Source organism: Erinaceus europaeus, chromosome 15, assembly GCF_950295315.1.
Source record: "Erinaceus europaeus chromosome 15, mEriEur2.1, whole genome shotgun sequence".
NCBI classification, from domain to species: Eukaryota; Metazoa; Chordata; class Mammalia; order Eulipotyphla; family Erinaceidae; genus Erinaceus; species Erinaceus europaeus.
The window spans coordinates 74,174,997-74,246,169 of record NC_080176.1 but is presented as its reverse complement, the minus strand read 5'-3'; the positions used below and the strand labels follow the sequence as shown (position 1 = coordinate 74,246,169).

The following is a 71,173-nucleotide window of genomic DNA, read 5'->3' as shown; positions in this document are numbered from 1 at the left end:
GTGACACACATGGTTGAGTGCAAATGTTACAATGCACAAGGACCCAGGTTCAAACCCCTGGTCCCCACCTGCAGGAGGAAAGCTTCACAAATGGTGAGGCAGTGCTGCAGGTGTCTCTCTGTCTCTCTCCCTATCACCCCCTTCCCTCTTGATTTCTGGCTGTCTCTATTCAATAAACGAAAGATATATTTTTTAAAGCCTGCATGCATGGTAAGAAAAAAATTCTTTAAAAAATAGAAGAAGGAGGAGGAGGAGGAGGAGGAGGAGGAGGAGGGTGAATCATGAGTCAGCTCCTGTGTGGACAGTTTCTCAAAGTTTCGGTTCTAATCCTCACATGTGAAACAGGTAAAGGAAACGTGAGGACTGGCGTAAGGATTCCGGTCAAGTCCCCCGCTCCCCACCTGCAGTGGGGATCACTTCACAAGTGGTGAAGAAGGTATGCAGGTGTCTATCTTTCTTTCCCCCTCTCTGTCTTCCCCTCCTCTCTCAATTTCTTTCTATCCTATCCAACAACAACAGCAATAACAACAATAACAACAAGGGCAACAAAAGCAGGAAAAGATGGCCTCCAGGAGCTGTGGATTCATAGTGCAGGCAACGAGCCCCAGAAACCCTGAAGGCAGAAATAAAAAGAGCAAGATTTGGACAGGGACAGCCTGGTATTTGTAGAGGTTATCTAACACCATTATTGAACTTCTAGAAACTTCAAGAAGATGACAGATACGTAATTTTCCCCGCAAACTCTTGTTTCCCTGTGTCTAACTAAGGCATCAAAAGTACCTCTTACTGCTTCCTATTCATCAGATTCAACTAGTGCCATGTTATCAAAGCAATAGAATAGTGTGATTTTTTTTTTTTTATCAAGAGGATGGCAGAGTGCAGGAATGTTGACATAATCCCAAGGCAAGGTTGTATACAGATACAGATCTCCTCCTTGAACCTACTTGGCACTTTACCTCATGCCAGGGATGCAGAATGTAATACATCCAGCCTGTACCCTGAAGAGTCGAGCTCCTATCTACGGAGATGGAGGATATATTAGGACTATCAGGAAGGGGTGCAAGAGAAGATGGATTTGGATGTAGTAGAGAAAAGGGTTCCGCAAATTTGCTCCAAACTTTCTTTCCCAAAGGGGGGTGGGCATAGCTTTCCTCTTGTGACTTGCTACCAACTCTAGCCTCCTAGTTCCTCAGGCCCAAGACCCTTGGCATCATCATGATGCCTTCTCTCATAATATATATATATATATATATATATATATATATATATATATATATATATATATATTCTTTCAAAAGCTCCCAACCTTTGAAATACATCCAGTCTGAACACATTCAAACAATTCCATCAGAACCTTTTAGTCCCAGCAACAGCTGGTGCTAGTATGAACTACCACTGTTATCTTTCAGATGGGCTATGAAAATCTTCCATCTAACAATAATGCACACTTATAATCTTTAGGAGATTTCCATGGGAGCAAGTTTCTATGCACTTCAATCTGTTTCCCCTCTATTACCCAGCTGATTCCAAGACCTGGTGATGAAAGACACCCTCAAATCAGGAGACCATGTGTCACCATGGCTGTGACCGTCCAGCCCAGCATTCAAGGTAGGCTTTCCCCAGCATTTTAGATGTAGCAGTCTTTCTCTTAGTGCCTGGGGCAGCTGGCAGTCCTGTTTCCTCGAGGAACCAGGAAGAGAGAGAAGAAGAAGGAGAAGAAGGAGGAGGAGGAGGAGGGGGAGGAGGAGGAGGAAGAAAAGAAGGAGGAGAAGGGGGAGTCGGGCTGTAGCGCAGTGGGTTAAGCGCAGGTGGCGCAAAGCACAAGGACCGGCATAAGGATCCGGGTTCGAACCCCGGCTCCCCACCTGCAGGGGAGTCGCTTCACAGGTGGTGAAGCGGGTCTGCAGGTGTCTATCTTTCTCTCCCCCTCTCTATCTTCTCCTCCTCTCTCCATTTCTCTCTGTCCTATCCAACAATGACAACAACAATAATAACTACAACAATAAAACAACAAGGGCAACAAAAGAGAATAAATAAATAAAATAAATATTTAAAAAAAAGAAGGAGAAGGAGAACACTGACTACTGTGTAGGCAGACACAGTGGGAATACTGGGGCCAGAAAGGACATGCTGGCTCTGTGACAGGTGAGGAGAGAAGGCAATAGACAATCTTGTTTCTCAGTTCCCAGCCACTCTGCCCTGGAGGTGGTCAGAGCCTGGGTGGGGGGTACACCACACAGCAGCCTGGAGACCTGTTCAAGTCTAGTCTTCCCTGAAGCTCCCAGCACAGATGCTCTGCAAAATGTTGCTTCTTTTCATTAGCAATTTCACATTTGCCAAAATGTATGCCCCCCCCCCAGGAGTTCCAGCACATTGGGGCTGTGTTTATCCAAACTGAATGAGAACCCTGCAGGGAGAGTCACTGGCCACCTAGCAGATGTTTGCCCATCCTTGACTCTGCACAGTTGGGAGGGAACACACACTGCTTCCCCCCAAAGCTGAGTCTCCTTGGGAAACCCTGCCCTCCCTCCCACTTAGTGATAGTCCTTCTCCAGTATGACTCAGCACAGGGGTTCACTTTGACTCCCCAAAGGCCACCACACTGTGCTGCTGCTCACTCTCCCCTCCCCAAGGCATCGTCAGCACATCTTTATCTTCCGCCATCTATAATCACACCAGTGTCTGTTCTCTTAGCTACATTTCAGTAACATTCATCATCTCTGGCATTATGCTATTCCACTGCAGAATACTGTGCCCCAGTATGGTTCCGTAGCCCCCATGTCCACTTGGTCGATTCCAAATTATATTCCTCCATGAGGATAATTTCTGGAACCATCCGTTCCACCCCGGTTCCATGGCTGCCAGTTCTTAGCAACATCGCCCCGCCAGATATTCGTCGGGATGCGGCATCATCTAAGTTCATTTCCCACATCTACGCTCGACCGGACCTGCCAATCTACGCGGATATCTTCGCCCACCCTGTCCAACGCTTGATGTCTTGTCACCCAATCTGGTCCCCTATGCCTACACTGAACTTCTCTGTTCCAGACTCTTGGAAACAGAGTTGGCAGTCAGCTGAGGTAAAGAACAAACACCTCATCGCAGACCCCTGCAAGTGTCAACCCGGCTTTGACCTAGCACGTTATGATTGGGCCCTCCTCAATCGCTATTGAACAGGCCATGGCCAGTGCGCCACTATGTTCCATCGCTGGGGAGCCAGAGATGACCCGAACTGCCCCTGCGGCTACAGACAGACTATGACCCACATAGTCAACGACTGCCACCTCTCCAGATTCAAAGGAGGTCTCGAAACTTTACATCAGGCTCAACCTGATGCTGTTGACTGGCTACGGAAGAAAGGCAAATGCTAGAAGAAGTAGCATTCAAGTAACTTCTCCACTCCCTAGCTGCCTTGTGTGGGCAGAAATGATGATTGCTCAAACTGCAGGGGCCACTTAGTCTTATAGTTCCAGATTTGCTTGCTTGAGACCCAGAAGTCCAGGTTCAATCCCTAGCAGTGCTGTATGCTCACACTGAGCAGAATACTGGTGTCCCTCTCCATTTCTCTCTCTCTCTCTCTCTCTCTCTCTCTCTCTCTCATAAACAAATAAGGCCAGGATATAGCACACTCAGTAAAGTTCACACTTTACCATGCAGGAGTAGCCAAGTTGGAGGTTCAAATCCTGGTACCATATGGGAGCCCCATGGATGGCATCAGAAGAAATTACATAAACAGGGGAGCAGTTCTGTGGTGTCTCTCCTTCTCTATGTCTCTCTCTTTGGAATAAAAAGAGAAAGAAAAGTAGAGTGGAAACAATGGGATCACACATACTCAAGACTCTAGCACTACACAGAAAGTAAAAAAGAAAAAAAAAGTCTTTAAAAAAGAACTATGTCCTTTCCTGAAACTAACTCTAGTTATTAGCATATCTATTCTTTAGAGCAAATACTCTTCTTTGAATAAGTTATAATGGGTTCAGGTTGCCAAGGGGGCAGTGATGCCTTTGCACAGCCTTGCACACCTGGGAGATCTTCAGGGATATTTAGGGAATGTCCTTCATGAACCTAATGCTCAGTGGGGCTGTCTCGGTCCCCTGCTGGCTGTGTATTCACACAAGAGATCTGTACAGTTCACGTCAGGTGTCTTTACCTATCATCCCTGAGTACAGAAGTCACTCAACAGTGATACTGCCGCCATGTATTTGCATAGGACTTTAGTTTCATGCCTTTACATCTTGTTGAATCTAGAAATAAATATTTTTATTGGATAGAGACAGAAATTGAGGGGGGTAGATAAGGAGGGAAAGAGACAGGGAGATAGATACCTACAGTCTTCTTTCACCACACATTGCTGGGGCTCACGTGGGGTGGCTCCAGCCAGGAGTCAAGCCTACCGATTCTCCCTCTCCAGCTCTAAGGGGCCCAGAGATCAGAAAGGAGACACTGGGGAGTATTTTGGTACAAACACTCACTTTAACTGGGTGTGGGCTTGGGTTTATATAGAGATTTAAACAAAGAACATTTTTCAAATACGTCAGAAATTACAGGTTTCTTAAAGGTCAGCTTGTCCCTATGGTAGGGGGCTGGTATGACAAGAATTGATGTGATACATAAAGGTCAAGACAATTATTCTCCATGATGCAGACAGGTTAATTACCCAAAGTCATTTGAGAGAAGCATAGGGGTTAAACCAGTAAGGTGAGATAGAGAGAAGATAAACAAGGCTTGATGTAAATCATAGCTATCAAAACCCATAAGGAAATAGAAGTTATGGGGTTTTTCTGTGTGGTGTTTGGGGTGTATGATAAAGTGTGTTGGGCGGTGGGAATTGTGTGGAGTTGTACCCCTCCTACCCTATGGTTTTGTTAATTAATCCTTTCTTAAATAAAAGAAAAAAAAAGAAAAAAAAGTGTGTTCTCCTTTGTGATTCTCCTTTGTGATTAAAAGGTAAAGTGGATGTGTGAACTTTGAGTGACTATGTGAACTTTGAGTGAACCTTAAAGCAGGCAGCCATGTGGCCTGCCAGGGAGAAACTAAGTGTAAGGGGCCTGTAGGATTTCTGTGAGCTTGAGATGCTGACAAGGAGAAACTGAGTCTGGAAGGCTTTTCCCTCTTGCCTCATCTCTATAAGGAGAGAGAGAGAGGCTGACAAGCAGGGTGTCTTTCCAGACCTCCATCTGAGGATGGGAGAGCTTCCCTAAGCTCCACTAAGCTTTCACATAATCCCACAACACATGAAGCTTTCCCCCTGCAGGGGGGCACCGGGGTCTTGAACCTGGATCCTTGTGCACTGTCATGTGTGCATTTAACCAGGTGCACCACCACCTGACCCCCAAAATAATTCTTGAGGTCAGGAGTTACCAGAATTCTTTGGATTAGCAAGTGGCAGTAATCTGACTCTAAATTGAGTAGATACAGAGATGGTATTTTTGGGTTTCTAATGGTTACCTGAGGGCAGGGCAGGTGGTTGAGTCTCCTCTTTCTCTCTCTACCTATCTCTTTGTTCTGCTTATCTCTCTTCCTGTCTCTTTTTGTCTCTATCTTCCTCCCTGTCTTCCAAACACATCTCTTTTGTTCTCTCAGATAGGTTTCTCTACAGGGTCAAACTATCAACAATTTCAGCTCAGAGGGCACTATTCCCCCAACTTTACTTATAGAAAGGTATCTTTTCCAGAGGGGTTGGGGGAGACCTCTCTAGCGCCAGAGCATCTCCCATATGTTACTAAGGCCCAATCTAGGCCACACATGGCAAGGAAAATACCCTACCTGGTGAATTATTTCCCCAGCCCAAGAAGAGCTTTTGAAGATTTCCATAAATTTCTGAAATGCCATAAGCAGATCATGACAAAGGTCAGTCTGCTATTGGGGGGGGGGGACTGAGCTTTCTTTCCTTTTTCATTCCTTACTTAATAAATGTGCCATTATATCTCCTATCTCTGAGTTATTTCTGCAGCAAAGTCAAGAACCCACATACCAGTTACAAACACAATACTGTCTCCCCAGGAGGCTGTGGAAAGTAAGTCATGGGTTCAGATCCCTAAGTATCAACTCATCCAGTTTCCCAAACAGCAGCCAAAATCCAAGCTCCACAGAGGATGACAGCTCTTCCATGGCTCTGATCCACTACAGTCCTGTAACCATGGATCTACCAGCCACAACAAACCCCAAAGAACATCTCAGCATTCTACCTGGAACCCAGCCTGCAACTAATCTCCTGAAATGGTAGAAGGAGGTGACCCCAGCAGCCAGCATGTGAACTTGAAGAAACTGAAGGCCAGGAAGGGGGCTTCCTACATCCTTTGGTCTTCACTCTTCCAGTGAAGACTCCTCAGGTTCTTGAGCCAGAGATGCCATTTCCTTCGTTGGCTCTCATTCACTTTCTGTAAGTTTCTGTAAGATTGGCTGCCTTCAGTGATGCCTTCTCTCTCTCCTCCAGGTTCTTTAAAGATGTCTGCATCCTGCCCTATCAAAACAAAGCTTGTCAGTGACTTGGCATTTGTCTACATTTTGGGCAGCCAGTGTATTTGTCAGCTGCCCTTTTAAAAAAATTTCTTTATTGGGAGATTAATGGTTTACAGTCAACAGTAAAATACAATAGTTTGTACATGTGTAACATTTCCCAGTTTTCCACATTTCCATTCAGCCCCCACTAGGTCCTCCTCTGCCATCATGTTCCAGGACCTGAACCCTCCCCCCAACCCCAGAGTCTTTTACTTGGTGCTATACACCAACTCCAGTCCAAGTTCTGCTTTGTGTTTTCCATTCTGTTCATATTTTTCAACTTCTGTGTGTGAGATCATCCCAAATTCTTCCTTCTATTTCTGGCTGATCTCATTAACATGATTCATTTAAGCTCCATCCAAGATGAAGTGAAGAAGGTGACTCCACCATTTTTAATAGCTGAATAATATTCCATTGTGTGTATAGACCATAACTTACTCAGTAACTCATCTGTTGTTGGACACCTGGGTTGCTTCCAGGCTTTGGCTATTGTAAACTGTGTTGCTATGAAGCCAGCTGCCTTTTTATGTCAGAGATTCGGGACTTCTGAATGAAAAATATAACTCCCACCAATAAGCTCAAGAAAGGTGACCATGCACAACACTGTCCCCCCATGGAAGCCCTAGCAAGTGCATTGTAGACTTGGGTCAGTGGGCAGAAGGTCCTCCACCACCTCACCCAGCTCCTTAAGGATCAGCCCAAAGACAAGAACCACCGAAGAGGCACTGTGCCACTGTAAGAGTCCACCCGTTGCCATAGTTACAACAAAACCTTAGGAAGGTTCTCAATAGAACTCAACCAGCAACTGGAAGCCTGGGTTAGTCTTGTTCAGTGTGGGAGGGAGGTGTTTATGGATGGAAAATATGGTTCCTTCCAAAAAATAGAGCTGAAGTTCTGATAAGTTGGCTGATCTTGGGAGAGGGGGTTTGAGAACAGGAATGTGTTGGGATCTGGGACTTTTCCTTAAGAAGCCTATACTCCCACAAGGTAGGTACTCAAACACATCAGATTTCACCAGCCAGCAGAGTTGTATTATCTCTGTATTCTACGTTTTTATGTGGCACCAGAGAATGAACTCAAAGTCTTTCATGCACAATACCATTGGGCATCCTTCTGGGACCAATTTTTATTTATTTTTTCATTTAGAGAGAAAAAGAGAAGTGGGAAAGAGAGGAGAGATATCACAGACAGAGCACTCCATCATGCATGGAGCTCCTGTGGTGCTGTCCATGGTGCTCCCATGTGGTGCTGGGACTCAAACTCAGGGTCTGCACATGGTGAGACACATGCTCTAAGAAGAACAGTGCTCTGGCCTCTCTTCTCCCTCATTATCTTTACAGATCTTATTTATTAATGAGAAAGATAGGAGGAGAGAAAGAACCAGACATCACTCTGGTACATATGCTGCCAAGGATTGAGCTCAGGACCTCATATTTGAGAGTCCAATGCTTTATCTACTGCACCACCTCCAAAACCACTATCCTCTTTCTCTCTGTATCTTTCCTTCATTTAAAAAAATAATAATAAATATTAAAAAAGATAATTAAAAAACCCAACCAGTAGCATTTTAAATGGTTGATGCTGCTGCTGCTGCTGATAATGGTGATGAATATAAGGAAAGCAGCGCCTTCTTAGCAAAGAATAGCACGCTAAGGTCAGGAGCACCAGGCCACCTGCCCAGGCACTGACCTGCAGCTGGCTGTGAACTCCAGCGCCCTCTAGTGTAAGAAATGAAGAGCTGGCAAAACATGATCTGTGCAAAGTGCATTGTGAGCCACCTCTTCTAGCGTTTGCCCTTCTTCCATAGCCAGTCAACAGGTCAGGTTGAAAGCTGTCAGGAGCTGCTTGTTGCTGGCTTTGAAAGTGACTGGGATCCATGTGGATTCAGTCGGCTAGGAAGGATCGTCAGTTTCCTCAATGAATGGGTACTCACGGGATGCACCACGAGAAGGTCGATTCATTGTGAGCCACTAAGAAACAAGGGGTCTGGCTCTCACCTCCCGCTAAAATCAGAAATAGAAGGTTTGCCTCTCCTCTGCTCTGCCATATCCCTGTCCTATCGATTTCCAAGCCCTAACCCCCGCAGCTTCACTCAGATTCACAAGATGGGGGCGGTGCTGCCCTTCTCTCTGCTTATGCCTCCAGCTGCCACAAGATCAATACCAGTGGCTCCGGAGTTGTGGAAGCTTCCAGAATACACACACACACACACACACACACACACACACACACACACACACACACACACACACACACACACACACACACTGTGTGTACTAAGCAGACTCCTGGAAGTGCTTTCATCCAGCTGGATCAGGAGTGGGAGGCAGCAGGAAAGGAAGGGCCAATGCTGAAAAGTCAGGATCCCAAACCCCCTAGAATCTGGGACTCTGCTATTAGCTACCAAGGAAAACTATATACAAAAAAAAAAAGAGCGGCTGGGTGGCGGCACACCTGGTTGAGCACCCACATTACCAGGCACAAGGACCCAGGTTCAAACCCCTAGTCTCCACCTGCAAGAGCAGTGAAGCAGGTCTGCAGGTCTCTCTCTGTCTCTTTCTCTCTCTTCCTCCCTTCTTAATTTCTTTCTGTTATAGCAAAAAAAAAAAAAAAAAAAAGGAGGGTAATGGCTATAGGGATTAGTTGATTCATCGTGCAAACACTGAGCCCCTGCCATAACCTTTGTGGCAAAAGAAAGAGGAAAGAAGAAAAGAAAAAACATGAACTTCTGGTCAGCTGCTCTATTAGACTTTTTAAAAATATGAGTGTACTTTAGATAACTTTAGTTCTCGTATATGTATGCCATTATAGAGGAGAGGTCCCGCTATCTATTTGTTTATTTATTTATACCACCAGGGTTGTCCCTGGAGCTCCACACCTGCGTGTCTCCTCCATTCCTGACAGACTCTTCTAAAATTTTATTTATTTATTTATTTATTTATTTATTGCCTCCAGGATTATCTCTGGGGCTCCATGCCTGCACTACGAATCCACTTTTTTTTTTTTTTTTTTGGATAGGACAGAGAGAAATCAAGAAAGGAGAGGAAGACAGGGGAGAGAAAGATAGACACCTGCAGACCTGCTTCACTGCTTGTGAAGCAACCCCCCTGCTGGTGAGGAGCCGGAGGCTTAAACCAGGATCCTTACACAGGTCCTTGCACTAAGTACTATGTGTGCTTAACCTGGTGTGTACCACCTAGCCCCCACTTGTATTTTATTTTTATATATAGAAGGCAAGAGACAAAAAAAAAAAAGAGAGAGAAAGTGAGCAACAGAGAGAGAGAGAGACCGCTCAGCCCTGCTCAGCGTCAGTGAAGACAAGCAGATGTTCCCATGTGGTGGCTGGGGAGTCTGGAACCCTGTCTTCATGCATAGTGAAGAGTGTTCTCGACCAGTTGAGCTATCACCCAGCCCCTAGCTTTTTGTCTCATTGGCATCTTTTATTTTTTTAAATACCAAAGCAGAGAGAGTCCTCACTCATTTTGCAGTGCCAAAATCAACAACTGAAATGAGACTGCATGAGATAGAAAGTGACGAACTGACTCTGGAAGCCAATTTAAACAGACATTTAAATTTGTCAGGGGGGCGTAAATGTGTACACAGGAAAAAATTAAAAACCTGCAAGTACACACACCCACATGCTAAGCATCATCTCTCCCCACCGTGGGTAGCAGAATTGTGAATGGTTTTATTTTCTTTGCTGTGTTTCCACTAGCTTCTGCTAGTCTCTGCAAGTTTTCTTAATTAGGAATATGTTCTGTTTTTTTTTTCAAAAAGACATTTTGAGAGCAGTTTTTATTTTCACCACTCCCGTCACCAAAGGTCTGTGTCCCCATCGCCACCCCCCATAAATAAGAGAGTTTCATTGTCCTGCATGTGGTTGACCAGTTCATCCAACACCATTTGTTAAAGAGGCTTTCTCTTCCTCCACTGGACAGTTTTGGCCTCATTATCGTATATTGTGTGCCTATACGTGTGTGGGTTTAGTTCTGGACTCTGTCCTGTTCCGCTGATCCGTGTGTCCATTTTTGCCCCAATGCCACACTGTTTTCATTACTATTGCTTTCTAACGTCAGCTGAAGTCAGGAATTATGATGCCTCCGCTTCTCTTCTCCCTCAGGAGTTCTTTTGCTATTAGTGGCTTTTTACAGTTCCATACGAATTTTTGGATTGGTTGTTCAATTTCCTTGAAGTATGTTGCTGGGATTCTAATAGGGATTACATTGAATCTATAGACTGCTTTTGTCAGGATTGCCATTTTAATGATATTTATTCTTTCACTCCATGAACAGGGAATATTCTTCCATTTCTTTGTGTCATCCTGCATTTCTTTTTACAGTGTTTTATAGTTTTTGTTGAAAAGGTCCTTCACCTTCTTTCTTAGATTTATTTCTAGGTATTTTATCTTTTTGGATTCAATTGTAAATGGGATTGCTTCCTTGAGTTCCATTTCCCTCTTTTGTATAAAGGAATGCCACAGAGTTTTGAGTATTGATTTTTGTAACCTGCTACTTCACTGAATTTATTGATGATTTTCAGTAGTTTTTTTTTTCTGGCAGAGTTTTTGAGGTCCTCTAGATATAACAGCATATCATCTGCAACGAATGATAATTTCATCCTTCCCAATTTGGATTCCTTTAATATCTCTTTCTTGCCTGACTGTGATGGCAAGGATTTCTAGGACTATGTTGAATAGGAGTGGTGGGAGCAGTTTCTGTACATTTTGGATAACAGTGCTTTTGCAGATGTGTCTTTGCAAACATTTACAGTCTCTGCCTTCCGTCCTCCTCCTCCTTACCTTTCTCCTCTCTCTCTCTCTCTCTTTCTCTCTCTCTCTCTCCCTCTCTCTACTAGAACACTGCTCACTCTGACTTATGGTGGTTCTGGGGACAGCTGAGCCTTAGGCACTGGTTTTTTGCATAACCATTATGCTATCTCCCTAGCTCATCTTCTCGTTCTTCCGACAGTGCCTTTCTCTAGCAGAACATTTTTTAAAATTTTATTATTTATTTTTCCCTTTTGTTGCCCTTGTTGTTTTATTGTTGTTGTAGTTATTATTGTTGCTGTTGATGTCATCATTGTTGGATAGGACGGAGAGAAATAGAGAAATGGAAAGAGGAGGGGAAGACAGAGAGGGGGAGAGAAAGACAGACACCTGCAGATTTGCTTCACCTCCTGTGAAGCGACTCCCCTGCAGGTGGGAGCTGGGGGCTGGAACCCTGATCTTTACATCGGTCCTTGGCTTCACACCACATGCGCTTAACCTGCTGCACTACCGCCCAACCCCCTCTAGTAGAAAATTTTAATGAGTCCATGTTACCAATGACTTTTCCTCATGGATTGTGCCTTTGGGATTAGACCAAAAACATCCTCTCCTGGAGGACGAATAGCTCAGTTGGAGAGAGTGCTGCTTTGCCATGTGTGCCACCCAGGTTCAAACCCAGCCCCCACCATGCTAGGGAAAGCACTGGCGCTATGGTGTGTCTCTCTTTTTTGTCTCTGTCTGAAGCCCAGTGATAACAAAGAGAGAGAAATATATAAACAAAGCATCACTACAATGAACAAGATCATTTGGATTTTCTCCAAGTGTATCTTCTGGAGGGAGAGAAAGGGCAGAATTAACAAGTGAAAAAGAAAATAATAATAATGGGGAAAGAGAGACAATTCTAAGTGGGAGAAAACTCTCCACTTGTGGTGGGGCACCCTGGTGTGAAACCCCATTCCTCCTGAGGCACTTATAAAGTCATGAAGTTTGAGGGGTCCTGGGGTAGGTCTGGGACTGCAGAAAAGCTGAGGCAAAGGGCTTATTTTATTTTTTAATAATCTTTTATTTTTATTTGTGAATTCACAAGATTATAAGATAATAAGGGTATAACTCCTCACTACTCCCACCACCAAAGTTTTGTTTCATCCCCAGTGGCAATCACCATGGTTCTCCCTAGATCAGTTTTGGGTTAAATGAATATATATATTCAAATTCATGTATTTCAATTCACTATATTCCACTAAAAGTGAAACCAAATCATCTTGTAGTTGTCCTTCCTCTATACTCTTCCCTCAGATAAATAACACTTGACTTCCTCAGGTGTTCCACAAAATCTCTTCCTTCTCAGTAATGGTGCAAAAACAAAGGTTCCTTGTCACAGAAGTTCCAGATTGCAGTGGAACTGGGGTTCCAAGCCCCATCATCTTTCCCTATCATTTCTCCCCTCTGGGAATATGGACTAAAATTCTTGTTGGGGTGAAGAAGGAAGGAGTTCTGGCTTCTGTAATTGATTCTCTGCTGGACTTGGGTATTGGCAAGCCAAGCCATACCCCCAGCCTGTTTCTATTTTTCCCTAGTGGAGTAGGACTCTGGAGGGGGTGAGGTTCCACATTGGTGAGGTTGCCTGCCCAGGGAGGTCTGGATGCAATCATAGTAGCAGCTGCAACTTGGTGGGTGAAAAGCAAAGACATAAAGCAGGGCAAAACATTTAATAAACAGGAACCAAGGAGTCAGAATAGAGAAAATGAGAATAGGAATCGTGGAGCAGACAGAGGCTAAGATGTCTAATTTGGGTATGCTTCTAGGACTTTGTAACCTTTACTGGAGCTTGATAGAAATCAAGATGCAGGTGAGCTAGAAATATTGTCAGGGAGGATGGTATCAGAGTGCAGAATAGAACTTAAAAGCCAGGTTAGGGCAGAGAGTGGCTCCCAAACTTGAAGGAAATATATAATTATGCTTAACTGTTTACCCCATCCATCTGACCCAGGGCCCATGTCCTGTCTATTCATATTTAGCACAGGAGCCTGTGTAACTTCTGAGTCCCTGTCAGTCTGGGTTCATAGTCCATGGTCACAGCTGGGAATATTCTAAGCTACACACATTACAAAACCAGTCTTCCTTGAGTGGCAGAGTAGGCCAACCCAGCCTCCCTTGAGAGATTGGGGCAGTCCCTACCATTGCGGCTTTACGGTAAGGAAAGTCCTGAAGAAGAGGGCTTGTTTTATTGCCTCAGCCTTGAAAGCCTTCATTTCTGGTCCATCTTGTGGCTACTGTTTGTGATTTGGGGGAGGGGGGAATGAGTGGGGTGGGGATGGGGGTGGGGAGAAGGCATAGGGCTTCCAGGACACCATGGTGAAGAGAAAGAGAAACTTGGGCTGGTCATGAGAGTGGTGTGCACACACACATATCTCCTCGAGAAACTACCCATGTGCCGACAACTGTCCTGTAAACCATTACTTCCCCCCCAATAAAATGATTTTTTTTTTTTTTAGTTTCAAAAGAGCTGTCTTGTGATTCAATAATTCTACTCCCAGGTATTTATCTGAAGGGTATGGCAACTCTAATTTGACAAGACATTATGACCCCTATGTTCTCAGCTACACTCTTCACAATAGCCTGCTATATTTAAATGAAGCAGCCTAGATGCCCATTGACAGATGACTGGCTAAGGGACACTGACCATTTAGGGAACAGCATCCTCCCATCTCCTGCTGACATCAATCAGGTGGGGGTGGAGGGGACTGGAAGGGGCTGGAGAGGGAGAAACACAAACACCACACACCACAGCCCATTCTCCTTGTCTCTGTTTCCTTCTCTCTTTTTTTTTATTATTGTAAATATTTATTTATTCCCTTTTGTTGCCCTTGTTTTATTGTTGTAGTCATTATTATTATTGATGTCATCATTGTTGTTGGATAGGACAGAGAGAAATGGAGAGAGGAGGGGAAGACAGAGAGGGGGAGAGAAAGATAGACACCTGCAGACCTGCTTCACCGCTTGTGAAGCGACTCCCCTGCAGGTGGGGAGCCGGGGGCTCGAACCAGGATCCTTACACTGATCCTTGTGCTTTGCACCACGTGCGCTTGACCCGCTGCGCTACCACCCGACTCCCGTCTGTTTCCTTCTAATCCCTCCCGGCTCAAGGGACTGCTAACCTTTCCATAATCTGTAAAGCCAATAAAGAGAGAGACTTGGACAGGCACACAGTTGTTTGGGAAGGCTTTCGTATTCAGTCGACGTGAACTATTCTCTTCAGCCTCCAAGTTCTCTGTGTGCTTTGGATCCAGGAAGGGAGGAATATTAGCTGACTGAAAGGTCATGGCCTGGGGGGTGCGTTTATCCCAGTAAACTTGATGTCACCGGGTGGAAACTTCAGCTAGCTGCTCAGCTGCTGGGCAGGGACTGGAGCGGTGCGCCTAGCATCTCTCGCTCAGCAGAAGAGGGGCTCTGTGTGTGATGCTCCCTGTGGTGGGGGGGGGGGGCCTGGAGCCTGGGTCCTCACAGCTGGTAAAAGTCCTGGGGGCACCATCTCCCAACCCTGCTTCACAATTCTAACTCCCTTTTCCTCTGTAATGAACTTTTAGGCTCTACCTGACTGGGTAGCCATGAACCTATCTGCTCAAAAAATTCTTTGCGGTTTGTCAAATTCAGACGTGCATCTTAATTGTTGTGGCTGGGGTGGAGTTTTGAAACTCTGGTCTCTGGGTTCCCCTCCTAGAGTTTTCAAGCCAATATATATATATATATATATATATCCTGGGCAGAAGACCTCACCAACATGTTTTGGAACCCCACCTCTCCAGGGCCCTACCCCACTAGGGAAAGACAGAAACAGACTGGAGATGTTTATGCACCTGCCAATATCCTTGTCCAGTGGAGCTGTAATTACAAAAGTCAAAACTCCCACTTTCTGCACTCCAAAAAGAATTTTAGTCCATACTCTCAGAGGTGGAGGAAGAGGGCTCGGAACCCCAGTTCCACTAGGACCTGAAATGTCTGTCACTAGGAATACTGTTTTTATACCATGGAAATGAAAATTCCATAGGCTGCTGATGGACCCCCCCCCACTTCCGCATTCCAATATCCCGAGTGGGCGGGCTCTGATTGTAGCCAATGTGCTCTCACCTTTATTGTCTCACCTTGATGGACTCTGTTCGTAACCAATCAGCTTGTGCCACTCTCAATTTGAACCTGATAAAGGCTGAGTGCTGCCACACAGTTGTGTGTGCAGTTCCGGTGGGAATCGCCAGTAACCCATTAACATAAAATAAATGTAACTCCTGCCCTGCATGAGGCCTCAGGTCTTGTTCTTTGGTTACTTTTGGGCTATAGGATGGAATATTTTTTATTACACCACCACTGAAAGAGAAGAGAACTGGAAAACACCAGAAGAAGTCAAATACTATTTTACTAATGTGAGAGAGAAGAGGAAAAAGGAAGGACACTTAGAAGTAGTAGTAGGTGTAGGTGTGACTTAGAAAGGAAATGAAGGGGGAGTCAGGCAGTAGCAGTGGGTTAAGCGCACGTGGCGCAAAGTGTAAGGACCACTTAAAGATCCGGGTTTGAGTCCCCGGGTCCCCACCTGCAGGGGAGTCGCTTCACAAGCGGTGAAGCAGGTCTGCAGGTGTCTATCTTTCTCTTCCCCTCTCTGTCTTCCCCTCCTCTCTCCATTTCTCTCTGTCCTATCCAATAATGAAGACAGAAAACAATAATAACTACAACAATAAAACGAGGGCAACAAAAAGAGAATAAATAAATAAATATTAACCAAAAAGAAAAAAAGAAAGGAAGTGAAGGCAGGCCCATAGAACGAATGGGCAAAAAAAAAAAAAAAAAGGGAGGGGCAGGTGGTGGTGCACTTGGTTAAGTGCACATGTTACAATGCACAAGACCAAGGTTCAAGCCCCTGGTCCCCCCACCTGCAGGGGGAAAGCTTCACGAGTGATGAAGCAGGGCTGTAGGTCTCTCTCTCTCTAACCCTCCCTCCACTCTCAATTTCTCTCTGTCTCTATCTAGTAAATAAAATAAATAAAATAATTTTAAAATGGGCCAAAATATATAGATACAGATATAAAGTCAACCCACATCTGCGACCTTGGAAGAACTACTGTAGTTTCCATTGGAGGGACTGTGGACACAGAACTCTTGTGTGGTGGTGGGGAGACTGTGGCATTATACCTCCATTATCTCATAATTTTGTAAGTCACTAATAAAATTTTTAAATAAAAAAATCTTTAAAAGAACAATAATAGCAACAAAGGTCTTTGGTGGAAGGTGAGAAGGGGCATTTCTAGAAAGTGCCCGGGTGGTACATCTGTGGGTGGTCCCAGAAGCACATTTGCAGGAAAAGACCTGCTTTTCTAGAGCCTCACCTCCAAGCTCTCCTGGTTCTGCCATCACTGGTGCTACCCAAACCCCTGCACCTGGGCACCACCTTGCTACGAAGGAGAACTTCATTTGGCACCATCCGAGTCCCCGCCCGCAACCCCACTGAAGGTTTCCAGAAGCGCTGAAGATGCCCCCAGAGAAGTTGCAAATCAGAGGCCTTTGAGCATCTTGCCCTGACATGGTCCCGGTAGACATCCGACCTCTCTGCTCCTGGTGGTTCCTGGGGGAGGGGTCCTGTTTTTGTCCCTGGGATTGTAATACCTCTGGCCTGGTTGCCAGGCCCTCATGGAGCGATTCTGAGCAAGCGAAGCTGCCCCAGGACTGACACCACCACCCTGTGCTGTCCCTAAGAGGAAGAGGGGTGGGGTAGGGAAGGCAGAGCTGGACATTGTTCTGACAGTGTGGCACCAAGACCCTGCCACTCTGAAATCTGTCACAGCGGACAGCCCTCAGCTTAGCAGATTAAGAAGACATGAGCTGGGAGTCGGGCGGTAGCGCAATGGGTTAAGCACATGTGGTGCAAAGCACAAGGACTGGCACAGGGATTCCAGTTTGAGACCCCTGGCTCCCCACCTGCAGGGGAGTCACTTCCCAAGCAGTGAAACAGGTTTGCAGGTGTCTATCTTTCTCTCTCCCTCTCTGTCTTGCCCTCCCCTCTCCATTTCTCGCTGTCCTACCCAACAACAATGACAACTATAATAACTACAACAATAAAACAACAAGGGCAACAAAAGGGAATAAGTAAATAAATAAATATTTAAAAATAGATTTTTTAAAAAAGAAGACATGAGCTGGGAGCTTGGCGGCAGCACACAGTTGAGAACACATGTTACTATGAATAAGGACCCAGTTCAAGCCCTCAGTTCCCGCGTATGGGGTGGAAGGGAGCTTCACAAGTGATGAAGCAGTATGCAAGTATCTTTCTCCCTCTTGACCTCTCCAACTCCCCTGCCCATCTCGGTTTCTTTCTATCTTATCAAATAAAGGGGGGGAGGGGGAATGGCCACCAGGTGTGGTGAATTCATCATGGAGGCACCAAGCCCCAAAGATAACCCTGGTGGCAGTAAGGAGGGAAGGAGGGAGGACAAGGAGAAGAAGGGAGAGGAGTGGGAGGGGAGGAGGGGGACAGGGAAGAGGAGGAGAAGGCATGAAACCCAAGTTTTCAGTTCCCCAGAAAGAAAGTGGTAAAAATCATTAAGAAAACAGGAACTGGTTGGGAACGGGTTAAGCACACATGGTGAAGTGCAAGGACCGGCAGCGCCTTGTAAAGAGCCCAGTTTGAGTCCCCACCCCGGACTCCCTACCTGCAGGGGAGTCTCTTCACAGGCGGTGAAGCAGGTCTGCAGGTGTCTATCTTTCTCTTCCCCTCTCTGTCTTCCCCTCCTCTCTCCGTTTCTCTCTGTCCTATCTAATAACGGCATCAATAACATCAGTAATAACAACAACAATAAAAAGCAACAAGGGCAACAAAAGGGAAAATAAATAATTATTTTTTAAAAAAGAAACTGGTTACGGCTGAAAATAACAAGACAGATTAGATTAGATGTAACAGAAGGATCCCCAGTAGGATTGAGCGGAAGCTCTCTTCTAGTCCCTGTAACCTTCTAAATTGTCTAGTAAGCCAGCCACTTAAGAGGAAACCACCGACAGCCTCTCACCCTTCTAAGTCACAGCTGGGGCCTCTACAGCTTCCCTGGAAATGCTCAGCTGTGAGGCTCCACGTGGCCTCTGTGGTGCTGCCCTCTTGTGGCCACTAGAACACATGCAGCTTGAGCTCTCTTCTTGGGGACCAAGTTGTTCAGACTTGTTGCAGTAGTTTTTGCTGTCTTGTCCCGACAGCCGAACAAGTAAGAGAGCTCATGGCGGCAGGTTGTGTGGATTCTTCTATGCTTGGCGATGAAGACTTTAGGAAAGTCTGAAAGCAACAGGGTCATGTGTGAGCGGACATGGGGGATGTAGCTAGGTACATTGCCAAGGGTCGGAGAGGTGGTTCAGTGGGTAGGGTACTTGGTGCCAGAGTAAATCACAGATCGGACTTCCAGCTCCCAAGCAAGGTTGCTGCTCCATACATGCGCATGCATACCTGGTTCTACAAAAGAACAGTTGCATGTCAGACCATGATCTCCTGCGTGTTTCAAAGAAAGCAAATAGTGAGAGATAGCTCACCAGGTAGGGTGCCCGCATTGTCATGTGCACAGCCCAGGTTGAGCCCTGGCACTAGAGGGGAAGTGACAATGGAGGAAGCTATGGCATTGTTCTCTCTCTCTCCTCCTCTCTGAAAAGAAGTGACCCAGAGCGTTGAAATCATACATACACAAGGCCCAGTTCTACAAAAGATATAAAATAATTTTTAAAGGTTGATGAAGAGAGGGGCCAGGAATTGGCACACCTGTTTAAACACACACACTACAGTGCACAAGGACCTGGGTTCAAAACCCTGGTCTCTACCTGTGTGGGGGGGAGTTTCATGAGTGGTGAAGTTTCATGAATGGTGAGACTACAGGTGTCTCAGTCTCCCCTACTCTCTCTCCCATCCCCTCTCAATTTCTCTCTGTCTCTATCCAATAATAAATAAATAAATTTTTAAAAGATTTTTAATGTTTATTTATTTATTTATTCCCTTTTTTGTTGCCCCCTTTTTTATTGTAGTGATTATTGTTGTTATCGATGTTATCGTTGTTGGATAGGACAGAGAGAAATGGAGAGAGATGGGGAAGACAGAGAGGGGGAGAGAAAGATAGACACCTGCAGACCTGCTTCCCCGCTGGTGGGGAGCCGGGGGCTTGAATCAGGATCATTATGCTGGTCCTTGGGCTTTGTGCCACATGCCCAACTCCCCTAAATAAATAAATTTAAATTTTTTTTAAGTTGATGAAAAACTAGACGGTGTTTCTCCAGCACAGTAGACACTGACAGGTGAGAGACCCAGGCCCTTAGCAGACCCCTGCCCTCATCAAGCAGACCCTCATGGCCTTATGATCACATGCTTATAGTCACACAAGGTTTGCAGCTGGGCATTTTGTGTTCTGCATTATAGACTTCCAAAAAATTTTATTTTTCACTTTCTTCTTCTTCTTCTTCTTTAAGATTTTGTTTATTTATTAGAAAGGTAGAAGGAGAGAGATAGAATCAGACATCACTCTGGTATGTGCTGCTGGGGATTGAACTCAGGACCTCATGCTCGAAATTCCAATTCTTTATCCACTGTGCCACCCCCCATATCACACCACCACTACTTCCCCTCCTTATCACCATCATCATCCTTCTCCTTCCTCCCTTCCTCTCTTCCTCCTCTTCCTTTTCTCCCTTCTTCTTTCTTGCCTCTCCTCCTCCTTAGGTAGAGACAGAGCAGGCAGAGAGAAAGAGTGAGAGAAACCACAGCCCCAAAGTTGAGCTTCAACCTGGGTAGAGCACATGGCAAAGCAGCACACTGTCCAATGAGCTATTTCGCAGACCTGCCCCCAAAATATTTCTCTTCGATTCTCTCTTTTCTGTCTACTGGTGGTGCCTCCTGGCTTATCAGATAACGCACACGCAGCTGGTGAAAACATTCCTTTCTAGCTCTAATGGCAGAGCAAACACGCCATGAGAAAGCAGGCCAGGAAAGCCATGGGTAGGGGTGCTATGGCAAAGTCAAGACAGCAGGTAGGCCTGAAGCAACGGCCTTGGCTAGTGTGGGGCAGCTACTGGAAAAATCAACATGGAGTCTCTCCTGTTCTGTAACAATAAGATGTTTCTTCCGAGGGGCTCCTCCACGTCTCTGTGGCTTTATGAGGTCATGAGCCTCCTTAGATGCCGGAGGGAGAATCACAGCTCTCCATTCATGAATCCATCCCCTCCCTGCCATGTTTCTGGAAACATGAGTACCTCCATTTTGCAGGATCTTCTGTGTCATCTGCCCAGATCCTGAGGACATGTGTGCTGGAGGGCCAGGACCTCTGGGAGACAGAGGGAGACACAGGGAGGACTCCGTGCAGAGCAGCCCACCCCAGAAGCCCCAGCTCCCAAACCAGGTCACCACAGGCTCCTCAAGCTTCCTGGGAGGGTCTCAGTGTCTGTCCTTCAAGTGTTGAACGAATGTGCAGTGCTTTCCAGAAACTCCTCGAAGCGCTCAACCAGGCGCATCACCACCTGCCCCCTCACACACACCCCTGCCCCATGAGAGGTGCACAGAACTAAGTGTCTCAGAGCCAGAACTTCCTGCAACCTTCTTGATATGCAGACGGTGGTGATGACGATAACAATGATGATTTTGGTTGTCTCCAGTATTCACCACTCAAGGCCAACTTTTTCAGACAGAAAGTCGGGGGGGGGGGTTGGGCGGTAGCTCAGCAGGTTAAAAAAGCACAAGGTGGTGCAAAGCACAAGGACTGATGTAAGGATCCCAGTTCAAGCCCCTGGCTCCCCACCTGCAGAGGAGTCACTTCATAGGCAGTGAAGCAGGTCTGCAGGTGTCTGTCTTTCTCTCCCCCTCTCTGCTTCCCCATCTCTCTCCATTTCTCTCTGTCCTATCCAACAACGAACAACATCAACAACAACAATAATAATCACAACAAGGCTACAACAACAAGGACAACAAAAGGGGGAAAAATGGCCTCCAGGAGCAGTGGATTCATGGTGCAGGCACTGAGCCCCAGCAATAACCCTGGAGGCAAAAAAAAAATTATATATATGAAAGTCAGAGGAGGAAAAACGCCACAGCACCAAAGCTCCCTCCAGCACAATAGAGACCGGGCTCGAAGCTGGGTTATGTGAATGGCAGAGCAAAATGCACAGATTCTTTTTTGCCACCAGGATTATCACTGAGGCTTGTGGCACTATGAAGTCACTGCTCCCTGCAGCAAATTTTTCTTTTTTTTTTTTTATTGGACAAGACAGAGAGAAATGGAGAGGGCCAAGGAGATAGAAAGGGCAAGAGAGGGCTGGGACGTGGTGCACCTGGTTGAGCGCACATGTTACAATGTGCAAGGACCAGCGTTTGAGCTCCCTGCCCCCACCTGAAGGGGGAAAGCTTTGCAAGTGGTGAAGCAGGGCTGCAGGTGTCTCTCTCTTTCCCTCTTATCACCCCCTTCCCTATGAATTTCTCTTTTTTTATTTGCCTCCAGGGTTACTGCTGGGGCTCACTGACTGCACCATGAATCCACTGCTCCTGGAGGGCATTTTCCCCCTTTTGCTGCCTGTGTTGTTGTAGCCTTGTTGTGGTTATTATTGTTATTGTTGACGTTGTTCGTTGTTGCATAGGACAGAGAGAAATGGAAAGAGGAGAGGAAGACAAAGAGGAGAGGAAGACAAACACCTGCAGACCTGCTTCACCGCCTGTGAAGTGACTCCCCTGCAGGTGGGGAGCCAGGGGCTTGAACCAGGATCCATATGCACTTAACCTGCTGCACCACCGCCCAACCCCCTCCCTCTGAATGTCTGGCTGTCTCCAATAAATAAATAAAGATAATTTTAAAAATTATATTAAAAAGAAAGCAATACTTGATAAAGAAAGAAAGAAAGAAAGAAAGAAAGAAAGAAAGAAAGAAAGAAAGAAAGAAAGGGAGAGAGAAAGAGGGACACCTGCAGACTTAAGTCTCCACTCCTGAAGTGTCCTCCTTGCAGGTGGGAAGCAGGGGCTTGAACCCAGGTCTTTGCACATGGTGATATGTGTGCTCAGTAAAGTGCAGCAGCACCCAGCCCGCTGCACACATTATGTTTATCTAAAGAAACCTCGAGTTTGGAATCTCAAGCCTGAGGCAGTATTGCCCTCATCACACTTAGCAAAGTGAGCACGTAGCCCAGCTGCCCTTCTGTTCCAGTGGCCAAGGGGCTGGGTGGGGGGCGGTGCACCTGGCTGAACGCACACGGGACACCATGCACAAGGGTCTGCTTCAAGCCCCCAGGTCCCACCTGCAGGAGGAGGAGCTTCATGTCTGGAGAAACAGTGCTGCAGAGTCTCTTTCGCTTCCTCCCTCTCTATTCTCCCTTTCCCTTCTCAATCTCTCGCTGTCTCTATCCAGAAAGAGAGACAAAGATTCTACACCCCCCTCACTTATGATGCTATATGATCAGAAACAGCAGCTAGTGCATCTGTGGAGGCAGACATTGTGGTCTCCATGCTGAGAAGCCAGCAAATGCCCTGAAAACACCCAAGTGCACCCCAAGTCCCTGTGTGAGTGGTGGCTGCCCTTAGGCAAACTCGCAGCGGCAGGACACTTTGACCAAAGGATTCTGGCAACTGGAAAGACTGCCAATGCCCCCTCCCAGCCAAGAGAGCCCACAAGAGCCCCCCTTCCAGAAGTAGAAGGGTCACTCTCCTGGGTCAGTTGCTCCCTGCACATGACTCTCACACACTCAGACTCCGTGACCAGAGCAAATGCTGCGACACACCATGTCCCCAGGCTCACTGGTATTTGGACTTCCCAGGGAGTCTGTGAGAAAAGTATCAACTGATGGCTTCCAACCAGCCCAGCTCCTTGGAAGATTCTCCTGGCAGCCAGCCTCAGAGGATCTCTGAAGCTGTCACTTTACAGAGAAAGAAAGCAGGACACACAGACACCATTGCCAAGCCCCATAGCAGGACATTCAAAGGGCACAGCAGAGTTCCCTGGTAACCACTGGAGCCCCGAAACGACGGTGTGTGCTTTAAAAGAGTACATCATACACACAAGGCATGCTGGGTAACAGCCTGGCAATGCTGCTCTTGGGGAAAAAGTAGACACGTAAAGAAGAGACCCCCAGAGACCCCAGAGAGAGAAAAGTTTACTCCTTGGCTGAAGAGGGAAAAGGCGAGAGTTCCTATTTGGTGCTGCAGACTCAAACCCAGGTCCTCAAGCAATGATAACATGTGCACTCTATCAGGTGAGCTTTCTTCTGGCCTGACAAGCCAGTTTTATCTAGTATTTATTTTTGATTAAGAAGTTCACAGAATAGGGACCTGGTGATAATGCACTCGGTCGAGTGAACAAGTTGTGAAGCACAAGGACCTGGGTTCAAGCCCCTGGTCCCTACCTGCAGGAGGGAAGCTTCATGAGTGATGAAGCAGTGCTGCAGGTGTCTGTCTGTCTGCCTATCTATATCCCCGCCCCTCTCAATTTCTCTGTCTTATTAAATAGAAGAAAATTTGAAAGTTCACAGAATAATGTTTAACTCTGCATTGTTTCTTCTCTCCTACCATTGTGAGATAGCATTTTTTTAAAAAAAATATTTATAAAAAGAAAACATTGACAAAACTATAGGATAAGAGGGATACAACTCCACATAATTCCCACCACTAGATCTTCATATTCCATCCCCTCCCCTTATAGCTTTTCTGTTCTTTATCCCTCTGGGAGTATGGACCCAAGGTCCTTGTGGGGTGCAGAAGGTGGAAGGTCTGGCTTCTGGAATTGCTTCCCCGCTGAACATGGGCTTTGTCTGGTTGATCCATACTCCCAGCCTGCCTCTCTCTTTCCCTAGTGGGGTGGGGTTCTGGGGAGTTGGAGCTCCAGGACACATTGGTGGGGTTGTCTGTCCGGGGAAGTCTGGTCGGCATCCTGCTAGCATCTGGATCCTGGTGGCTAAAAATAGAGTTAACATACAAAGCCAAACAAATTCCTAAAGGCTGGAATAGTGAAGATGAAGAGCTCGGGGGGGGGGGGGTCTCCATTGTGTAGATAGCTAGTAGGCATATTTTAGTTATATTTCAAAGGGCCTGTGGCTATACTAGTGTTGTTGTTTTTGCCTGAGCATAAAATCTGATATGCAGGTGGATCCTAATTATTGTCTGGGGAGATGATGTCATGGCTGGCAGAAGGACCAGAAAGATGTATCAGGGAAGAGAGTCTAAATATTGTTGATTGTAAACCCCATTGATTTGATGTGATCTGGGGCCCATATTCAGCTTAAGAACCTATGTGACCTCTGCATCCCTATAGATCTGAGCTCACATTCTGTGGTCATGAGTAGGAACATTCCAAGCTGCCCAATATCAGGACCCATCTTCCTCAGGTATAGCATAGAGTATGTTGTCCAGCCTCCCTTCGGAGGATGGAACATTCTCTACCATTGTTGGTCCAAGTTGAGGGCAAGGTCCTATGGGGACCCACAAAAGGTTCTATTGATTGTGTTGTTCCTGATAGAAATGACCGGTAACAATGGAGAGAGGGATTTATTCGAGGTGTAGGCCCATCATGTCTGTTTGGGAATCTCAGGACTCCCCAATTAGGGCCCCAGCTGATGGGGTGGCCTGATAGTGACTAAAGAGTCATCATTAAAGTGTGCCAGTCTCTTGCCCTTATTCAGCTTTTGCAGTCCTTGCTTTGATGAGGTTAGCCTTGGAGTGAGTAAGAGAACTATAAAAGGAAGTAGGTGAGGAGGGTATCTAAGTCTAAGTAGACACTATTTCATTATGAACTTTATACTGACTCACTACAGTCCATTGTATATTTTTGCTTTCAGGTATATATATTTTGCCCTAATTTTATGGATACATGTGAATATATGCTCTATCTTATAGGACCTGGTCTATATCTAGGTTTTGGGACTTTGTTGGGAAGTGAACCTCCTGCAATGGAATTAGAGAATACCATGAAAGGAAAGGTCTCACCCAAGTAATGAGGCTGAAGGGTTGACATTCCATACCTGACGTCTCTGGACACAGTCTGAAGTGAAGCATGCTGAGGTGGTACTCATTGTGTTGATTAGGTTGGGATCGGCAGATGCAATATCATTTGGTATGAATTGAGAGAAGCATGCAGGAAAGTGAGCCCCACCCTAGAGGTTCCCAGGACTAGGGGGAAATATAGGCTCTATAGAGGAAGCGAGAGGTTCCTGCTGTCTTAGGGTTTAAGAAGACAATAGATGCAGGTCGGGCGGGTTAAGCGCAGCAAAGCTAAAGGACCAGTGTAAGGATCCCCGTTCAAGCCTCCAGCTCCCCACCTGCATGGGGGGGTCACTTCACAGGTGGTAAAGCAGGTCTGCAGGTGTCTGTCTTTCTCTCCCCCTCTCTGTCTTCCCTTCCTCTCTCCATTTCTCTCTGTCCTATCCAATAACAATGGCATCAATGACAACAATAACAATAACAACAAGAGCAACAAGGGCAACTGTTGTTGCGGCAGTCTGGTGTCGGGCTGCACCACGGAGAAGAGAGCGGACGTCCAGAGCAAAGGGGTACACAAATCTTTATTATAGGATGGGGGGGGGGGAGGTTTGGTTCAGACCACGTGGAGCCAGCCGGCAATGGCTGACCACGGGGGGAGAGCAGGGAGCGAGACCTCAGAGAGGGAGAGCCGAGAGCCCAGAGAGAGAGAGAGGGGAGGGGTGAGGGGGCTTTTTATTGGGCGACAACCAGGGGTGACGTGTAGGGCCAGGATTGGTTGAAAGGGGGCACTCTAGGATTTAGCGGGGCATAGAAAAACCTGGGGGCGGAGACTGCATCAGAATAACTCCTCAGCAACAGGCAACAAAAATGGGGGAAAAATAGCCTCCAGGGGCAGTGGATTCACAGTTATTCCCAGCAATAACCCTGGAGGCAAAAAAAAAAAAGAAGACAGTAGACAGTCATTGTTATAATCACATTATTTAGCAACTGGGTTAACTTTGAAGTATCCCTTTGTTAGGATTTTCTGTATCATACACAACATCACTATAATTGATATCCTTTGACATTATTTTTATATAGCTGTGCCACCAGTTGCTTCTGTTCTCCCTGCTCTAAGCTTTTAAGAGGGTCAGCATATCAAAGACTCAGCCTATGTATTAAAAAGACTCAGTCTGTGCTTTAAAAAAGTTTGAGACATTCAATTTTCCCCTCTCATATTAATTAATGATTTATATGACTACAAATTGATAGGAGTGTACATAAACACCATTCCCACCACCAAAAGACTGTGTTCCATCCCGTCCTCCCTTCCCCCCTCCCACCCTTTGAAGCTGAACATCCACCCTCACCCTCCACCCAGGGTTTTTACTTTGGTGCCCTACTCCAAATTCAGTCAAATCCTGCTTTGAGTTTCCCTTTCTGTTCTTCTTTCTCAACTTCTGTTTATGAGTGGGATCATCTCATACTCATCTTTATCTTTCTGACTTAGCTCACTTAACATAATTCCTTCTGGCTCCATCCAAGATGGGTCAGAGAAGGTGGGTTCATTGTTCTTAATAGCTGCGTGTAAGATAGTATTTTTATCTGTTCTTTATTGAGTACATCTTGCACATGTAAGCATGTTAGAAGTGTACACTTCCAATAAATGCACAATCTCATTTCTGCTCCAGGTTCCTGGCTGCCTTTACTGCCATCCTTGACTTTCATACCCATCCCCTCTATCTTCCACACCTATGATTTTGCTATTTCCAGATGCACGTATTTTTGTGGTGCACCTGATTGAGTGCATATCTTACCATGCACAAGGACCTAGGTTCAAATCCTCAGTCCTCACCTGTAAGGAGAAGCTTCACAAGTGGTGAAGCAGTACGGCAGGTGTCTCTCTTTCTTTCTCTCCATCTCTACCTTCTCTATCATTTTCTTTGTCTCTAATCCAAATAAATAAATATTTTAAAAGTCTTAATTGTCTACTGTATACTTAGTGTGTGTCTGTGTGTGTGTGTGTGTGTGTGTGTGTGTATGACCAAAGTAACCATTGGGGCTCAATGCCTGCATATTTCTGCTGGCCAATTTTTCTTTTAGACAGAAAGTGATAGACAAAGACAGAAATAAGAAACAAGAGGAGAAATACTATAGCACTACTCTACTGCATATGAAGACCCCCCCCCACCTCCACAAGTGCTCCTACGTGGTGACCGGCCACTCAAACCCTCGTCTTCACAGGTAATCACATATGTGTTCTAATGGGTGAGCCACCTGCCATCCCTTCAAATATCTAACTTTTAAAATGATGACCTACTTCAAACATTCAGACAAATCTAAAATCAGAACATCCCACTTATCCCCTTCCTCCATCATTCCCTAAGAAACCAGGTCAGTATAGGTCCCTTTCCCTTTGACTGTGCTTGTTTACAAAATAAAACTGCAGACAAAACTGCAGCCCTTCCTGCATCCATCTCTTTCCCTTCTCATACAAGTTTCACCCACACTTTCATATTTTTGCTAATGGCATGCACACATCTATAAATGGGATATGGGACAGTCTTTGCTTTTTAGGCTTTATATAATTGGATCCCCGCAGCAATTTCCTTTTCACATATGATTTTCCCCAATCAAGCAGCTTGCTGGCCCAGTTGTTGCTAACATCCAGGGTGTTCTAGTATCTGCCTGAAATGTTTTCTCACTCACCAGTTGCCAGCTAGAGATCTGGTATGTTGCCAGCTTTATCTTTTTTTAGAGATCAGACTGCAAGAGACCACTTGTATGTTTTCCTTGTGGAGATGAGCTAGTTTTCAAGGTTTAAAGTCAGGGAAGTCTTTGCAGAGCTAGAGAATGAGTGTTTATTCAGTCTTAACTGTTAATGCTGCCCAGTCTTCTCAACTAGTACTACCAGTCACACCTCCAGTAGTGGTGACAGCGGGTTGACACCTTTCACTCAAGACCTTCCCCATACTTGGCACCAACTTAGAAATTTACTCTCAAGCCCCCCCCCACCCCCAGGAGTGTGAGGTGTGAGTTGGTTGAGTCAGTTTTCTTTTTCTTCTCTACCATGGGGGGGGGGGGGCAGGGGCAGGGGCAGGCTGCCAGCAGCATCCTTAGCCAGCTCTCCTTTGGGGTGTCTTTGTATTACAGAGTCTAAGCTTTCCCTTGTGTATTCTCAAGACTTATTGTTTATTGATAATTTCTGTTGCAATTATTTTCTCTTACTCTGTGGAACCTTTATAAATGATGCTTTCCATGTAAATATTTTATAAAACTTCCACTCCCTGGCTGGTCTGGCTTCTTCCAGCCCATGCCCGCCTTAACACTGTTTTGAGGGAGAGCCCAGATTTTATATCATTTTTCCCCAAACTATTTCAAATTGCAGCTAAAAGACTTTTTAAAAGGCAGGGGCAGGGATGCTGGATGGTGGTGTGCCTGACTGAGTGCAAGGATCTAAGCTCAAGCCTCCAGTCCTCACCTGCAGGGGGGAAAGTTCACGAGTGGCGAAGCAGTGCTGCAGATCTCTCTCTCTCTCTCTTTCTCTCTCTCTCTCAATCTGTCTCTTTCTCTTCCCATCTCAGTTTCTTTCTTTCTGTCTTTACCCAATAAATAACAGATGTTTAAAAATAAATAAAATCTTGTTTTAATTCCAATAAAAAATAACCTCAATACCAGGTTCACACTAGAAAGACATGGACAAATCCTAAAATCACCCACTACCCAGACAGGGCTCACAGTTCTAATGGCCTCCTCTAAGTCCTTTTGTCTTCTTTTGTAACAGTCTACTTCTGGCTCCAGGCAAAGCCCACGCAGTCTCCAAACCCCCAGAGATGAAAGGCAGGAGTGAGCTGCCCGCCTCCTGTGGTGTCATGCACTGGCCCTGGTGAGAGGGGTTGTTTTCCTTCTAGAAAGATGCTCAGGGCCTGTGCAGGGGCCTCTGGCTCCCGACCACTTGGCTAGTGGCTGCAGGGCTGGCGGGAGAGTCCTTTCTCTCTGGGACCCAGACAGAGGGCCACGGGTATGGAAGGGGGGCACTGCTCCCCCTCCCACAGATGCAGAGATGCCGCCAGCCCTAGAATCTCCTCCAGGCCTCCTTAAGTCAATTAGGAGCTCCGGAGGCCACCAGGGGGCGCCCGAAGGACTCGCCACTGGTATTTCCTCCTGGTCTGGGCCACAATCAGCTGAGACCCCCTTAGAATAAACAAAACAGACTCCTTTGTGGGCCCCCATACAACCTTGCCCTCAACTTGGATCAACAACTGTAGAGAGTGTTCCAACCTCCGAAGGGAGGCTGGACAACACACTTTATGCTACACCTGAGGAAGATGGGTCCTGATATTGGGGCAGCTTGGAACATTCTTACTTATGACCACAGAATGTGAGTTCAGATCTACAGGGATGCAGAGGTCACATAGGCTCCTAAGCTGAATATGGGCCCCAGATCACATCAAATCAATGGGGTTTACAGTCAACAATATTTATACACCTTTCCCATATTTGGGAGCTACTCTCTTCCCTGATCCAGCTTTCTGGTCCTTTTTCCAGCCATGACATCATCTCCCCAGACAATAACTAGAATCCAACTGCATACCAGATTTCAGGCTCAGGGGAAAAAAAAAACTAGTATAGCCACAGGCCCTTTGAAATATAACTAAAATATGCCTACTAGCTATCTACAAAATGGAGACGACCCGCCCCCCCAACTCTTCATCTGCACTACTCCAGCGTTTAGGTCCATGATTAGTCAACACTTTGTTTGGCTTTGTATGTTAACTCTCTTTTTAGCCTCCAGGTTCCAGATGCTACCATGATTCCGACCAGACTTCCCTGGACAGACAACCCCACCAATGTGTCCTGGAGCTCCGATTCCCCAGAACCCCACCCCACTAGGGAAAGAGAGAGGCAGGCTGGGAGTATGGATCAACCAGACAAAGCCCATGTTCAGCGGGGAAGCAATTCCAGAAGCCAGACCTTCCACCTTCTGCAACCCTCAATGACCCTGGGTCCATGCTCCCAGAGGGTGAAAGACTAGGAAAGCTATCAGGGGAGGGGATGGGATACGGAGTTCTGGTGGTGGGAATTGTGTGGAGTTGTACCCCTCTATGGTTTTGTCAGTTATTCCTTTTAGAAGAGAAAGAAAGAAAGAAAGAAAGAAAGAAAGAAAGAAAGAAAGAAAGAAAGAAAGAAAGTCAGTCCCCAGCTCCCCGCTTGCAGGAGGGTCACTTCACAAGGGGTGAAGCAGGTCTGCAGGAGTCTGTCTTTCTCTCCCCCTCTCTGTCTCCCCTCCTCTCTCCATTTCTCTCTGTCCTATCCAACAACAACAGCAATGACAACAATAATAACAATGACAAGGGCAACAACAAGGGCAACAAAAAAAATGGAGAAAATGGCCTCCAGGAGCAGTGGATTCGTAGTGCAGGCGCCAAGCCCCAGCAATAACCCTGGAGGCAAAATATTAAAAAGAAAGAAAGAAAGAAAGAAAGAAAGAAAGAAAGAAAGAAAGAAAGAAAGAAAGAAAAAGAAAAGCCCATAATAGGAGCCGGGTGGTGACGCACCTGGTTGAGCGCATATATTACAATGCACAGGGACCCAGGTTTGAGCCCCCGGCCCCCACCTGCAGGGGGAAAGCTTTGCAAGTGGTGAAGCAGGGCTGCAAGTGTCTCTGTCTCTCTCCCTCTCTATCACCCTCTTCCCTTTCGATTTATGGCTGTCTCTATCCAATAAATAAATTAAAATAATAAAAAAGAAAAAGAAAAGCCCAGAATGTGCCCCACTCCCCGAGCTGCCGAAGAGGGGGTGGGGGTGGGGTGGGGTGGGGCGATGAGCAGTCAGCCCTCCCTCCCACAGTCAGGGGGCTCTTCCTGCAAGCAAAGACAGCAGGGTCAGGAGTGTGGGTCAGGCTTCCCTTGGGTGAGGCCCCAATAAATAAATAAATAAATGGGAGCAGGGAGAGAGATCAACCAGCAGAGGATGCGCTTGGTCATGCTCGAGGACTGGGGTTCGAGCCTCCGGCCACCACTTGGGAGCATTCACCTGGTGAAGCTTCGCAAATAGTGAAACATTCCATGAAAGAAGGAGGAAAAGAAGCAGGGAGGGAAGACGGTTCCATTAAGAATGGAGGTAAGGTGCACTATCCTTTTGGTAGCAGGGAGAGAGGGAGAGAGAGAGGGGAGGGGGAGGGAGAGGGAGAGGGGGAGGGAGGGGGGAGGGAGAGGGGGAGGGGGAGGGGGAGGAGGAGGCGGAGGGAGAGGGGAAGGGGGAAGGGGAAGGGGAGGGGAGGGAGAGGGAGAGGGGGAGAGGGAGAGAGGGAGAGAGGGAGAAGGAGAGAGGGAGAGGGAGAGAGGGAGAGGGAGAGAGGGAGAGGGAGAGAGGGAGAGGGAGAGGGAGAGAGAGAGAGAGAGGAGGAGGAGGAGGAGGAGGAAGAGGAGGAGGAGGAGGGAGGCTGGTAGAGAGGAAGCATTCCCTATAAAGTCCTGTATTGAGGGAAAGGGGACTGGCACTTGTTTCCCCAACATTTAAAAAGTTTGTCACACATTATCTCAGCAGAGAACTGAGGAGAGAGCATGATTTTCAAGGATTTTAAACTTTATTTGGGAAAACAGAGGACATTCATATGTTAGGCAGAGAGACAGACACAGAGAGAGACAGACACAGAGAGAGACAGAGAAGCCCCCAGAGGTCCCTTGCTCACCACGTGTTGATGGTATGACCTGGGCAGAGAGCCACGCCCACGGGTCTAGCCCCGCCTCCACCTTTCCAAACCACACCTGTCACCACTCCCATTTTCGGGGCGGTACCCTCCAGGTACCTCCTGTCCCTCAACAGGGGGTCTTTGGAGCTGTAGTGCCTTCCTCTCTTTCCCTCTGTCTCTCTGTCCCTGGAAAAGTCAATTCAGAACGGTGAACTCCCAGCAGGGACAAAAGAAGGAAGGAAGGAAGGAAAGAAAGAACGGAAAGAAGGAAAGAAAGGAAGGAAGGACTATAAATACAGGACAAGACCAAAAGCATCGAAGTTTTTTATTTTGCTTCTATTGTTACTAAAATAAAAAAAAAAAGTACCCACGGGCAGATTAAAGGGTGGTCTCCTCAAGATGGCCCAGACCTCCACTCCCCACTCCGTGCTCCCCAGATAGCTCAGGGCTCCGCCAGCAGTGCTCCCAGCAGGCACCGCATCAGCTCCTGCCAGGGCTTCTCAACCAGCAGCGTCAGGGCCAGCCCACCAGCGACAGTCAGCACACAGTGTCCAAAGAAGAGATAGAGCTGAGGAGAGAGCAGCCGGCGACATGGTCACTCAGGAAGCCCACGGCCCCAGCCTTGCACAGATAAGCAATCTAATGAAAACGTTCTCCTGGTCTGAAGCCCTCCTCCCTTTCCTTTTTTATTTGCTTATTGTGTTGCCTGGGAATAAACCCAGGGCCTCAAGGATGCACTATACCCCCTTCCAAAGAAAGAGACAGAGGGTGAGGCTACAGCACCGATCCACTATCCATAGAGCTCCCCCTGGTGCTGCCGTGGCACTCCCATGTAGTACTGGGGTTTGAACCCTGGTCATCATGCATAGCTGGACATGTTCTTTACCCACTGAGCTATCTCCTAACTCCTGAAACCTTCCCTTAAAAGAAATGGAGAACAGTCAGCCAGAGCAGCCCAGGGGGTGGGGGGTGGGTCACCAGGTAGCGCAGAGCTTGCAGGTGCACAGTCCAGACTCAGCATCTACCAGAGCAGAGCTGGCTCTCAGCTCTCAGGCTCTCTTGTGAGACCTTTTTTGAAATTTTTTTTGTTTTTTTTTTTTAATTTATTTAAAAAAGGAGACATTAACAAAACCAAAGGACAAGAGGGGTACAACTCCACACAGTTCCCAACACCAGATCTCCATATCCCATCCCCTTCCCTGATAGCTTTCCTAATCTCTATCCCTCTGGGAGCATGGACCCAGGGTCATTGTGGGATGCAGAAGATGGAAGGTCTGGCTTCTGTAACTGCTTCCCCCTGAACATGGGCGTTGGCAGGTTGATCCATACTCCCAACCTGCCTCTCTTGTGAGACCTTTTAAAAAAATCATGATAAGAGGGCCAGGTGGTAGCACACCGAGTTAAGCACACATAGTTCTATGTGCAAAGACCTGAGCAAGGACCCAGGTTCAAGCCCCTGCTCCCCCCTTGTAGTAGGGTCACTTCGTGAACAGTGAAGCAGATCTGCAGGTGTCTATCTTTCTCTCTCCCTCTCTAGCTCCTCCTATATCAATTTCTCTGTTCTATCAAATAAAATCAAGAAAAAAAAGTAGGGGATGGCTGCCAGAAGCGGTGGGATTGTTATGATAAACCATTAAAAGAGGGGCAGGTGGTGGCACACCTGGTTGAGTGCATATGTTACAATGCATAAGGATCTGGGTTCAAGCCCCCAGTCCCTACCTGCAGGAGTAAAGCTTTGCAAGTGGTGAAGCAGTGTTGCAGGTGTCTTTCTCCCTCTCTATCACTCTCTTCCCTCTCAATTTCTGACTATTTCTATCCAATAAATAAATAGAGATAATTTTAAAAAAATTTTAAAGCAGGTGGGGCAGGGGAAATAGCTTACTTGGATACTATATGATTCAAGTTTGAACCCAGCTCCCATGGCATTGAAGGAAGTGTCAGTGCCGTGGTCTCCCCCCACCCCACCTCTGCATCTCTGCTTTCTCTGTCTCTATCTAAAAATACAAAACCTGGGGGCCAGGCAGCGGTGCACCTGGTTAAGTGCTCACATTACAGTGTGCAAGGACCTGAGTTCAAGGCCCTGGTCCCCACCTGCAAAGGGAAAGCTTCACACGTGGTGAAGGAGGGATGCAGATGTCTCTCTGTCTCTCTCTCTCTCCTTTGCCTTACCCTTACCTCTCAATTTCTCTCTGTCTCTATCCAATAGTAAGTAAATAAATTTTTTAAAAAGAAAAAAATTTTAAAGATGCTCATGTCATCTTAAAACACACACACACACACACACACACACACACACACACACACACAAACCCCCGGCAGGGCCAGTGAATGGGCTCACCTGGCGAGGGCACCTGCTTTGCCACATGCAGGAGGCTGGGGTGCTGTGTTTGCTTTCACTCTCACCCTCTGTCTCTCTGCTTCCGTCTCTGTCTGAAAAACTTGCCTGGTGACAACAAACAGACAGACAGAAAGCAAAGACAGAAAAAGCTAGGCTGCTTTTTTTTTTTTTTTTTTAACCTCCAGGGTTATTGCCAGCACTATGAATCCACTGCTCCTGGCGGCCATTTTTTTCCCACTTTTGTTATCCTTGTTATTGCTGCCATTGATGTTGGATAGGACAGTGAGAAATGGAGAAGGGAGGGAAAGACAGAGAAGGGGAGAGAAAGATAGACACGTGCAGACCTGCTTCACCTCTTGTGAAGTGACCCTCCCTGCAGATGGGGAGCCAGGGGCTGGAACCGGGATCCCTACACCGGTCCTTGCACTTTGCGCCACGTGCGCTTAACCCGCTGCGCTACCGCCCAAGCCCCCCAGGCTGCTTCTTCATGCTGGCACAGGCACTCCATAGGTCTGGGGGGGGTGCTCACCATGGTGCTGTCGGTATAGTGCATGGGTGTTTCCTGAAGCCCGTTGTAGAGGAGGATAACGATGGGATGCACCAAGTAGCAGGCATAGCTGATGCTGGCCAGGAAGCTCCAGATGTGGCAGGAGAGCAGCCGGTTCACTGGACCTGGGGGACAGGCACCAAGTCGTGGAGGACCCCTTGGGTGCACCATGCCCTGTTGGAGACCCCTGCTTCCTTGATGCCGGCTACTTGATAAGGGAGACCCCTGAATGATCATGCCTGTTACAGGCTCGCACTGCTATTCTCCATTTGTTCAGTTATTGAAAAGCTGTGTCCAGATCAAAGAATGCTGGCCACCTGTAACCATTCACATCCCCTCCGGCTACAGTTTCTGTTCTCTGATGGGTGTCTGGTAGACGACAGGACTTGACAAGCAGTGGGGTTAACAGTCCTCTGAAGGCCAAAGGGCCTTAGCTGCAAACTGTGACAAGCACTGCTGTCCCCTCCCAGACTATGGAATGATGGATGTGGACAGAATGCACACAGAGGGCTCTGGGACCTAGCATTAAGTGCCATAGTGTGTGTACCGCTGCCAAAAGGCTTTCGATGTTCCTCATTTCATGCTGTGATGTAAAGCAAATTTTGTTAATGAAAACCATGGTGGGTGTCAGCGGTGGTGCACCAGGTTAAGCACACATAGTACAAAGAGGAGGGGCCTGGCTCAAGGATCCCAGTTTGAGCCCCTGGCTCCCCACCTGCGGAAGGGTAGCTTCACAAGCAGTGAAGCAGGTCTGAAGGTGTCTGTCTTTCTCTCCCTCTCTCTATCTTCCCTTCCCCTCTCAATTTCTCTCTGTCCTATCCAACAACAGCAACAACAACAAAAAAATATATGGCTGCCAGGAGCAGTGGATTCATAGTGCAGGCACCAAGCCTCAGCAGAAACCCTGCAGGCAAAAAAAAAAAAAAAAAAGAAAGAAAAAAGAAAACTATGAGGGAAGTTTATATGGGGTCACACTGGGTGTAGTCCCACCGAGGGATGTAACTACTGTCAGCCACTTCAGACTACTCTTACATTTGCTGATAAGTGTCTGAGTTAATAAATAATAATCCTATATATATATTTTTTTTTCTACCAGGGTTACCACTAGGGTTCGGTGCCTGCACGATGAATCCACTACTCCTGGTGGCCATTGCTTTTGTTTATTTGTTAGAACATAGAGAGAAATTGAGAGGGGAGAGGGAGACAGAGAGGGAGAGAGAGAGGCAGAGAGACACCTGTACTGCTTGTCTCACTACTCTGGAAACTTCCCCCCTGCAGGTGGGGAGCAGGGGCTAGAACCCAGACCTTACACATGGGAATATGAGTTAATCTTTTTTTTTGCCCTCCGGGGTTATCACTGGGGCTCAGTGTCTATACCACGAGTCTACTGTTCCTCCAGACCATGTTTTTTTCATTGTTTTTGTTGCTGTTATTGTTGCTGTTGCTGCTGTTGTTAGATAGGACAGAGAGAAATTGAAAGAGAAGAGGAAGACAGAGAGGAGGAGAGAAAGATGGACACCTGCTATCTTTTCGATCCTGGGCCACATCTGAACCCTGGATCCCACAGGCAAATCTGCCACAGTTTCCCAAGCTCGGGACCACTAGGATGGCAGCAGGAGCCAGCATAGTGCTTACCACCACAGCCTTGCTGGCACGCCAGCAGCACCCAGCCCACAGCCGCCGCCCATAGGGTCCTGTGCAGGGCCTGGTAGAGAGCAGTAGCGGAAGAGGCGCTGGCAGAGGTGTCGTCCACGGCATAGGCCAGAGCCACCACTGCAGACAGGGCAGACAGGGAGCAGGCCCAGCCCAGCGCCACCTGGCCCTGGGGACAAGGAGAGAAGTTGCTCAGAGCCTGCTGGGCCACTATCTGTGCCCTTCCCTACCCGCCACCCACCCCGTGCCCATCTGTGCATGGGTCCTGTCAGTTTCCTGCCTTTGGTTTGAATGAGGCCAGGACCCGGCACGTGACTCCAATCTGGGACACGCATATGCATGTGACAAGGCAGATGGTTCTCACCAGCTTTCCCGGAGGGCAGATTTGAGGGCAACAGGTTGAAGACAAGGAAGCCAGAAAGGTTCTGGAGAGTGAGGGGACAGGGGAGCCCAGCTGAGGCTGGCAGGGAAGTGGGGACAGACACCCACAGGACTGGGGTGTTAGACAGAAGTGGCCTCTCAGACAATGGTGTTCATATAACCCCGACTTCCCGCTTGAATAGTGAGGGCGGACGGTGAACAGTGATTCCTCCCAAACCAGAAGGCAAGTGCCTCTCCATCTCTTTTTATTTTATTTTATTCTGTATACAGAGTCATACTGAGAGGGAAGGAAGAGACAGAGAGACAGAGAGACTTCTGCAGCACTACTCCATCACTCAGGAAGCTTTGCTCCTGCGGGAGGGGGGCCAGGAGATGGAGCCTGTGTCCTTAGTGACGTGAGCCACTCACAGGGGCCACAGCCTGGTCCCACAGCTCTCCCTCTAGATGTCCCACATCCTAATTTCCAGTCGGGAGCATCAAGTCTGCCTGATCACAGAAACCAAAGGGCTAACTCAGTTCGAGCCCCCGGCTCCCCACCTGCAGGGAAGTAGCTTCACAGGCGGTGAAGCAGGTCTGCAGGTGTCTATCTTTCTCTCCCCTTCTCTGTCTCCCCCTCCTCTCTCCATTTCTCTCTGTCCTATCCAACAACGATGACATCAATAACAACAGCAATAATAACTACAACAATAAAACAAGGGCAATACAAGGGAATAAATAAATAAAATTTTTTTTTTAATTCTGACTCAGATAACTACCCTCCCAGAGGATGGTCTCACCACTTTCCACTCCAGTGACTTTTCTGGGCCCATCCCTGGATCCTGTGGGTGGGATCCTGGTGGGCTCTAGGTCCAGAACTTCCTCCTCCTCCTCCTCCTCCTCTTCCTCCTCCTCCTCCTCCTTCTCTTCCTCCTCCTCCTCTTCTTTTTTACCAGTTCAGCTCTGGCTTATGATGGTGCAGGGGATTGAACCTGGGACTTTGGAGCCTCAGGCATGAAAATTTCTTTGCCATTATGCTATCTACCCACCCTCTTTTTTCTTTCTTTTAACTTTATTTTTATTGCTCTCTGGGTTACCTCTGGGGCTCTGTGCCTGTACAACAAATCCACTGCTCCTGGTGGCCATTTTTATTTATTTCTTTTTTTTTATTATTTGATAGGACAGAAAGAAATTGAGAGGGAAGGAGGACATGGAGGTGGAGAGGGAGAGAGAAAGAGAGGCACCAGCAGCTCTGCTTCACCACTCAAGAAGCTTCCCCCTTCTGCGAATGGGGACCAGGGGCTTGAACCTGGATCCTTGCATATTATAACATATGTGATTAACCTGATGTACCACCACCCGGTCAACGTCCAGTCAAGGGCTTTCTTAGGGGCACAGAAAGAGGAACTGCAAGTCAGGTTCTGCAGGAAGACAGGCTCCTCTCATTCTGCAGAGCCCAGAGGCAGCGCTGATAGCCCACAGCACACGAGCCCAGCCGTCAGGCACCCCAGTCGCAGCTGACCCAGGCGAGGAAGGCCTTACCTTTGTCCTAAGGACGTTTGCCTGGTGCTGTGGGTGTGTGAAGAGGCTGAGAAAGAGCCCCAGGAGGAACGGCCCGAGTCTGCAGTAGGGTTTAGTGTAATACTCCACGAAATAGTGCTCTGCCGCCTGGTCGCTGGAAGGCCCGAGAGTGAGAGAAAAGGGTTAGGACCTGGGCCTGGGGCAGCACCCAGTAGGCACAGGGGGAAGCTGGGTGCTGTGCCTTCCCCAAAAGGGGTCTTGCCTTACAACTCAGGTCCCGCATGCTGGAGTCCAGGATGGCCTTGGGGGGCACTACACTGGGTCCCAAAGGAATTGTGACCATTTCCTTCCTTCCTCCTTTCCTTCCTTCCTTCCCTTTCTTCTTTCTTTCTTTCTTTCTTTCTTTCTTTCTTTCTTTCTTTCTTTCTCTCTCTCTCTCTCTGCATCTACCCAATGCCAATGCTCCCAGTGATGACTACCTCCTCCTCCTGCTCCTCTTCTTCCTTCTTCTTCACCTTTCTTTTTTAGCTAGAGGGTGAGAGGGGCCAGATAATGGTGTGCCAGAGCACATACATTACCAAGTCCCTGGTCCCTACCTGTAGGGGGAAGCTTCACAAATGGTGACACTGTGCTGCAGGTAGGACTCTATCTCTCTATCTCCTCCTTTCCTCTCCATTTCTCTCTGTTGCTATGGGGGAAAAGGTAAAAACTAAGATAAACAATCAAGGAACAGAAGTAAGCCTCCAAAAGATTAACATTCATATTCTCAAAGAAAGAAATGAGGTCCTATCCATGAAACGAAAAGAATATTGGGAAACGTGTCCTTAGTGATGACAACAAAAGTCCACTAAACTAACATTTCCTCAATAAAGTAGAAGTGAAAAAAAAAAAATAGAGGGTGAGAAAGACCTAGAGAAGGAGAGACAGAGACAAAGAGAGATGAGAGACACCACTGCAGGCTTCCACTCTGCTTGGTGAGCGTCCTTCCTACAGGGGCACATTTCTTGGCATGGGAGATAGCTTGGCATGACAGCACAGGGCTCGCACGCCCCAGGCTCCAGGTTCAGTCACCGGCACTGCCCATCACCAGAGCTGAGCGGCATCCTGGTCTCTCTCAACCGTTTTCAAAAAGAAACATATCTGGAGACCAGACAACACAGAGTGGGAAATATCTTTCTCCCACCCTGTCTCCTCCTCTCCTCTCAGTTTCTCTGTGTGTGTGTGTGTGTGTGTGTGTGAATCCATAAATAAATAAATAAAATATATATATTTTAAGAATACATCTTTTGGGCCTGGGATGTAGAGCACACAATTTATGTGTGAAGACCAGGGTTCAAGCTCCTGGTCCTCACCAGCAGGGAAGCTTGACGAGCAGTGGATCAGGGCTACGGGTGTCTCTCTCCTCCCTCCCCCCTTTGTTTCACACACCCTCTATTTCTCTCCATCTCTAATATATACACATTATATGTCATATATATTATATATAATATATGTACATTATATATACTGTATATATTGCCTCCAGGGTTATTGCTGGGGCTCAGTGCCTAAACTAAGAATCCACTGCTCCTGGTGGCCACTTTTTATTCAATTTTTTTATAGGACAGAGAAATTGAGAGGGTAGGGGAAGAGACAGAGAGAGAGAGAAAGAGAAAGAGAAAGAGAAAGAGAAAGAGAAAGAGAAAGAGAGACCTGTAGACCTGCTTCACAGCTTATGAAGCAACCCCTCTGCAGGTGGAGAGCTGGGAACTCAAACTGGTATCCTTGCGTGGGTCCTTGAGCTTGGTACTATGTGCACTTAACCAGTGTGCCACCGCCCGCCCCCTCTATCATAATTTTTACAAAGAGAAAAAGAAAAGAAATACATCCTTCAACTTCAGTGTCTCCTCCAGCAGCCTGTTTGCCACTGGAGGAGAAACACAGCATGACCACATGGGGGCGCTCATTTCATCTGAGAAGCACCCCAGCAGGTGGTGAGCTCCACCGCATTCAGAGAGTCCCCCGCCCCCGTCCTGCGCCTCCGCAGAACAAATCAGAAGGGGCGGGTACCTTGCTTCTGAGGGATCTGCCACCGGAAGATGATAAACCAGTGTCAGCAGAGCGGTGGCAGTGAAGGATGCCACCACCAGCAGGACCCCGAAGAAAACAAGGGCTTGCTTACTTCTGCAAAAGAAGAGAGAAGTCATGGGTAGGAGCCCTCCTCAGTTTTCTTTGCAGAAAAATGCAAAGGGGTGTGCGCCCTCTTCTGGACACGTGAGGGAGGTACAGGGTGGAGCCGGGCTGAGCGGGGATGATGGACAGACACCCCCAGCTAGCCTTGTGACCACAGCCAAGACCTGGAGCCTGAGTTTCTTCGTCCAGGGAAGAACAGCACAGCATCTTGCCCGCTTCACTCTGAAATCTGCCACTCAAACTAAAAGGAGACTATGCTGGGGGATATCCGTCCCTTGTCACCTTCAAAGATCATCAGTGGTAGTGGATTTAGAAGAGAAATCACTATCTTGCCCGGCCTGACAGAGAAGGGAGACAGAATGAGAGAGGAATCCAGAGATGACCCCCCCTTACCCTACCAACAGAACTCAGAATCTTAGACAAATATCTGTGTGAAGGGTTGGGGAAATAGCATAATGATTATGCAAAAGGCCTTTCATGCCTGAGGCTCCAAAGGTCCCAGGTTCAATCACCAGCACCACCATAAGCCAGAGCTGAACAGTGCTCTGGAAAGAAAAAAAAGACAAGTATCTGTGTGCAGAGCTGGTGTGAGGATAGGAAGGAGAGAATTGAGTTGTGGTATAAGGAAGAAGATTGCACTGTCAAGGTATCCAATGCCTAATTCTTCTAGAATGTTCTGTGGTGCATTACAGAATGCACCTGAATTTGCCCTGGAGAATCAAAGACAGAAGTATTTTCCTGGGGCCTGCTGGTGGCACACCCAGTAGAAAGTGTATGTTACCATGTATGAGGATCCAAGTTCAAGACCCCAATTTCTACCTGTGGGGGGAGGGGTGCCCATGAGTGGTGGGACTGTGCTACAGGTGTCTCTCCTTGTCTCTATCTCTCTTTCTCTCTTCCTGTATTAAAAAAAAAAGAAAGGAAGGGAGGGAGGAATAAATGTCTACGTGGAACAGTGGACTCATTGTGTAGGTACTGAGCACCACCAATAACTATTGTGGTAAAAAAAAATTAAAGGAGGCATTTTTCTTTTCTTTTCTATCCCAGTGAGTTCTGGTTACACTACACAAATGACTTCCTCCACATTTCTGTCACCAAACATGAAGGTTTGGTACTGGAGTTTTAGAAGCCAATGAAGCAAAAGCCAAGGACTGGTGCAAGGAAAGATACTATGACCTCAGGGATGTGCAGCCTGCAAAGATGGCACAGTCTTGTCTCAGAAAATGTCTTAGTCTGCAGCCCAAGAAATGGCACAGAAGGTAGAGCATCTAGCTTGCATGTACAAGGTCCCAGGTTCGATCACCAGCATCACACATATCAGCATGATGCTCTGGTTTGTGCCCTCCTTTTCTCTCAATCTCTCCCCCCCTAATAAATCCTTCCATGTCCAGGGCTCCCAGATTCCAGATTCAATCCCAAGCATCACCACAAGCTAGAGTTAAGCAGTGCTCTGATGTGTGTGTGTGTGTGTGTGAGTGAGTGAGAGAGAGAGTGTGTGTGTGTATCCCTCTGTCTCTCATTAAAATAAAATATTATATAACTAAAAACAGTAAAAAAAAAAAAAAAATCCAGTCTTAACCCTTAAGTCCTAGCCAGGATCTAGGTTTATATTGGAGAAGACTAAGTGTCAGTGAGAAAGAAATGGGGGCAGGGGCATCCAATCTTTGCTTTGTGAGTTGACAAGTCACCAGAACCTCATCACCAGGCCGGGCTGGACCGCTCCCTGTAAAACTCTGAGGCGCGTTTCTGAGCACCCTCTGTGGACCAGCCTCCCTAGCCTCTCCCAGCAGGCGTGGTGTTTCACTGTGGTGTGTCCTGTGTGTAACTGGCTCCTAGCTAAGTCACATCAACCCCAGAGGGCACCCAGAGGTCCCAAACATCCAGGCACAAAGCTGGGGATGAGAACACATGTCCACCTTCCCTCCTATGAGTCCTCTGTCCCCCAGAGTACCTGCATCACAGCTCAAAAGGCTGCCCTCTGATAACCACCAGAGTCTATAAAGTGTAAGAGTCAGATTGGTTACTAATCCTTGTTGCAAGTTTGTTCCTTTGAGTTCTCTATACCCCACATAGCTTCTGTCTGTCACTTCCTTGCTTGTATCACTTAACATTATCAAACTCCACTTGGAGCAACAGGTTGCTTTTTGGTTTTGGGGTTGGTTTTTTTGTTTTTGTTTTTTTTTTCCCTCCAGGGTTATCACTGGGACTCACTACAAATCCACTGCTCCTGGAAGCCATTTTTCCCATTTTGTCGCCCTTGTCGTTTTGTTGTCATTGTTTTTACTGGGTAGAACAGAGAGAAATGGAGAGAGGAGGGGAAGACAGAGAGGGGGAGAGAAAGACAGACACCTACAGACCTGCTTCACTGCTTGTGAAGCAACCCCCCTACAGGTGGGGAGCCCGGGGCTCAAACCAGGATGCTTATGTCAGTCCTTGCATTTTGTGCCATGTGCACTTAACCTGCTGTGCTACTGCCCAGGCCCCTGGAGAAACAGTTTTTAAATTCAGTCCAAAAACCTTTTATATTTGGGGTCTGGAGGACAGCATAATGTTATTCAAAAAAGTTTTTGTGCCTGGGGCTCTGAAGGCTTAGGCTGAGTCCCCATAAACCAGATCTGAGCAGTGTTCAGATATTAATTACTTAATCCATCAGTCAAAGGAGTCTACTACATTTGAACTGAGAAAGCAACCTCTCTTTAAGATATGAATTGGGAAGATGTAGACATCTTCTTTTGTTCCTTGTTCAATTCATATTAGGTCATCCTCTGTCTGGGATGGTGAGATGTCTGCACGGGGCTGGGATGATCGGTATCTTGTGCAGCCTGAGTTGAGTGTCTGCCCCAGCAGGGGCCTGAACATTTCTCAGAGCCTAGCTTTGCCCCCTCGTGAGTACAGGTGTACAATTCAGCATGGAAAGGAGTATTTTTCCTATACACCGGAAGGACAGTATTTGTGTTGCTTTGTCTTATTACTGTTCTATATTGTGATGTCCTTTGTGATTAGGTGATCAGAGGACTGACTACTGACACAATATTTTTTTAATTATTTTTTATATTTATTTATTTTCCCTTTTGTTGCCCTTGTTGTTTTTTCATTGTTGTTGTAGTTATTATTGTCATTGTTAGATAGGACAACGAGAAATGGAGAGAGGAGGGGAAGACAGAGAGGAGAGAAAGACAGACAACTGCAGACCTGCTTCACCGCCTGTGAAGCAACTCCCCTACGGGTGGGGAACCGGGGGCTCAAACCGGAATCCTATGCCAGTCCTTGCACTTTGCGCCATGTGCACTTAACCCGCTGCACAACCACCTGACTCCCCTGACACAATATTTAAGAAAAGCTATTTGTCATAGTGACTCAAGAGTCCAAAGACATTATTGTTCTCTGGCTCAGAAATTCCAGCAAAGGATATGCATTCTTTTTTTTAATATTTATTTATTTCCTCTTGTTGCCCTTGTTATTTTATTGTTTTTGTTTTTATTGTTGTCGTCGTTGTTGGATAGGACAGAGAGAAATGGAAAGAGAAGGAGAAGACAGAGGGGGGGAGAAAGATAGACACCTGCAGACTTGCTTCACTGCCTGTGAAGTAATTCCCTTTCAGGTAGGGAGCCGGGGGCTTGAACTGGGATCCTTACGCCAGTCCTTGTGCTTTGCACCACATGTGTTTAACCTGCTGCACTACCGCCTGACTCCCAGGATATGCATTCTAAAGAGTCGAAAAACCAGTGGCTACCATAAAAATGTTTATCAGATAAGATAGATATGTCTATCTATAAGAGCATAGCTTTGAAAATAATTCAAGTATTTAACAATAAGGAAGACTATAAGTAAAGTATAGTTCCTGGACTAAGGTGCTTTGCAAAAATTAAAATTACGCTTACTTTGGAAATAGCATGGGGGGTGCAGGCAGTGGCACATTCTGGTTAAGTGCACGCACCACAGTGCACAAGGACCTGAGTTCAAGCCCCTGGTCCCCACCTGCAGAGGGAAAGTTTCACAAGTGATGAAGCCGGGCTGCAGATATCTCTCTGACTCTCTTCCTCTCTATCCTCCCTCCCCTCTCAATTTCTCTCTGTCTGTATCCAATAATAAATTAAATTAAATTAAAAAACAGATTTTTTTAAAAAAAAAGCAGTGGGTGGGCTGGGCAGTGCCACATCTGGCAGTCTTTTGCATATAGAAAACTATGCCATGACTTTCCCAGCAACCCAAAAAATTGGTGGTGGTTTCCGTGTGTCTGTCTCCTTCCACTGGAAATAATAAAGGGGAGGGGGTGCTGTACACAGCACTGGAGCCCATTCTCAAGTCTGGGGAGAAACTTCTTGCACGGTGCAATGTTGCCGTTCAGATTAAATCAATAAAAAGCAAAAAGGAAAAGAAGGCGAACCCACCCAGGGAGACTCACTTTCTGTGGATGAAGACAACGACCGGTGTGGTGAGGTGGAACTGAAAGTCACAGGCCAGGTACCACGTCCAGCCACTGCACTGGAAAGACAGGAGAGTGAGGGAGGTGGACGCAGCCCACGGGTGCAGCCCTCCACCCCACCCCACCACACACACACCTGCCCCGGACCTGGAGGGAACCCTCGGGGCGGGTGAGGAAGTGACCGGGAAGAGAAGGGTCCTGAACTACAAGCATCTCAGATCTGGTCTCATGGAATCCTTGCTACACGTCACGCCTGGGGGGTAGCCGTCCTTTCCACACTTGACCAGATGAGGACTATGAGTGGTGAAGCGGGGCTACAGGTGTCTCTCTGTCTCCCTCTTTATCTCCCCTCCCCTCTCAATTTCTCTGCTTCTATCTAATAATAAATAAAAATATTATAACTAATTAATTAAAATAAACAATTTAAAAAGAGAAGGGAAAACACTGCAGCACAGGGAGACAACACACCCACTAGAGTGCACACGCTATCCGGTACGAGAACCCAGGTTCAAGCCCCTGGTCTCCAGAGGTGAAGCAGGGCTGCAGGTTTCTCAGTTTCTCTCTTCCTCTCTCCTCTCAATCTCTATGAAAAAGGAAGGAAGAAGGGACCAGGCAGTGGTAGACCTGGTTAAGCACTCACATTATAGTACACAAGGACCCAGGTTCAAGCCCCTGGTCCCCATCTGTGGGGGCCGGGGGGAAGCTTCACAAGTGGTGAAGCAGGGCTGCAGGTCTCTCTCTGTCTCTCTCCCTCCCTATCTCCCCCTCCCCTCTCCATTTATCTCTGTCTCTATCCAAAAATAAATAAAATTTTCAAAAAAGAGAAGAAAAAGGAAGGAAGAGGGGGTCGGGCAGTAGCAGAAGGACCAGCTTACGGATCCCGGTTCAAGCCCCTGGCTACCCATCTGCAGTGGGGGTCACCTCACAACTGGTGAAGCAGGTCTGCAGCTGTCCATCTTTTTCTCCCCCACTCTGTCTTCCCCTCCTCTCTCCATTTCTCTCTGTCCTATCCAACAACAATGACAGCAATAATAATAATAACCACAACAATGATAAAACATCAAGGACAACAAAGGGGAAAAAATTGCCTTCAGGAGCAGTGGATTCATCGTGCAGGCACCGAGCCCCAGCAATAACCCTGGAGGCAAAAAAGAAAAAGAAAGGAAGGAAAAATAGACAGAAAAAAAAGGGCCACTGCAAGAGGTGGGTTGGTTGTGCAAGCCACAAGCCCCAGCAATAGTCTCGTGGCAATTAAAAACAAAAATGCTGCAATGCTCCACCACTTGTCAGGCCTCCCCCCCCCCCCACAGGTGTTCCTCTGTGGCAGCGCAGGGTTCAAACCCAGGTCCTTGTGCACGGTGGCAGGTGTATTCTGCTGAGTGAGTGAACTGCTGGCTCCCACACTACGTTTTTTTCTTTTAAAATCAACAGTTTTAGTGGATTTGGAGGTCACTTTGTTTCGCAAGACTTCTAGTGCTTTAGAATCACAGTTTCTCACTCTCGATATCTCCCCCTCATCACCAACTCATGACTCCGGGCGTCCCCTCCAAGCCCATCAGGAGGAAATGGGAGCTTCAGGGGGAGCCCGGGACAGGGTACAGATGCTGTAATGTAATGTGAGCACTTAACCAGGTGTGCCACCGCATGACCTCAGGGTACAGATGCTGTGATTGGCAGATCAGCCTTGGAAGGGAAGAGGATTCCCTCTGCTGAGTTTGGGGCAGCGTCCAGCTTAAGATAAGATCTCTCTGCAGAGGGAGGTGAAAGAGATGGCCTCTGCAGGCAGGCAGAGCTGAGAGAGGACCGGTGATGGGCAGGTCAGCTGTGTTCAGCACATGCACTGAGGCAGCTGGCTGTCCCCGCTCACAGCAAAGAGGGCCCTAGCACCTACCTCCTAACGAACAGCTGCCCATGGCCCCTTCTTTCCATAGCATCGCTTACCCCAGAAGCTGCAGGCTCAGATGGGCCCTTGGACAGTTCACCAAACCACAGGATGTGTGATACCACCTGAACACCCGTCTGCTCCCCTCCACTACACGCCCCGACCCCCAGGACTCACCGGCTTCCTGACTGACAGGAAGTTGTTCAGCAGCAGGAAGTTGGTCCACCAGGACTGGCGACAGCTGTCCAGATGGAACTTGGGCACTTCCCAGATGGGCCCCCAGGGAACAAGGGAGAACAGCGCCACCAGCAGGCACACAGAGAACATATGGAGGGGCTGCAGCCTGGCAGGGAAGGGCCAGGGGAAGAAGGGATTCACACAGCGGCATGCTCGGGCCCTGTCTTCTCTCCTTCCTTCCTTCCATCCTTCCTTCCTTCCTTCCTTCCTCCCTTCCTCCCTTCCTTCCTTCCTCCATTCCTTCCTTCTTTTCCTCCCACTCTACTCTCTTCCAAGCAGGATCTGAAGCAGTTTCAACAGTGATGAATAAGACACAGGTGGGCTGGGAAGACAGCATAAGGGTTATGCAAATGGATTTCATGCCTGAGGTTCTGAGGTCCCAGGTTCAATTCCCAGCACCACCATAAGCCAGAGCTGAGCAGTGCTCTAGTAGTAAAGAAAGAAAGAAAGAAATTTATAATTAAATTAAAATTCCACTAGTTGCCTTGCTAGGTATGAGGTCCTGAGTTTGAACCCTGCACTACATGGGAGCACCATGATTGGTCCTGGAGAAGCTCCGCTGATGGTGAAGCAATGCTGTAGCGACTCACCTTTCTTTTCTCTTTGACTCTAATAATAATAACAACAACAACAACAACAAATTAGACTGAAAGACCACTCTACAATTTTGCCTATGTGTGAGGTCCTGGATTCATTCCCTGGAGCCACACAAAAGAAAAGAGAAAAAAATGTCTTCCAGTGCGGGTTACAGACTAAACATCAATAAATGATCACACAGCAATAATGAGCAGAGAGGTAATAACAAGCAACCTACCTAGCGAAGCGGCTGAGAAGGTATCTGAGTACGACCCTGCAGGTGGTCCCTTTGTCTGGACGCTGCAGCTTTAAAAATGATCTCACACTTAGCCAGCCGCTGAGAGGGAGAGAGGAGTCTCAGCTTCCCCCCTTGCAGATGAGGACCAGGGTCTTGAACATGGTAACATGTGCGCTTCACTGGGTGCTCCAAGGCCCAGCTGCCCACCTACTGAAGCTGTGATTCTGAGATCCCTACCCCGAGGGACTTTGCTAAATTGGTTTTATTGTTTATGTATTTGTTTGTTTTAGATAGAGACAGAAGCAGAGAGAATGAAGGAGATCAGAGCACCAAAGCTTCCTTCAGTGCCATGAGACACGTGCGCGCGTACACACACGCACATGCACGCACATGTATGCACACGTCTAAAACCAACAGCGAGAGGCACAACAGTAGAGCCAACCGATTCTTACCTGATGAGGAAAAACGTATCGACGCCCAGGTAGAAGGGGCCACTCCGGGAGTAGAGGTACAGGGGGTTTCTGGGTACTGTGCATCTCCACTCAAGCACATTATCTGTGACAGACATGGAAGGAAGGAGGGGGTTCTGGGCTGGCTAAAGGACGCTCAACTGGGTGCACCCTGCCCAGCCCCTCCCTGTAACCTTATATTGTAAACTACTATAAAATCACTAATAAAAAATATATGTATGAAATTATATGTTATACAAATGTCTGTATTATATAAATACATTATACAAATAGATTTCTCTATTGAAAAGAATTGGAAACAAAGGCCAAGGGCCAGGGCTCCTGGGGCCCGCACCCAGAGATAGCCAGGCCGTCATCTGGGCCGTGTGTCCTGAGATGACCCACAGCAGACTCAGGGCCCGCAGGCCGTGCAGCGCCAGGCACGTGTCCCCCGGTGTCCCTGGTGTCCAGACGGCCGCCATATTCCTTTGCCAGGAGCAGCAAGTCAGAGTTTGGTCCACGGTGGCCAGGAACCCTGCACAAGAGCAGAGGTGTCACCATGCACCCCCAAGCCCCTGCAAACCAGCCACACATGCCCACCGTATCACTATATGCTCGTTCACGGCAACCGTGAGCACTCCACTCACTTCTGCAAGATCCCCTCTGATTCTTTTTTTTTTTTTTCTGATCAGAGCACCACCTAACTGGCCTCTGGTGGTGCCAGGGATCGAACCCAGGACCATTTGCATGCAAGTCCTGTGTACAACCACTGTCCCATCTCCCTGTCCACATGGCCCTTTCTGGATCCTTTTGTGAACCCGCCAGCTTGATCTCCATTCCCAGGAACTCGGACACTGCCGAGCAGATCTTACCTGAGTTCAGAGCCCACACTGCCCTGCACAGAACGCACAACCCAACCTCAGGCCCCAAGAATGCCAGCCACTGACCCCATCTTGGTTTACAAAGGACTGGAGTGGGGCCAGGGAGACAGCACAATGATTACACATACATCTTTCATGCTTTTTTCAGTGCACCCACACAATGAAGGGGGTAGAAGAAAGTGGTCTTAAACATCATCAAGAAAACTTACACAAGGGCAAGGGAAATAGTATTATGGTTTTGGGGAAAAAAACTTATGCATGAAGTTCTACAGTCCCAGGTTCAATCCCCCACACCACCATAAGCCAGAGCTGAGCAGTGCTCTGTTAATATACAGAAGGGGAAAGGGTAGGGAAGCCTCAGTGGAACACCCGGTAGAGCATGTGTATTGCCACGTACAAGGACCTGGGTTCAAGCTTCCAGTTTCTGCCTACGGGGGGAGAGGGCTTCACACGCTGTGAAGCGGTGATACAGGTATCTCATTTTCTCTCTGTGTGTCATCCATCCCTCTCAATTTCTCTGTCTCTACCCAATAAATAAATAAATAAAATGAGTGGCTGAGTAAGTTGTGGTCTATATACACAATGAAATACTACTCAGCTATTAAAGAAGATAATGTCACCATTTTCATTCCATCTTGGATGGAGCTTGAAGGAATCATGCAAAGTGAGATAAATGAGAAACAAAAGGATGAATATGGGATGATCTCACTCATAGACACAAGTTGAAAAACAAGACCAGAAGGGAAAACACGAAGCAGAATTTGGACTGGAGCTGGTGTGTTGCACCAAAGTAAAAGTCTCTGGGGTGGGGAGGGGAGGGTTCGGGTCCTGGACCATGCTGACACAGTGGGGGTGGAATGGAAATGTGGAAAGCTGGGAAAGGTGCCACAGGTACAAACTACTGTATTTTACCGTCGACTGTGAACTGTTAATCCCTCAATAAAGAAATTAAATAAATAAATAAAAAGTGCTTATAAGTGTATAAAAAGAAGAAAGAAAAACAGAGATGAACAGACACACACTCCACAAAGCGTTTTGCTTGAAATGACATTCCCGTTGCTCCCTCAAAAGGGCTCACCGGAAAACATCCCTCCCCACCAAGACACAGGGGTGAGGGCTGAGGGGCAGGCGGGACCACAGCAAAGGGTGCTGGCCAGTTAGTGAGACCACCCTGGCTAGGAGGTCGGCTATCCTCTATCAGCTCTGTGACCTTCAGCAAAATGAATCAACTTCTCTGTGCTAAAGTTACCACACTTGCAAACTGGGGCTTCAAGCAGAGCTTAAAGCCATAGGAAAAGACAAAGAAAGTGTGAAGGGGGCTTGGTGGAGGCGCACCTGGTTGAGTACATCTGCTACCATATGCAAAGACCCAGGTTCGAACCCCTGCTCCCCACCTGGGGTAGAAGGAGCTTCACAAAAGTGGTGAAGCAGGTCTGGAAGTGTCTCTCTGTCTCTCTCCCCTTCTGTTTCCCCTCTCCTCTCAACTTCTTTCTGTCTTATAAATTGAAGAAGAAAACGAAAAGATAAGAAGAAGGAGGAGAAGAAGAAGAAGAGATAATGGTGGCTGGAGAGGTAGTGTAGCAGGTAGTGCACAGAGCATACGTGTGTGAGGACCTAGGTTCGATCCCCAGCACTACATATGCAGGAGTGGAGTGGTGCCTTTTTCTTTCTCTGTGTCATGAAATGGAGACACATGTCCTAAAAATGCACATTAAAAAATGAGGCAGGGCTCAGGTGGAACTGCACCTGGTAGAGTGCACAAAGACCTGGGTTCATGTCCAGGGTCCCAACCTGCAAGAAGTTGATTCATGAGCTTTGGAACAGTGCCATGGGTGTCTCTCCTTATCTCTGTCTCCCTCTATGTCACTTCAAAATAAAATAAAATAAAATAATTTAAATGAGGTAGTACTGCAGCTTTTATGCTATCTTAAGGCATTCTGAGGGGAGGAGGGAGCTCAGGAGTAGAGCACATGCCTTCACCCATGAGGCCCTGGGTTCGATCATGCCCCACTGACTATGGAACTCGGTACCTGCACAGTTCCACTGTTCCCAACAGCCATTTCTTCCTTCCTTCCTTTCTCTCTTTCTCCCTTTCGTTCCATTTCAACATTATCTGTTTATTACTGGATAGATGCAGAGAGAAATTGAGAGGGAGGGAGAGAGGGAGAGAGACAGAGAGACACCTGCAGCACTGTTTTACCAATTGCAAAGCTTTCCCCCTGCAGGTGGGGACCAGGGGCTTGAACCTGGGCCCTTGTGCACTGTGATGTGTGCACTTAGCCAGGTGTGCCGCTGCCTGCCCCTTTCTTTCTTTCTTTTTCTTTCTCTCTTTCTTTCTTCCTCCCTTCCTTTCTTTTTTCTTTCTTATTTTTTCTTTCTTTTTTCTTTCTTATTTCTTTCTTCCTTTCGCTCTTTCTTTCTTTCAGAGCACTTCTCAGCTCTGTATTATGGTGGTATGGGGAATTGAACAAAGGACTTTGGAGCCTCAGGCATGACAATCTCTTTGTAGAACCATTATGCTGTCTCCTCCCACTTTCTTTCTTTGTTGAGATAGAAGGTAAGAGACAGAGGGAGGAACACTGCTTCACAGCTCCACCACTTGTGAAATAACACCATGTAGGTACTCCCATGTGGGGACCAGGGGCTTGAACCCAGATCCCCATATGTGGTATAGTGTGTGCACTCTACCCGGTAAGCCGTCTCCCGTCCCCATCCCACTCCACACCTCCCCCACACCACACACTCTGTCATGTTTAAATGTGTTACTCACTCCCTTGCTTCCGTCTGTGTGCCTGTCATTTCCCTGGGAGATGCCAGGACAGTGCACACTGTCACTGTGTCATAGCAAAAATGTTCCTTAAAGGACTTCAGACAGGGGCAGGTGGTGGTGCACCTAGTTGAGCTCACACACTACTATGCTCAAGGCCCCAGGTTCAAGCCTCCAGTCCCCAAAGCTTCACAAGTGACTGCAGGTGTCTCTCTTTCTCTCTCTCTATCTATCTCTCTCTCCCTTCCCTCTCAACTTATCTCTGTCTCTATCCAATAAATAAAAAAAATATTTTTAAAGGACTGCAGGTGTGAATCCCAACTCCACTCAGCCCTGGTCTTGAAGCAGCACAAGAAAAACTGCACAGTCTCCCCAAGATTAGAGGGCAAACTTAGGGGCCACCCCCAACCCACTGGGGAACACAGACCCACCATGAAGAACAAAGGCCCCAGCCCTGGTGGCCCTCCTACCCCCACTTTGCAGTGACTGGGTCACCTCTCAGGAGAGCCTTGGAGGTGAAAATACCTACTTTCTCCTCCCGACGGTGGGAGGCCCGGGATCCCGGTGCTGGGTCGGGTCTCACTCAGCGGCAGGCTCCCATAGCTGGCCGGGGGTGTCCCAGCTTCGAGGGAGGCCCTGCTGGCAGATGCCCTGGCTGCCACGTAGACGCTGCTGGCCAGGGGCAGGGCAAAGCCCAGCAGAGTGACAAGCCTGCAAGCAAAGAAGGACATGCTGGTGGTCCGACCACAGACAACCCCGGAGTGGAGGACACAGATTCGGGGGCAGGTGGCAGGCTGGTGACAGAGAAGTGAAGAAAGGAATGGCAAGGAGAGCGAATGAGCCTCACTTGACTTACTGTCCCTGTGGAACACAAACAGACCAACACAAAACAACCCAAGGGCTGGCATAAGGGCTCGCCTGAATAGCGCACTGCTTTGCCATGTGCCAGGCCCAGGTTCGAGCTCAGCCCCCACTGCACTGAAGGAAGTTTTGGTGTTTTGGTGTTTTTCCCTGTCTTCCCTGCCCCCCCCCCCCGTCAATATTGAAAAAATCAGCCCAGAGCAATGAAGCCTTAGAAAGAAGGAGGAGGAGGAAGAGGAGGATGAGAAGAATGAGGAGGACAAGGAGGACGAAGAGGATGAGGAGGAGGAGGAGGGGGAAAGGAAGAAGGCAACCCCAATACAAAAGCTATTATTTGCAACCAATGTGACTAAGGATTCAAAGCCTTCATAAATAAAAATGAATTTGAGAGCCAAGTGGTTGAGCACTTGGTTAAGCACACACACTACAGTGTGCAGTGACCAGGGTTCAAGGCCCCACCTGCAGGGGGAAAGCTTCATGAGTGGTGAAGAAGAACTGCAGGTGTCTCTCTGTCTCTCTCCCTCTATCCAATCAATTTCTCCCTGTGTCTAATAATAAATAAAATACAATTATTTAAAAAGTAAAAATAAAAATGAATTTGGGTCAGAGAAATAGCTCACTGGGTAGTGTGCATTGCTTTGCCATGTGCATGACCCAAGTTCAAACTCAGCCTGCACCATATTGGAGGGAACTTCGGTGCTATCTCCTCTCTCTCTCTTCCATTCTCTCTCTCTCTCTCTCTCTGTAAAACAGGAGTTTTTTTCATTTTATTTATATTAACTTATTTATTCATTGGACAGAGACAGAGAAAAATTGAGAGGGAGGGAGAGGGAGAGGGATAAAGTGGGAGAGGGAGAGAGAGAGGTTCAGCACTGCCTCACCACCCATGAAATGCTCCACCTGCAGGTGGAGACCAAGGACTCGAACCCAGATCCTTGTACATTGTAACGCATGTGCTCAACCAGATGCACCACCATCTGGCCCCTAAAAAGGGAAATTTTAAAAATCAGTAAGGTGGTGGTCCAGGAGGTGGCGCAGTGGCTAAGGCACTAGACTCTCAAGCATGAGGTCCTGAGTTCAGTCCCCTGCAGCACATGTACCAGAATGATGTCTGGCTCTTTCTCCCTCTCTCTCTCTCTCTCCTATCTTTCTCATTAATAAATAAATATAATCATTTTTTAAAAATCAGTAAGGTGCAATGGGAGACAGCTTGTAGTGTGCATCTCATGGTGAACCTGGGTGGTTCAAGCCCTACCACCACATGAGAGCACCATGAGCTACAGCAGGGGCGATCCATGGGTGGTGGAGCTGTGCTATGGGGTGTCTCCTTCTCTCTCTCCCTCTCCCTCTCTCTTGCCTTTCTCTTCCTCTCCCTCTCTTTCTCCTTCTCTCTCTATTTCAAAATACAGAATAAGCACCAGGCCAAGGAAGTCATTCAGCATTATCTTCCGTGCACAGAATCCTTGGTTCCTTCTCTAGCAGAGCATACAACAAAATTAAAAAAAAAAATTAATGAGAGGGAGTCGGGCGATAGCACAGCAGGTTAAGTACAGGTGGCGCAAAGCGCAAGAACCAGCCTAAGGATCCCGGTTTGAGCCCCCGGCTCCCCACCTGCAGGGGAGTCGCTTCACAGGCGGTGAAGCAGGTCTGCAGGTATCTATCTTTCTCTCCCCCTCTCTGTATTCCCCTCTTCTCTCCATTTCTCTCTGTCCTATCCAACAAGGACGACATCAATAACTACAACAATAAAACAACAAGGGCAACAAAAGGGAATAAGTAAATAAATAAACATAAAAGATTAATGAGAGTCCAGCTGGGGCTGGGCAGTGGTGCACATAGTAGAGCAAAGACCCAGGTTCAAGCTCCCTGGTTCAAGCTCCCGGTCACCCTCGTGGGGGGGCGCTTCACAAGTGGTGAAGCAGGGCTGCAGGTGTCTCTCTGTCTCTCCCCCTATCTCCCCATTTCTTTCTCATTTCTCTATTTCTATCCAATAGAGAAGTAACACAAAATAAACTTTAAAAAATCAGTAAGAGGGGCCAGATGGTGGGGCACCTGGTTGAGCGCACAGGTTGCAATGCTCAAGGACCAGGATTCGAGCCTCCAGCCCCCACCTGCAGGGGGGAAGCTTTGCAAGTGATGAAGCAGGGCTGCAGGTGTCTCTCTGTTTCTTTCCCTCTCTTGTCTCCCTTTTCCTCTCAACTTCTGGCTGTCTCTATCCAATAAATAAATAAAGATAATAAAAAATAAAAAAAAAACAGAGTCTAGTTAAGACACACAGGGTAGTGAGTGAAGAGTGTGGACAGCAGAGAGGGGATGAAAAAGGTAGGGGAAAAGCATAATTAGCGAATTTTAATGGGAACAAAGTCAGCTTATTTTTTTTTTAAACATGGGCTTTTTGCCCATGTTTAAAGAGGGAATCCTTGCTTCTGGTGTCAGAGTGATGAAAGTGAAGAGTGTTTCCTGAAACGGGTGGAGAATAAATAAGCTTTTCAGCCAAACAGCTTGTCAAACGATTCCCACGTGGGCCCTCAGGAACCACTCAAGGTACAGATAAAAATAACAGGCAACGCCTCAAACAGAAGAAGCAGCTCTTTTTTCTATCACAGAGAGAACAGGTGTATCTAGAGGTCAGATGCCCTTTGTCAGTGGCCCTGAACTCTAACTCCACCCAGGGAAGGGACCTCTTTCCCCCCTGTCACTACATGTAAACTCAGTGGCAGGTATGATGGAGGGCTGGAAGGTGAACCCCCCCCAGACACACTGTACCTCTGTACTTGGGGCGCACCCATACACACACCCTTGCACTCACAGACACATCGATGCAAACATGTCCAGGGGGAACTTGCCCACAGCACAGCTGGCCACACTCCTCCGGGGTGAGGAGGAAGAGTTTGTTGCAAACAGAGAGAGGGAAGGAGCCACGAAGGAAACGTTTCTGAACTGCAAAGTGTCTGTCATGAGAACAAGAAAAAGTACGTTAGGGTGCTTCGCTTTACCATAAACACACTTGGCCAAGAGCGTTCCTATCTAGCATTTCAAAAAACAAAATGAACAAACAAAATTAAAAGCCTGGTGGCCAGCAGGTTGTTCACCTGGTAGAGTGTGCAGGTCGACCTGTGCAAAGGCCTAGGTTCGAGCCCTGGATACTATCGAGAAATGCCTTAAGGGGGGAGCTTCAGGAACTACGGAATAGTACTGCTATGTCACTCCTCTCTCTGCCTCTCTCTCTGCCTCTCTCTCTGTCTCTCTCTGCCTCTCTCTCTCCTTCTCTCTCTGTCTCTCTCTCTCCTTCTCTCTCTCTCCTTCTCTCTCTCCTTCTCTCTCTCTCTCTCTCCTTCTATCTAGAGGACTGAAAAAATGGCCACCAGGGCGCACTTGGTTAAGCACGCGTCATAATGCTCAAGGACCCGGGTTTGAGTCCCTAGTCCCCACCTGCAGGGGAAACTTCACAAGTGGTAAAGCAGGGCTGCAGGTGTCTCTCTGTTTCTCTCCTTCTCTGTCTCCCCCTCCCCTCTCAGTTTCTGGCTGTCTCTATCCAATCAATAAATAAAATTTTAATTAAAAAGAAAAGAAATTGGCCACCAGGAGCAGTGAAGCCATGCAGGCCCTGAGCTCCACCTTGGTGGAAAACCAAGAGAGAAAGAACCAGACACCACTCTGGTACATGTGCTACCAGGGGTTGAACTCAGGACCTCATGCTTAAGAATTCAATGCCTTATCCACTGCACCACCTCCCAGATCATATGTTTGATGTTTGGTTTTCTTTTTAACAGCCCTTAAAATGTTTGACTGTCCAGACAACAGACTCATACCTAGCTTGATTATCACAAATGCAGAAGACAATGAAGGATAGTGGAAATTAACAGCAATGTTGGGGACCAGGCAGTGGTACACCTGGGTAAGCACACATAGTACGATGCACAAGGACCTGAGCAAGGACCTGGTTCAAGTTCCCACTCCCCACCTATGGCGGAGACGCCTTACAAGCAGTGAAGCTGGTCTGCAGGTGTCTTTCTCTCTCCCTCTCTCTCCCTGCCCCTCTCAATTTCTCTCTGTCCTGCTGAATAAAATTAAAGGGAGTGAGAGGGAGAGAGAGAGAGAGTTGGAACGGTCGATAGAGGGAGTAGATTTGTAGTGCCAGTGATAACCCTGGAGGCAAAAAAAAAAAAAATTAATCTCCAATGTCCATAGTGTATAAGAAGACTTTAGTAAAGGTGTGTAATACTGCGACATAGGATGCAACACAAAAGAATAAATTAATTTAAACATTGTCAAAGCTGATATGTGCATCAAACACACACACAGTTTACAGGCCAGGTGCTTGGCCAGCAGGAGAGCTGCTAAACCCTTGTGACACCGGGGTAGAAGGGCACCTCCAGCTGGTCATAATAAGCCCTCCTTTAATTATTTTCATTTTTATTTTTTCCCCACAGGGGTTATCACTAGAGCTCAGCGCCTGCACGATTCTTCCATTCCCAGTGATGTTTTTTGTTTGTTTGTTTGTTTTTAAGGGTGAGAGGAAGAGAGAAGGAAAGAAACTGCAGTGCTGCTGCACTGCTCATGCAGCAGGGCTCCCACGTGGACTTAAACCCAGGTCCCCACACACGTGCTCCCTGTCATAAGCCTTCCAACCAGCCCTGAGTTTTCACTGAGAAGTCCCCTCTGGGAGAAGGCGGTGACCGAGAGGAAGCAAGGCCACCTTCTAGGGAGGAGAGAGAGCTGGGGACTGAGCTCCTCAAAGCAGCCCGTGACCCCACCCGCCAGAGCTGGCAGCTGTGAGCTCGGCAGCCCCTCCCAGGGGACACTGTGCCACACCAAGACCCAGCAGCCACTCGTCTTCATTGTCTTTCTCCTCCTCCCATCAACTCCCTTCCTCTCCCAGCCCCCATTTCTCTCCCTTATCAGTTTATTCCACACAGACCCAAAGGAATGGCGATTGTTGGCTCCACAGAGGTAAGTATTTGTCTGCCATCTATAGGGACAGTATTCCCACGGGGGCCGGGTTTCCTTTGGGACCTACCCAGCCGAGAAATCACAGTCACGTCATCTTCGGAACAGGAGTCAGGGACGCACACACCCACGGTGTACTCAGCTCCGTCCTGGGAAGCACAAAGCCACAGCGTCCTGTTACCTCAGAGTCGGCAGCACAGCGGGGGGGGGGGGGGGGAGAGACCCTAGCACCCCTCCACTTGAGGGGGCTCCTCCATTGCTTTGTAAGCTGCTCCCACCAGGCAAGGCATGCACTCTACCAGGCAAGTTATCTCCTGGCCCTAAACTGATCTCTAAAACAAAACTGGAGAGGTATGTTCGACATAGCCAATTATTACAACGCAGGCTCTGGTGTGGGAGGCTCTGCTCCCTTGCCGCTCTGTGTGATACCCCAGGCCATTCATAGTGTGACACCTCTGATTTTTCAACCAACCTGCCGAGCTGCCCTTTCTGCAGGATGGAACACAGGGCGTGAAGGAGGAAAAAAATGCCATTAGTAGAGCAGGCCCATGATTAGAATGCCAACCCCAATAAAGTCAAGACCACATTCTAAATCACAATGTCTGGGATGCCCTTTCTCCACCTGTAACTGGCAGAACTGTGTGGGCCTGACCTTTTGCTCAGACATCAAAGCCATCCCCATCAGTCTGCTTTGAAAATAGGAAAGGGCTGATTAAACCCACAGACAGTCATTCACAGAATCCTCCCAGGAGAGGCAGAGGGGGTGAGCTTCTGCCTGTGGCCTCCTGTTGTGTTGCCCTCTGTGAGCCACTGGGAAGACTTTTTCTTTTATTTTCTCTTTTACCCTCCAGAGTTATTGCTGGGGCTTGGTGTCAGCACTATGAATCCACTGCTCCTGGTGGCCAGTTTTTCCATTTTATTGGATGGGACAGAGAGAAATTGAGAAAGATGAGGAAGATGGGAAGGGAGGAAGAGAGAGACCTGCAGCACTGCTTCACTGCTTGTGAAGCATCTCTCCCTATAAACGGGGAGCTGGGGGTTGAACCTAAGTCCTTGCACAGGTCCTTATGCTTCATACTATGTGCGCTTAACTGGGTGCATCACCGCCCGGCCCACTGTGAAGCCGTGTTCTAGCATTTCTCCCAGAGCACTTGGGATTCTCTGGTGAAGCCATGGGCAATGCAGACTTTCTTTCAGGGCTGTGTGGCCTGTGGACATGGACGCTGTGCTCTTCCTAGTTTATTCCCAGGAAAGTTTTGAAGACAGTGAGACCTGTGATCTCAGTTAGCTGCTCAAGTCAGAGCCGTCCCCACCCACCCCTAGGACAGCCTCCTCTTGTGTCCTGGAGCTGGGTCTCTGGGCCAGGGCTCTGGGTTCCGGAAGCCCACTGCCTCTGGGGTCATCCCAAGACAGGAGAGAAGTTTGAAGTTCAAGGTTGGGAGCACCGACTTTGAGTCGCACTGAGAAGTGTTGGCAGCAAGGGGGCCCAGCAGAGTTTGGTTGTGGAGAGTGGGGGAGCCCACAGAAACCCAAACAGAAGGGTTTTGAACCCCACCAGGTTCTGGTGAGGGGCTGAGTCTGAGATGAGTCCAAGGGAGCCACCAAGCAAGTCGTAGAGGATTCCAGGTTCTCTCTGGAAGTTGCAGGTGAAACTTGACCTTGGACTTCCGGGCAAAATCTGTATTGCCCCACCTCACCCCCAGGCTCCCAGCAGGTGAGGCCAATGGCCCTTCAGCATGCTCGGCCCCGGGCTCACCTGCAAGATGTGCAGCTTGCAGTACTGCCCTCGGAAGCGCCCCGAGGGGTTGAGCACAGAGAGGCACTCGCTGTAGGCTCCCAACCTTGCTGTGTTCCCACTCAGAACAGCGCTCCCTAGCTTCCCTGCTGAATCATACACTGGAGGAGAAAGAAAAGGGGATGCCATTAGCTTCCAGGGCTCCCTCATACCAATCTATGAGCCTCTCACCCTCAGTCCCTGAGCCTCTCGCCCTCAGGCCCTGAGTCCCACAAACACACAAACAACAAACTTTAGAGGATATAGAGATACATATACATATAACCCCTCCTGTGGGCCTCTCCAGGACCTTGTCCTCACTGTAGGGCAGTAATGGTAGCGACTGCCCCTTCTCCTAAGGGAGGCTGGGTCAACCTGCTCTGCCACTCATGGAAGACTGGTCCTGACATGAGTGCAGCCTAGAATGTCTCCAGCTGTGATCATGGACTTTGAACTTAGACTGACAGGGACTCAGAGGTTACACAGGCCCCTGTGCAAACATGAGTAGACATAGGCCCTAGGTCATATCAATGGGGTTAACAGTTAATGGTATTTATTTATTTTCCTCATATTTGGGAGCTACCATGTTGGGAGCTACTCTTTGTCCTGATCCAGCTTTCTCAACTCCAACACCATCTTCCTGGACAATACTTTTAGTCTACCTGCCTATTAGCTCAGGTAGAGCAAAAATTACTACAGTCGTGGGTCATATGAACATACCTAAAATAGGCTTCCTAGCTTCTTCCCACATGAAGACCTCTAGTTTCATTTGCTCTGTTCTTACTTTTGGGTTCCTGCTTATTGAACAATTTGCTTTATATCTCACTGCCTTTCAGCACCAAGTTGCGGACACTACCCTGACATCAACCTGACCTCCCCAGACAGGCAATCACATCAGTGTGTCCCGGAACTTCACCTCTTCAGAGCCCTACCCCACTAGGAAAAGATAAAATAGGCTGAGGGTATGGACTGAACTATTAATGTCCATGTTGGTCAGAGAAGCAATTACAGAAGCCAGACTTTCCACCTTCTGCACACCATAAAGAATGTTGATCCATACTCCCAGAGAAGGAAAAAAAATAGGGGAGCTTCAGGGGTCGGGTAGTGGCACTCTGGGTTAAGCACACATAGTACTGAAGCGCAAGGACCTATACAAGGATCCCGGTTCATGGCCTTATCTGCAGTGTAGTCACTTCACAAGCGGTGAAGCAGGTCTGTAGGTGTCTCTCTGTCTCTCTCCCTCTCTATTCCCCCTCCTCTCTCAATTTCTATTCTATGAAATAGAGGGGGGGAGAAGCTTCCAATGAAGGAGATGGGACACAGAACTCTGGCAGTGGGAACTATGTAAGTAAAGTTCAACAGCTATTCTTTCTTCCCTCAGAGTCAAGAAAAAAAATATCCTCACGGGAGTCGGGCTGTAGTGCAGCGGGTTAAGCGCAGGTGGCGCAAAGCATAAGGACCGGCATAAGGATCCCGGTTCGAACCCGGCTCCCCACCTGCAGGGGGGTCCCTTCACAGGCAGTGAAGCAGGTCTGCAGGTGTCTATCTTTCTCTCCCCTTCTCTGTCTTCCCCTCCTCTCTCCATTTCTCTCTGTCCTATCCAACAACGACAACAACAATAATAACTACAAAAAAAAAAAGCAAGGGCAACAAAAGGGAATAAATAAATAAATAAATATCCTCATATATATATATATCCTCACCTTTAAGGACACAGTTTAATCCAGTTTTGCAAGACCTCTGGAGCAAGTTCATTTTTTTCTTCTTCTTTTTTTTTTACTCTAGGGTTATTGCTGAGGCTCAGTACCTGCACTACGAATCCACTGCTCCTGGACACCATTTTTTCCCTTTTTTTTTTGCCCTTGTTTATCATTGTTGTTGTTGCTGTCATTGTTGTTGGATAGGACAGAGAGAAATCAAGAGAGGAGGGGAGACAGAGAAGGGGAGAGAAAGACAGACATCTGCAGACCTGCTTCACCGCCTGTAAAGTGACCTCCCTGCAGGTGGGGCGTCAGGGGCTTGAACCGGGATTTGCATGCCCAAGGCCCCAGGTTCAATCCCCAACACTACATTCTGTCAGAGCTGTGCTCTGGCCTCTCTCTTATAAAAAATAAGTATAAAGATGATTTTTAAATGTAAATAAGTTTAAAAAGCTACTTAAAACCTGAGTGCATTTATTTGAAATAGACCAAATGATTTCCAAATTCACTTCTCCATCCCTGAAGTCTCAGAAGTTCAGCTTGAGGATCTGGGATTGTCAGAGTTGAAGGAGATGAAATTAAGAGAGACATCAGTGGTCCGGGAGGTCGCGCAGTGGTAAGGCTTTGGGCTCTCAAGCATGGGGTTGTGAGTTTGATCCCCGGCAGCACGTGTGCCAGAGTGATGTCTAGTTCTTTCTCCTCCTATATTTTTCATAAATAAATTTTTTTAAAAAGAGAGGGAGAGAGAGACATCATTCCTGGGACCAGCAGAACATGCACATTGCCATCTGCAAGGACTCAGGTTCAAGCCCATAGTCCCCAGCTACAGAGAAGTTTCACCAGTGGTGAAGCAGGGCTGCAGGTGTCTTTCTCTCTTCCCCTCTAACAGCCCCTTGCCTCTCAATCTCTCTCTGTCTCTATCAAAAAGAAGAAGGTGGGTAGTGGCACACCTGATTGAGTACACGTTACAATATGCAAGGACCGAGGTCCAAGACTCCGGCCCCCACCTATAGGGGAAAGCTTCAGAAGTGGGGAAGCAGTGCTGCACATGTCTCCCTGTCTCTCTTCCTCTCTATCTCTCCCTTCCTAGCAATCTCTGACTGTCTATTTCCAATAAATAAATATAATAAAAAAGTAAAAAAAAAAAAGGAAGAAAGAGAGGAAGGAAGGAGAGAAGGAAGTGGCCACTGAGAGCAGAGAGCTCATCATGCAGGCACGGAGCCCCAGCGATAACCTGGTGGCAATCAAAAATAGTATACATTAATAAATCTTAAAAAGAGAGCTATGGAATTCCGGAGCCTGTCTCCGTCCTGAGGTGAAGGAGATATGGAGAGAGGCACCCAGTTCTTCATTTGAGGAAGACCTCATCCTGGCCCCCTTCCCAATTTGCATTTTGCTGTAAGTGGATCTGTGGTTTGTCTAGCCAAGGTTCTGTTTTCACATCATATTTGCTTCCTTTCTGATGATGGACTCAGATGGACGAGTTGCCCTTTTCCAGATTCTTCCTTAATGAGTTTATGTCAAGAACCTGAGCTGGTGGCCTTGGGCACCATCCAAATCAAACTACATTATGATTGTCGTGGGAGGGAGGGACAGAGAGAAGAAACTAATGATTAATCCCACCCGCTAGTTTGAATCCCACAGTGCTTATTTAGTTATTCCAAGTTCTCATTTCTCAAAGGTTAAAAACAGCTCATTGAATTCTGCCTGGCTAGTTGGCAGACACATTTGTTCTCAGGCAGGCAGTGGTGATGGCATGTGCTATTTACAAAAGCAAAGCTGACTAAAAGCTGGGTTGAGGCAGGGGGAAGAAAGATTTTGACTAATTGTCTTACATTTTAAAATTGGAACCTGGTGGTCACACAAAGTTGGTGGCAGCAGAAACTTCATGGTCAGCAGTCACAGGAGTTACTTGTGACACACCTGCCAGACTGCTGTGTTATACTGGAGACTCTGCAAAACCAGAGCTGGGACCAGAAAGTAGCTCACCTGGCAGAACACCTGCCTTCCTATGAGGGCAGCCCAGGTTCAAGTCCCATCATCACATGGAGAGATCACAGAACTGGGAGAAGCTCAAGTACCATGGTATCTCTTCTGTGTATGTCTCTCGGTGTCTCTCTACCCGAAATAAAAAGAATAAAGACAATGATCCAGAATCAAAGAGATCGTGTATGAGAGAGGCCTAGCCGTGCTAGGAAAAAACAAAACTAGAATTTAATCATCATTGCCTTGTAATCGACAGCATGGTGCCTACCTGTATGGTGCTAACTACGTGTTGCCCAAAGCACCTGGTAGGCAGAAGGTCATTTGAGGAAGCCAGGAGGTGCTGCACCCAACTGAGGGCAAATCTTACCATGTGCAAGAACCCAGGTTCAATCCCTGGTCCCTCCCTGCAGGAGGAAAGTTTCTAGAGTGGTGAAGCAGGGGTACATGTGTGTCTTGTTCCTTCTCTATCATCCCCTCCTCTCTCATTTTCTCTCTGTCCCAAGGAGTAAAAGGAAAAGGAAAAGGTTGCAGGGCAGGTGGATAGCATAATGGTTATGCAAAGAGAGCCTCATGCTCCGGAGGTGCCTCAGCAGTAGAGCACAGCACACAATCTGCATGCGTGAGGCCCTGGTTCAGTCCCTACCATCATAAAGAGACAATAACAAAGAAAACATCATAGATGGTACAACTGTGCTGCAATTTCTCTTTCTCAGAGTTATAAAGAAGAAGAAGGAGGAAGAGGAGGAGGAGGAAGAAAATGAAAAAGATAGTCTGGTAGTGCAATGGTTATAGCTTTGTATTTAAACACATGAGGTCCCAAGTGTGACCCTAGGCATCACATATGCCAGAGTGATTCTCTCTTTCTCTCTCTCTCTCACTGATAAACAACTCTTCTAAAAGATGACTATTGAATTCACTGAAAATACATTTCCCTATTTCATTAAACGCAGATATTTAATCCAGTGTAGAATGATGATGATGATGACCTTAAAAATGTACTATGTTGGGTGCTGGGTGGTAGTGCAGCAGGTTAAGCACACATGGCACGAAGCTCAAGGATCCTGGTTAGAGCCCCTAGCTCTCCACCTGCAGGGAGCCGCTTCACAGGGGGTGAAGCAAGTTTGCAGGTACCTCTCTTCCTCTCTCCCTATCTCCCCCTTCCCTCTCAATTCTTCCCCTGTCTAGTCATATTAAAAAATGGGGGGGGGGGACAATGGCTGACAGGAATGGTGGATTCCTAGTGCAGGAACTAAGCCCCAGCAATAACCCTGGTGGAAAAAAAAAAGTGGGTTCCTCTGGCCTGTTGGGTAGATGAACGCAGGGCAGCCTGAATTTTCTGGGAGAAACATTATGAAGACAGTCTTGAGAATTACAAAAACACAGAACCGATATAGGGGAGAAGTACTTGGATTTACAAGTTGAACTAAAAATGGAGGAGAGAGGAGGAATTTTTGCAGATGGCAATAGAGGTAGTGGGATTAATTCTAACCAGAATTAATTAACCAGAAGACCAAACTCTTCATTAGATGAGAATTGTTTTGGGGCTGGACGGTAGTGCACTGGGTTAATTTAAGCACACATAGTAGCAAGCACAAGGACCATTGCTAGGGGTTCGAGCCTCCAGCTCGCCACTTGCAGGGAGTCGCTTCACACACAGTGAAGCAGGTCTGCAGGTGTCTCTCTGTCTCTCTCCCTCTCTCTCCCCCTCCCTACTCAATTTCTTCCTGTCTTGTTCAATAAAAAATGGAAAAAAATGGCCTCCAGGAGCAGTCACTGTGCTGTCACTGAGCCCCAGCAACAACCATGAAGGCAAAAGAAAAAAGAAAAAAAAGAACTCTTCCTAACTTCTGCAGCACTACTTCACCACTTATCAATCTTCCCCCTGTGTAGGGAGGTGGTGATGGGGGCTTGAACCCAGGTCCTTATACATGGTAACATGTGTGCTCAACCAATGTGCCACTGCCCAGCCCAAGAATGTGTTTCTACACTTCCCCTGCTTGGTAATTTTCAACAGTATCAACAATGAATTCTTTTCCTGAGACATCTGCCCACTAAAGACAAATCTGAACCCTGTCCCTCTCTGGCAGGCAGGTGTGGGTCCCTTAAATTGTGAGAAGAATGTGAGGAGATAGGCAGAACTAGGGTGCTGAAGTCCATTCACAGCCACTGCAAAGAGGCTCATGTGGGAAGCCAGGGCTCAAACCCAGCTTCTTGTGCATGGTAGCATGTGTGCTTAACCAGGTGCACCACCATCTACCTACCCCCTCTTCCCCACCCCCAAACCCACTTACTTCTTAGCGCATATTCCTTGGGTGTCCCTGAATTCAGGTCTGAGAGGAACTCATCTGTGTCTTGGATGCACTGGAGAGAGATGTTTCTGGCAGAAAAAGCAAAAGGCCACTGGCTAAAAAGCAGACAAAACAGGAAAGACAGAACCATCATTGTCTCTTTTCTTGTTAGGAGAAAACTCCCCTACTAGACAGAGTCTTATGTTTATTACAGCCCAGTTTACAAGGTGTCAGGAATGTGACTTTGCTGCTCCCTGAGACACGTGTCCTCAGCCACCTGCAGAGCAGCCCAGCTGCACACACCGTGGAAATTGATTGATACACGGTTTGTACTTGTCCGGGAAGATAAGCCTGGGGGCCGCTGACCACCTGGCGCCCTTTAGTGATGCAGATTAATAGTTCTCACCAACATGGCAGGGCTCAGCTTCAGAGTTTTGTCTTCCTCTCTCTCTGGATTGTAGACATATGCCAAGGAGGTGAAGTGGCAACACTTGGCTTTTGCCCAAGAATGATTATAAGCACCACTAGCGAAATGTGGACAGATGGGAAGCCAAGAAGGGCTCTTCCGTCACTGTTGGGATGTATTTTGCAAGTTAACTTGTTGGTTGGTGACTTTGAACTTGAGAAGGGAGTGGGAGGGATGAACGACCCCTGCCCCATGCGAAGAGCTGGATTGCCGACAAACAAAAACCTGGTTCACATGTGGGGGGCTCAGAATGCACATGGTGGGGGGGAGGCTGACATTAAGACCTCAGTGGTGATGGAGACAATGTTGGTGATGGTGACATTACAGTTGTATCTCTGCTTTCCAGAAGCAGAGAACATGGCTCTGGATTTCTCCTGCTGTGAATACTCTCTCTCCGGAAAGATTTTCTTTAAAAAATCTTTAGAAGCTCCCTAGCTTCTGCCACTAGTCCCTCTGCCATATCTGTCAGTTCTAGTAATGGTGATAAAGAAAAACAAAGCCATGTGCTTTCGAGGGGTTGGGCGGTGGCTCATCTGGTAGAATGTACATATTACCATGCTTAAGGACAAGGGTTTGAGCCCCAGGCCACCACATGGGAAGACCTGCAGGAGGAACTTCCTGTCTCTCACCTAGCAAAAGAAGAAAATGGCCTCCAGAAGTCATGCAGACACTAAGTCCCAGCAGTAAGCAACCTTGATGACAAAAACAAAACAAAACTTTAGGGTAAGTATATTTTTCTTTTGAAAGATTCACTTTTCAGAGGCTAGGCAGTGGCACACCTATTAGTGTGCACATATTAAAGTGCTCAGGGACTTGGGTTCAAACCCCTGGTTCTCACCTGCAGGGGGAAAGCTTCACAAGTTGTGAAACAATGCTACAGGCATCTGTCTCTCTCTTTCCTCCTCTCTATCTCCTCTTCCCTCTCGCTTTCTTTCTAATATTATTATATTGTTATAAAACAATTTCTCTCTCAATAAATACAAATAAAATATTTCTTAAAGATTGACTTTTTAGTGTGAGAAAGACTAGAACACAGATAAGCTTTCACAGATGCAGTACAGGGCATGAAACTTGGGAACTCAGGCATGAGAGTCCTGTGCTTTACAGGGAAAAAAAAAAAAAGATTGCCAGGACTCAACCCCAGAATCTGACATGTAAAACATGTGCCTTACTGTGAAGCTATGCCCCCAGTCAAGAAATTTCCTCTACTAAGAAATAGATTAATGTCAGGTGAGCTGTTTCCCAGCGCCCAGTCTATCTTCCTTTCTTTCTCTTTCCTTCCTTCCTTCCTTCCTTCCTTCCTTGTGTCTTTCTTTCTTTCTTTCTTTCTTTCTTTCTTTCTTTCTTTCTTTCTTTCTCTGCTTTATTGACACCAGGGTTATCATGGGGGCTTGGTGCCTGCACAAGGAATCCATCACGCCTGGCAGCCTTCCCCCCCCTCTATTTGGCAGGACAGGTAGAAATTGGGGGGGGTGTGGAAATAGGGAGAGACACGGCAGTACTTGCTTCACTGCTCTTGAAGCCTCCTCTCTGCAGGTGGGGAATGGGGGCTTGAACCTGGGTCCTTGCTCATCGTTACGTGTGATCTCAACTGGGAGTACCACCACCTGGCTCCTAATTTTTCTTAAAGATCAATTCATTAAATTCAGTAATATGCAGCACCGTGACCCCTCCCCCAGCTCACTGATCTTTCTTGCCCACTCTACCCTCTTGGGGAATGCCTTGCTCCAGTTCCCAGGGAAGCATGACCTGAAGCATTGAAATGTCCCATAATATCAGGATGACATCACTAGATCTCAGGATCAAATAGGAGGTGCGGTTCACTGAAGGCAGGCTCATTCCCCCAGAAGCACAGAGGCCAGGAGTGGTCACTCCCTTTCCTCCCTTAGACTTTCCTTCTTCCCACTTACACGAGCAGTTCACAAGGACGAGAGCACAAGCCACAAGTTCACGAAGGGACTCCCCTGAAGTCAACACGCCCACTGTGGCCAGGGCACATCCAAGCCTTCCCTGACTCTTTATAAACAAACACCTGCTGAGAGTCAGAGAAGCATTGCTCTGGTTAAGTTGTGGTCAGTCTGTGGCTGAGGGGAGGCTGATGGGGAGTTGGGGGGGAGGGTCAGGGAGAGTAGGAATGGCTGAGATACTGAGAGACCCATCCTCATCCCACCCTCCCCACACCCCACCCCCACTCAGCTTTTTCTCCTAATCCACCAAGGCTGCTCCAACCTCTCAACGAGCAGATAGTTATCTCTCCAGTTCTTTCTTGGTCACATAAATGATGGTCATGCCCAGGAGATAGTTGAGTCCATGAAGGGCTGACTAGAAGGGCAGAAAGTAACTCTTGGGCCAGCCCCCACACCTCCTGTTGCTGAGTGGGTGGGTGGTGGATGAGGTGGGCCATTAATGAGAGTTCCCTCCCTGAAGTACAGCCTTGTAAGGGCTTGTGTTTACAGACCAGGTCCCTGACAATTCTGTCTCTAACAACTGTTCAGTAGCAGGCCAACTTGAATAAACCCTCTCTAAATATTGTGGAACATGATCCAGATAGTGCTGCTTTCTGAGTCAGGGCTGACCTCAAAAATTTAGACAGTGGCAGGGAAGATTTTTCTGGGAAAAGCTCTGCTATTTCCTGGAGAAAGAAAGAAAGAAAGAAAGAAAGAGAGAGAGAGAGAGGGAGGAAGGAAGGAAGGAAGGAAGGAAGGAAGGAAGGAAGGAAGGAAGGAAGGTGGGGGTGGGACAGGTTAGGCAGTGGTGGACTGGGTTAAGCACATATAGTATGAAGTGCAAGGACCTGTACAAGGTTTTTGGTTTGAGCCCCCAGCTCCCCACCTGCAGGGGGTCACTTCATGAGCAGTGAAGCAGGTCTGCAGGTGTCTCTGTCTCCCTTTCTCTATCTCTCCCTCCCCTGTCAATTTCACTCTATCCTATCCAATAAGATGGGGAAAAAAATGGCCATCAGGAGTAGTGGGTTTGTAGTGCAGGCACCAAGCCCCAGCGATAACACTGAAGGAAAGGAAGGAAGGAAGGGAGGGAGGGAGGGAGGGAGGGAAGGAGGGAATGAAGGAAGGAAGGGAGAAAAGGTGTGATTCTGAGATAAACCTGGAGAAAGGAAAAACTGGAAAGGAAAGGTGGCCATGGAGGACAGAGTTCCCTGCTCTAGGAAATAGCCTGAGAATAAAATAAGAGGACTCACTGCCTGATGCCCTAGCCCCCAGGCTCCTCTCTGTGTGGACCTGTGCACAGCACGTCCACGTTAGATATTTCTGGGGCTCCCTCGACCTCCAGCTTTTATACGGGTCATGGGGGGTGGGAGGGTCATTTCCCGCTGCCTGTCATTCTCCTCCCACACCCATTTCTTCACCACTCTGCTCCAGGGGGCCAGGGGGCTCCCCCAGCCTGACAGTTCTGAGGGGGCAGAATATCCCCCACTAACCTGAACACCTCTCTCTTATTCCAGTCTGCAGTTCTGTACACTGTCCATGTTTAATGTCCTTAAAGGTAAACCCTGTGATCCGGGAAGTGGCACAATGGGTAAAGCACTGAACTCTCAAGCATGAGCTCCCGAGTTCAACCCCCGGCAGCACATGTACTGGTGTGATGTCTGATTCTTTCTCTCTCTCCTATCATTCTCATTAATAAATAAATAAAATATTTTAAAAAAAAGGTAAACCCTTTCAGGGCTATATGGCGGTATACCCAGTAGAGTGCACATATTACAATGTGCAAGGACCTGGGTTCAAACCCGAGGCCCCCACCTGTGAGGGCAGTGAAAGGGGTAGTAGGAGGAAGCTTCACAGGTGGTGAAGCTTTCTTTCCCCCTCCCTACCTCCTCCATTCCCTCTCAATTTCTCCTTTATCCAATACACAAAAACTAAAAAAGAAATAAAGGTAAATCTTAAATGGGCCGTGTTCCGCTAGCACCCATTTACATATGTCAAACGCTGGGCATGCCAGCTTTGCAGTGAAGTCAGTTAACTCCCAGAACACAGGCTAAACTATTGTCTCTGCTAAAATGCTAAGATCTGGTGGGGAATGAATAGGTGTGAAGAGAGTACTGCTTTGGGGAACACTCAGACTCAGCCTCACTTCCAAACCCTGTGGCAAGGTAGGCTATTCTGAAGTGGGGAAGTGACAAGAGACGGGACGGCAGCTAGTCAACATGTTTCCAGTAGCAGACAAAGAGGGTCTCTGCAGAGATATTAAGCTCGCCTCATCACATCCAAAGAGTTGCCTTACAACATGGTAGGGAGGAAACTTCCCAAATGCAAAGAAAGAGCAAATCAGCCCCCAGGGTGCATTTCAGCAGGGCATGAATCGACCTCAGTATGAAAGTAAGGAAGTAAGGAGGCTTTAAGAGCTACAATCTGCTATCTTTCTAGCATCTGAGGGGAAGGCAGATACTCTTAATATTTACCAGAGTGTAAGCCTACAACCTGTAGAAAACAAATTCTGAAGGGAGAGTGCAAAGTGTCTAAGCCTAGGCTTTCATCTTCTCATTTTCTAAGTCTTCATAGCACACTAGCATTCTTTATGACTGTTACTTGGTAATAAAGACATTCAAGCAGATAGTCAAACAAAACCTTGTTCAGGGAGTCGGGCGGTAGCGCAGTGGGTTAAGTGCTACGTGACACAAAGCGCAAGGACCGGCGTAAGGATGGGTTCGAGCCCCTGACTCCCCACCTGCAGGGGAGTTGCTTCACAGGCGGTAAAGCAGGTTTGAAGGTGTCTTTCTCTCCCCCTCTGTCTTTCCCTCCTCTCTCCATTTCTCTGTCCTGTCCAACAATGATGACAATGAACAACAATTACAACAATAAAACAAGGGCAACAAAAGGGAGTAAAAAAATATTTTAAAAAAACCCTGTTCAATAAACCCTTTTTAATAATGACCTATTTATTCTGGAAAGACAGGGAGAAATTGAGTTAAGGGAGAGGGACAGACACCTGCAGCACTGCTCCAATGTTTATGAATCACCCCCCCCCCACCACTGAGGGCAGGGACCTGGTCCTTGTATGTCATAATGTGCGTGCTCTACCTGGTACCCCTCTCCTCACTCCCAACAAAAAACAATCTTGCATATACATCCAAAGAGCAAGCTTCCCATAGCTGGCATTTCCTTTTGACCTCCATTAAGTTGTCTAAATCTTGAAAGAAGAATCTCAGAATCACCTAGGTTTGAACTTTCACATCTGAGCTTCTTTCTCTCATTT

The 71,173-nt window shown here is 47.5% G+C and overlaps 1 protein-coding gene across 1 annotated transcript; it reads right to left on the bottom strand.

The window, feature by feature from the left end:
• Positions 1 to 32,209: 32,209 nt before the first annotated feature.
• Positions 32,210 to 65,665, bottom strand: LOC103118817 (O-acyltransferase like protein-like). The gene is made up of 15 exons (XM_007529027.2): positions 65,500 to 65,665; positions 59,505 to 59,644; positions 57,819 to 57,897; positions 55,608 to 55,749; positions 52,467 to 52,648; positions 48,645 to 48,824; positions 48,293 to 48,395; positions 47,841 to 47,939; positions 46,967 to 47,132; positions 44,887 to 44,966; positions 40,359 to 40,472; positions 38,331 to 38,463; positions 36,414 to 36,600; positions 34,761 to 34,903; positions 32,210 to 32,461 (listed from the first exon to the last, which is right to left on the bottom strand). The coding sequence occupies exons 1-15, from the start codon at positions 65,648 to 65,650 to the stop codon at positions 32,336 to 32,338; spliced, it is 2,025 nt and encodes a 674-aa protein (XP_007529089.1). The 5' UTR covers positions 65,651 to 65,665; the 3' UTR covers positions 32,210 to 32,335.
• Positions 65,666 to 71,173: the final 5,508 nt, after the last annotated feature.

Bases quoted from the DNA above. Each gene is read 5' to 3' on its own strand.
- LOC103118817 (XM_007529027.2), bottom strand. From the start codon at position 65,650: ATGATGGTTCTGTCTTTCCTGTTTTGTCTGCTTTTTAGCCAGTGGCCT. The intron at 57,898-59,504 runs GTGAGCCCGGGG...TGTGCTTCCCAG, and splicing joins GCAAGCTGCACATCTTGCAG to GACGGAGCTGAGTACACCGT. The intron at 40,473-44,886 runs GTGAGTCTCCCT...CTTCTTTTGCAG, and splicing joins GTTGTCTTCATCCACAGAAA to AAGTAAGCAAGCCCTTGTTT.